The 72,089-nt window shown below is 35.5% G+C and overlaps 1 protein-coding gene across 6 annotated transcripts; it reads left to right on the plus strand.

Moving 5' to 3' along the window:
* Window positions 1-30,398: 30,398 nt before the first annotated feature.
* On the plus strand, window positions 30,399-41,823 carry LOC107897751 (non-lysosomal glucosylceramidase). 6 transcript variants are annotated; one of them, XM_016823320.2, is made up of 18 exons: window positions 30,399-30,753; window positions 31,641-31,751; window positions 31,869-31,925; window positions 32,080-32,156; window positions 32,237-32,336; window positions 32,818-32,891; window positions 33,899-33,999; window positions 34,080-34,183; window positions 34,350-34,403; window positions 34,497-34,552; window positions 34,634-34,672; window positions 37,517-37,658; window positions 37,873-38,057; window positions 38,462-38,529; window positions 38,724-38,796; window positions 39,686-39,747; window positions 39,898-41,161; window positions 41,298-41,823. In XM_016823320.2, exons 1-18 carry the CDS (start codon window positions 30,673-30,675, stop codon window positions 41,557-41,559), a joined length of 2,910 nt encoding a protein of 969 aa, XP_016678809.1. In that variant the 5' UTR covers window positions 30,399-30,672; the 3' UTR covers window positions 41,560-41,823. The 6 variants fall into 6 exon arrangements, with proteins under 6 accessions (XP_016678809.1, XP_016678808.1, XP_016678812.1 ...); XM_016823319.2 differs by having other exon boundaries at window positions 30,400-30,753; window positions 32,080-32,168; XM_016823323.2 differs by lacking the exon at window positions 32,080-32,156 and having other exon boundaries at window positions 30,651-30,753; window positions 32,237-32,265.
* Window positions 41,824-72,089: the final 30,266 nt, after the last annotated feature.

Below are 72,089 nucleotides of genomic sequence, written 5' to 3' on the forward strand. Positions count from 1 at the left end.
TGAAGATAATTGAAACAACTAAGCAAGTAAAGAAGCTAACCTGTATATAAAAGATTAATAAATAAATTATGAGGTGATGAAAGGTAATAAAAAATTTGATTACGGTGGACAAATTTTATTACGATGGGTGATAGTTGTAATAAGGACCCAAAATTATTTTTTAAAATTTAACTCGAACAAATATATTCGATTCGATTCGATTCGATTTGAATTCCATCTCACTCGACTCGATTCGAGAAAATATCAAATCAAATTAGGATGTTAAAATATGATTTCATTCGATTTGATCGAACGCTCACCCCTACCCAAAAAATGCTGGTAATACGAGTGGCAGTTAGAGAGGGACTAAAGATACGGCAATCAGATCTGAGGCTCGTGCACCTGCTAGAGCCTATGCTATACGTGCACGAGAGGAGGCTTCATCCTCGGATGTCATTATTGGTACATTTATTCTTTATGATACTAATGTAATTGCATTGATTTATCCTGGTTCTACTCATTCTTATGTATGTGAGACATTAGTCTTCAGCAAGACTCTACCTGTTAAGTCTACTGAGTTTGTGATTAGAGTGTCAAACCCCTTGGGCCAGTGTGTTATAGTTGATAAAGTGTGTAAGAATTGTTCCTTGATGGTTCGAGATATGTGCTTTTCGGCTGATTTGATGTTGTTGCCATTTGATGAGTTCGACATAATTTTGGGTATGGATTGGCTGACTTTATATGATGCTGTTGTGAACTTCAAAAGAAAGACCATTGATCTACGGAGCTAGAATGATAAAGTTATTTGGATCGAATCTAGTGATTTGTATGGTTTACCAGCAGTGATTTCTTCGATGCTAGCTTAGAAATATGTGAGAAAAGGGTGTGAAGCTTATTTTGCCTATGTGCTCGACAACAAAGCAGCTGAAAGAAACATTGAATCAGTACCTGTTGTATGTGAGTATCCGGATGTGTTTCCAGAAAAATTACCAGGTTTGCCACCTATTCGGGAAGTAGAGTTTGGTATTGAGTTAATGCCTAGGACGACTCCGATATCCATAGCTCCGTACAGAATGACACCTGTAGAATTAAAAGAATGGAAAGCTCAGTTGCAAGAATTGACAGATAGAGGTTTCGTGCGACCGAGTATCTCTCCGTGGGGTGCACCTGTGTTGTTTGTGAAAAAGAAAGATGGAACTATGAGAATGTGCATCGATTGCAGATAGCTTAATAAGGTGACTATAAAGAATAAGTATCCGTTGCCACGGATTGATGATCTGTTTGACCAACTAAAAGGGGCGACAGTATTTTCGAAGATAGATTTGAGATCAGGCTACTATCAGTTGCGAGTTAAAGATTCAGATGTGCCAAAGACTACTTTCAGAACGAGGTACAGACATTATCAGTTTTTGGTTATGCCATTCGAACTCACTAATGCACCTGTTGTTTTCATGGATTTGATGAATCGGATCTTCAGACCATATCTAGACCGGTTTATTGTTGTGTTTATAGATGACATTTTGATCTACTCTCTTGATGAAGCTAAACATGCCAAACATTTGAGACTTGTGTTGCAGACACTGCGAGATAAACAGTTGTATGCAAAATTCAATAAATGTGAGTTCCGGTTAAGTGAAGTTAGTTTCCTGGGCCATGTAGTATCATCATCAGGTATTTGGGTGGATCCGAGCAAAATTTCAGCTATACTGGATTGGAAACCTCCGAAGAATGTTTCTGAAGTCCAAAGCTTTCTAGGACTTGCTGGTTATTATAGACGGTTCGTGAAAGGTTTCTCTATGATTGCAGCCCTGATGATAAAGCTATTACGGAAAGATGTTAAGTTCGAGTGGTTAGGGAAGTGCCAGAAAAGCTTTGATCAGTTGAAAGCCCTTTTGACTGAAGCTCCAGTGCTAGTTCAGCTAGAATCGGGTAAAGAATTTGTTATTTATAGTGATGCATCATTAAATGGTTTGGGCTGTGTTCTGATGCAAGAAGGCAGAGTGATAGCTATGCCTTGAAACAATTGAAGCCACATGAAAAGAACTATCCGACACACGACCTAGAATTGGCAGCCATTGTATTTGCCTTGAAAATTTGGTGTCACTATCTATTCGGTGAGAAATGTCATGTTTATTCTGACCATAAAAGCCTGAAATACTTGATGACTCAGAAGGATTTGAATTTGAGACAACGTCGATGGTTAGAATTGCTAAAAGACTACAAGCTTGTGATTGACAATCACCCGGGAAAGGCTAACGTTGTTGCTGACGCTTTAAGTTGAAAATCACTGTTTACTTTGCGTGCAATGAATGCACATATGGATATGTCTAATGATGGTTCGATAGTAGTTGAATTGAAAGCCAGGCTGTCATTTGTTCAATAAATATGTGATACCCGGAAGGTTGATAATGAATTGATTACAAAACAAGCTCAGTGTGAGACAGATACTGATTCACAGTTCAGAGTTAATGTTGATGACTGTTTGAGATTCAGAGACTGAACATGCATTCCGAGGAATTCAGAGTTGATTCAGATGATTTTCAATGAAGCTCATAATAGTCAGTTATCTGTTCACCCAGGTAGTACAAAGATGTATAATGATCTGAAATAGCTTTACTGGTGGCATGGTATGAAACGAGACATTTCTGACTTTATTGCAAGATGTTTAGTCTGTCAACCAGTAAAAGCTGAGCATCAGGTGCCTTTAGGATTACTTCAACCTATCATGATACCTGAGTGGAAGTGGGATAGAGTCACGATGGATTTTGTATCTGGTTTATCGTTGACACCGAGCAAGAAAGATGTAATCTGGGTTGTTGTTGATAGACTAACTAAATCTACTCATTTTGTTTCGATACGTACGGATTACTTACTTGATAAGTTAGCTGAATTGTATGTCTCTCAGATTGTGAGATTGCATGGTGTGCCTATATCTATTGTTTTGGATAGAGACCCGAGGTTTACATCACGAATTTGGAAGAAACTGTAAGATACACTAGGTACGACATTACATTTCAGTGCTGCTTTCCATCCGCAAACAGATGGCTAATCTGAGCGAATCATTGAGATACTTGAGGATATGTTAAGATGTTACATTCTCGAGTTTGAAGGTACGTGGGAAAGATACCTGCCTTTGATTGAATTTGCGTATAATAACAGCTATCAATCGAGTATCAAAATGGCACATTATGAGGCTTTGTATGGTCATAAATGTTGTACGCCTTTTTACTGGACTGAGCTCAGTAAAAATAAGATACACGGGGTTGACTTGATCAGAGAAACTGAACAGAAAGTGAAAGTGATTCGTGAAAGTTTGAAAGCAGCATCAGATCGTCAGAAATCTTATGCAGACTTGAAACGTAAAGATATAGAGTTTCAGATCGGAGATAAAAATTTCTTGAAAGTCTCACCATGGAAGAAAATACTCAGATTTGGTCGTAAAGGCAAATTGAGTCCGAGATTCATTGGGCCGTATGAAATTATAGAGCGTATTGGGCCATTTGTTTACAGATTGTTGTTGCCACCTGAGTTAGAAAAGATACACAATGTATTCCATGTTTCGATGCTTCAGAGGTATCGGTCTGATCCTTCACATGTGATTTGTTCGCCTGAGATTGAAATTTAGCCTGATATGACCTACGAAGAAGAACCAATTCGCATTTTGACTCGTGAGGTTAAAGAGTGACGAAATAAGAAGATTCTGTTAGTTAAAGTATTATGGCATAAGCATGGAGTTAAAAAAGCAACATGGGAGCCAGAGGATACAATGAGAGAACGTTATCTGAACCTATTCACGGGTAAGATTTTCAGGGACGAAAATACCTAAGGGGGGAGAGTTGTAATAGCCCGATTTAGACCCTAATCGGAACAGTGGTTTCTGGACCATGAATCTAAGTCAGAAAAATATTTAAAAAATATTTTTTGTGTTTAATTTGTGTGAATTTATATCTGTGAAATTTTCATGATTTAATTTTATCATTTGAGTGTCTGATTAAATAAAAAAGGCTTAATAGCACAAAATAAAAATTCAGTGGTTTTTCTAAAAAGGGCTAAATTATACTTGGCTTTTTAAATGAAAGCCTTAAAGTTGCAATAAGCCCAAAATTAAGTGTAATGGACAGTATTAGGCATAGAATATAAAATTCATTATTATTTCATTAAGGGTAAAATGGGAAACGAAATAAAATGTTATAATATAACATATTATAACATATAATAAAATCATTTTCATCATTTTCATCTCCTAATTGCCGAAACTAAAGAGAAGAATAATAACCTAGGGTTCGACCACCTATTTAGCTCAATCAAAGTTCATTTTCTTGTCGGTTTTTGATAATTTCTACGTTTTTGAGATCGTTGCTTCGAGTACTACAAAACCCATGCTTTAATTTTTTATTTTGATGAATATTTTGAGTTAAGCCATTGTTGATAGCTTGTGATTTTTGTTGTTTGATGGTGAAATATGAAAGATATGTTTTAGATTAACATATTTTATATTGGAGTTTTTATGATTTGAGTAATTAGGACTTAATTACAAAAATAATAATTTGAGGGACTAAAATATGAAATTTATAAAACATATAGACTTGTATAGGCATGGGTACCATTCGGCCTAACATGGGTGTTTTGAAATTTTGTGTATTTTGTATTTTGTGTAATAGGGACTAAATTGAAAAAATTGTAAATGTTAGGGGTAAAATGGTAAATTTCCTATTTATGTGTTTTTGGACTAAATTGAATGAAAATATGTTTGAATGAGCTTAATTTGAATATGTTTAGATCAAGAACCAAAGAAATCAGATTTGGATTAGGGAAAAACGAAAGTTGTCGACTAGCAGCCCCGTCCCGTGTTACGACGTCCGAGGTAATTTTATAAGTAAAAAGACATGTTTATTGATAGTTTAATGTTAAAATTACATGCTGTTATGAAATGTTATAATTAAATTATGCTACGGCCGAATATGTTAAATTTGGCTATGACATTTCTGAGTTCAATTCAACCAAGATACGACGTTTGAAAGCCCCATATGAACCTTAGGAATAGCTAGGATACATATGTCATGACATAGGATTCCGATATATGTGTGCCAGTAAGTCCATGGCATCGTTTTGTGATTCTGATCTGTGTTTACGAGTAAGACCCTGTCTAGGACAGTGGCATCGATATGTGGTTACATGTAAGACCACGTCTGGGATGTTGGCATTGTACGGTTTATGTGATTATCCGAGTGTCCTATCCAATTCTGAATGGTTCATCGGGCAAAGGTAAACCGAGTGCGGATTGTATAATAAGAGCTAAATGGTCAGGTATGAGTTAATTTGATGTTTACTTAGGACAAGGTAAGGAAGTGTTATAGTTGTGTGCTATAAATCATATATAATGCAAATGAGGAATCCATGTGTATTTGGATATGTGTATTCAGCTTGTGATGAATAATTTGTATGGTATTGAAATGTCATTTAATATGTGTATATGTATACTTTGTGTATTATACATGGGATGACTTTTGATGATTCTTGAATTGCATAAAAGAGTAAATGGATGTATGGTTGTTATGGCCATTAGGCTTGGAAATGGAAGTTGATTTATAGTGTATTAAGTGATTATATATGTATTCGGCTTAGGTAGTGAATATTGTTAATGCATTTTGTTTAGTTAATAAAAATCAAATATGTTATTGAGTTGTTTACTGCTTATAACTTACTAAGCTGTGGTGGCTTACTTTGTGTATTATGTTACTCTGGTTCGTAGATTTTGAAGTCAAGTAGTAAGCTCGGGGATCGTCAGTCAAGTTCATCATACTAGCTACAGCTTTGGTACCTTTAAACTAAACTTGAATTATGGCATGTATAGGCTATTTTGAAGTTAGTTATTCTGAAAATGAATGTATATTGGCCATGTGAAAATGGCTTAATTTTTTTGCTTGATTTTGGTTTTGTTTCAATTATGGTTTAATACTACTTTGATCTAGGTGTCGTGTGCTATGAATAATTGTGAAATGCATTATATGATCTTATATTAAGGTGGGTTATGACCTTGTATGGAGCAAGGTAGAATCGCCCATGAGCATGATTAAATGGTTCGGTCAATGTTTTGCATAGGTGAAACCTATATGAATTTGATATACTCGGTCATAAAATGGAATTGAATATGATAGCTAAGTTTGAGTTGTGATTTGACATTGCCTATAAATATATGTATATGACAGCTTGTTTGATTTGTTGGTGCATGGGATATGAGATTGCATGTTAAAGTTGATACTATGATTTTTCTATTAAGTAGAGTCATGATTATCAATAAACGGACCATAGCTTAAAATGTCTGAATGGTGACCGTTTTGATTTGTTTGTTATAAATGAAGTCATTTGAAATGGTTTTGATCAACTTGTGATTTGGCAATTAAATATATAAATAATCATGCATGTGGAATTGACTTTATATATATAATTTGTCTTAAGGTATACATGCTTATAAACATAAACTTGATAATGTCTAATAATGTGTTCGGTTATGAATGAATAGGGAATGTATATATTAGGTTATAATGAGTTTTACATTAATAAGCTAAAATGCTGGTTATGAGTAGGAGAAATATATTCGGTATATGTTTTAATATGTATATTAAATAAGTATCGATTCTTAAGATGGGCGAATAAGGTTAGAAATGAATGATTGTTAAGCATCATGGATAATGCATGTACATTCGGCTATATGAAATGAAAATGGCAAATTGAATGATGACTTGTACATTAGTAACCAAATAATAAGTAGTCAGTGTGTATGTCTTTTTATTATAGTATAATTTGACATAATAAGTATCATATTAAAAAGTCGATATTGACATGATAATATTGGAATGAATTGATGTACATGATTCTTTGAATTCTATTTACCTGTGACTTTTTCATTAGAGGTATGATTGTATAATTTGTGTAATTAAAAAAAAAGTTGTATCCATATTACTTTTGGTTAAGTAATATTAATTAATAAATTGACTTTTTATATTAAGATTGATTGGTTTATAAGTCGGTACAAGTTTATGCATGTGATTGTTCGAATCTATGTTTTGATTGGTAATATCCTGTAACCCCATTTTGGCGACAGATTCGGGTTAAGGGTGTTACAGGTCCTTCAAGGAAACACTGTGATGACGGTACATGGTGTAAGGCCATAGATGAAAGATGCTATGGTAGTCTAGCATTAGGTACGTAGTGTACAACCATAGATGAAAGATGCCATGGCTGCATGGTACAAGGTACAATGTATAAAATATACGATGTAAAACCATAAATGAAAGATGTTATGGCAGCCATGTATAATGAGTAGGACCATGGATGAAAGGCTCTATGGCATCATATGATAGTATGTCATGATGGCGACCATGGATGAAAGGCTCTATGGCATCATATGATAGTACGTCATGATGGCGAATCAGTGTAAGACCATGTACGAAAGACTCTATGGCATCCACAAAGATAGTCCGCTAGGGCAGTAAACATAGAAAAAAAATAGTCCACTGGGATAGTAAACGCATGACAAAGATAGTCCACTAAGACAATAAACACAAAACAGTCAGTTGACTAGGATAGTAAACATAAATAGAGTTCACCGGGATGGTAAACATGAGGTAAGTCTATCAAGACAAGGGAAACAAGGTAAGAAGGGTGTAAGACCACAACTCGACTATAGCAACTCATAGAGTCTGCCAAGAAACAAATGCAGAAAGTCTGCCAGGACCTCAAGTGAGGGATATACTGCCAGGGTGACAAGTATGAGAACCACAGGCGACAAGTATGAGAACCACACATGTAGAAAAAGAGCCGAAAGAAAGTGTAAGTAGTGGCAAAAAAATCTTGACGAATCCGCCAAAAATGGTGAAAGTGGTAAAAATAGATGTGAAAGCCAACAAGGCATGGGTGAAAACCAACAAGAATTAGAGGAAGATAGGCTATACGAGAGCTGGCCTAATTATGGAAAAGTAAAAGGGGAAAATTGTCCAAGAGTCGCAAGTAAGGATCTATCATGAAGAACCACTAGGGTTGGCTCAAAAAATGTGACAGCCCTAAATTGAACCTAGTCGAAAAGTGGTTTCGGGACCACAAAACCAAGTCATAAAAATAATTAACAGTTATATTTGATGCCTATTATATGTATATAGGCATGTGTGAAAATTTCATGTTTGAATTTTGTTAATTGTAAGTGAATTTTGCTAAATAGGACTTGTGTGAGAAAATTTAGAAATGTGCTAGGCAAATGTTAAAGTGGCCTATTGATGCATGTTAGAAAATGTTTGTCCTTGCATGTCAAATTACCCAAAACTTAGGATGGTGGCCGGCCATGCTATGGGTTAAAATGTATTATAAACATTTTATGTTAGTGTTTTATGTTAGGAATAATAAAATAAAGAACATGGGTAATAAAATAATAGTGGTTAGTAGGAGGAGAAACAAAAAAAAATTAGCTAGGTTGCTCCTCCATTGCCGTGAATTGAAGGAAGAAAACAAAGAAAAAAAAATGTTCATCTTTTAACATCCTTGGCCGAAAATGCTAAGAAGAAGAGGGAAGGGGAAGTAAAATATTCGGCCACTCCTTCTAGTCTTGAATAAGGTATGTAATTCATGGTAGCTTTTGGAATTGTTGAATGTATTAAGCTAGTTACTAAGTCCCTTAGTTAGCCCATGTTCAAATTTTGAATCTTGTTGGTAACATGAGCAATCGGTCATGAGAAAATGTTCAAGAAATGGTTGTTGTTCATGTTATTTGGATGAGAAATGGTGAGTTTTGTTGTTTCATGTTAAAGTTAGGTGAATGATGATAGATGAGTGTTTGAACTATAAAAAGAATCATAGGTGAGCATTAGATACTAAGGGAAAAGAATCGGCTACCTTGTTATGAGCTAGGGCCGAATGTGAGTTTGGTTGTGTTTGAATATTACATGCTTGGTAGAATGGTGGATGAAAGTGCCGAATGTGGTCTTTGGTTTGGGCATAAGGAATAATAGTATGCATAGGTTTCGGCTTTGGTAGTACCTATGTAATTATAATTAGTTCATTTGAAGGTTTGGCATGAGGTGATAAGTAAAAGTTTAAAGGTAGCTTAAATTAATTGATTATATGTGTGTATGCTATTAGAAATTCAAGGAATTCTCGGAAAAAATGTGGTTAGGGGTTAAGTCATGGGAACTTGGGGGTATTCATATGTGGACTTTAAGATTTTGTACACTATGACTATGTAAGTTAGGTGTTAAATAACTTAATCATGTGTATGCATGACCAAGTATAATCGGCCACATGAGTAAAGAAATGGGTTAATTGATATGTGGTAAATGTTAAGTGTTAAACGAAAAGGAAATGATATCATATTGGAATATGTACACTCGACCACATGAATGCATACATAGATTGGTGTTGCATGTATTCGGCTATAGGTAAGCATATTGATGATTCTATCTTGACTTAGATAATCGGCTAAAGGAGAATATTAGCTATGTGACAGCCCAAAGTTGACCCTAGTCGGGAAGTGGTTTCGGGACCGCTAAACCGAGTCACCGAAATGTTTGAATGTGATACTTATTGTCTAGAATATGTAATTATGAATGTGTGAAAATTTCAAGCTTCAATTTGGTTGATTTCATGTGAATTTAGTCAATAGGACGTATGTGAGAAAATTCTAAAATGTGATAGGTCAATGTGTGAGGACCTATTAGTGCATGTGGACAAAGGGGGGACTTGCATGTCAAATTCCCCCCCTACTAGTAGTGGCCGGGCATGACAAGCATGGTAGACCAAGTTTGATGGCCAAGACATGTCATAGACATGTGTTGTTGGTGCATCATGGGTGGAAAAAAATAAAATAATAGGCATGGAAATTAAATAATGAAAAGGAGTATGATGAATACACAAAAAAAAAATGTGTAGTTGATTCTTTTCCCCCCCATTGCCGTGAGCTAAAGAAAAGAGAGGAGAAGATCTTTGTTCATCCTTTTCTCACCTTCATTTAGCCTAAATTAGAAAGAAAAACAAAGAAAAAATTTTCTCATCCTTTGGTTCATCCTTGGCCAAAAATTTTAAGGAGGAAAGAAGAAGAAAGGTGAAGAGATTCGGCCATGCATGTAGCTAGGCTAAGGTATGTTTGATGATGTTCCATGAGATGCATGCATGTTTTAGTTGTTAGCTTGAGTTCTACCTAGCCCATGGTCTAAATCTTGCTATGTGATGGAATTGGCACTTGACCATGGATGCATCATTCTTGGTTGGTGTTTGATGTTGTGGTGATGAGGCATGAGGATGAGTTAAGATTCGGCCTAGGTGGAGGTTGTGTTAATGCCATTGCATGCAAAATATGAAGCTTGTTAATGATGCATGTGATGATGGCTTGATGATTCTTGAACCTCCTTTTTAGCATTTTTGTGTGAGCACATATGTGCATTGGTTGCTAAATGGAGAAGAATCGGCTAGCAAGATGTGTGCTAAGGCCGAATGTAACTTTGCATGTTAATGAGCAATGCATGTGTTAAATTGATGAAAAGGGGGAGGATGCTTTACTAGTGTGTATATGTGTGTATTAAGTGTTGAAATCGACCCCAAAAATAGACATGCATATTCGGCCAAGGGGAAAGAAATTAGCTAATATGTTGTGTTGATGCATGATTTTTGCATGTATGAGACTTTAATGTCTAATGTATAAATATGGGCTAAGTGCCTTGTGTTCATCTTTTTGATGCCTAAATGATGAAATCAATTTATTTGTTTAATTAAGCTCAAGAGCAAAGGGGAAATAAATCCGATAAAGGGAAGGAAAAAGTGGTTGAATAGCTAGCGGAATCGTTCGACAACACCCGAGGTAAGTTCTTGAGTAAGAGAGCTTAAATTACGATGTGATTAAATCATGCTCTATGTGTGGCTATTGAGCCGAATGTGCAAGGACGATATGTGCCTTGTGTTTGAGTTTCGCAAATGAAAATGAAATATGAATGTGCCATGAATTATTGTTAGATGTGCATGATTAATTGAATGCTGTCCGGGCTAAGTCCCGAAGGCTTTGTGCTAAGTGAATATATCCGGACTAAGATCCGAAGGCATTTGTGCGAGATACAAATTCCGGGTTAAGCCCCGAAGGCCTTTGTGCGAGATACTAAATCCGGGTTAAGTCCCGAAGGCATTCGTGCGAGTTATTAAATCCGGGTTATGTCCCGAAGGCATTGTGTGAGTTACTAAAACCAGGCTATGTCCCGAAGGCATTTGAACGAGGAGCTATATCCGGTTAAATCCCGAAGGTACGTGATTTGGTAATGAATGAGCTTGCTGTAAAATTCCAGCGAATACTCGAAAAACATCCCAATATGGGGATATGTTACGTATGTGTTGAATTTAATCGAGCCCTTACAAATAAATGTTCGCTCAGTTGATAAACGAGCTACCGGCCTTCGGCTAAGTTAGTCTATTGTGTATGTACATAAGGGTTGTTAATGTTGTGAAGCAAGTTTGATATCGGTAAATTGCGTATTATGAAATATTCCGTTTAGCTAAATGTGTGTTATTCTTTGTTTATGCTGGAATTCCTTGCTCAAAACTTACTAAGCATAAATTGCTTACTCGTTACACTGCTCCTCTGTTTTATAGATTTTTGGTTCTCCAGCTATCGGACTTGGGATCTTGAAGTCGAAGTCGCCCACACTATCAAAGGCTCTTTTGGGTACTGTTTTGGTTGAATTTTGATATGGCATGTATAGGACTACCCATTGTTGTTTTTCGAGTACTTTATGAAATGTATAAGTGTACAGCCATGCGAAAATGGCTTGTAGAAGTGGAGTATGGCATTACACCATTCGTGTTTATGAATGTATAGATGGTTTCATGATGTAACTATAGTTGGAATGGAAGTGTTGAGCAAATGATCAGCCATTGGAATGATCATATGTGGGCATATGTATGACAAGGCCCTAGTTGGTCCATGAAACCCCGAAAATAGGTAAGGTTTACTTTGAAAACAGAGGCTGACAGCAGCAGTGGTGTGGATTGGAAAAATCACAAGAATTTGTAGGAGTGGAATTAAATAGTGAATAAATTATGTAATCGACCCTTGATGAATCTACTTTCATATGAAAGTAACGAAACAATCATATGAACAGTACAGTAAGAGATATCCGGGTTCTTGTGGAACAGGGCCAGAACAGTTTCTGGATTCCCTGTTCCGACTTTGGAAATTCACTATAAATTGACCAGAGATAATTAGGGTCATACCATATATGTATGGATTCCTCTCTGAGTCTAGTTTCCATAGAAACAAACGGAATCAGTATTGAAGCTCTGTGCAGAGAGATATCCAAGTCGTAATGGGAAAAGGTCAGTGTAGTCGACCCCTGTAACATGGGAGACTTTGACTAATAAACTGTACTAATTGGCCCGACCAAAAATTCTAGAAAAAAATACATAGGTGGGGACATGAGTCTAGTTTCAGGGAAAAATCACAAAACTGATTTTCGAGTTGTGAAACTCAAGATATGATTTTTGAAGCGACTAATACTCAGACTGGGCAGTGTCTGGAAAAATTTTTCAAAGTTTGTTAACATCTCGTGTCCGACTCCGGTGTCGGTCTCGGGTTCGGGGTGTTACAAGCTAATATGTTGAATTTGATTCATGATTTCATGCATATGACTCTAATGTCCAATATATATATGGACTAAGTACCTTGAATTTCTCTCGATGTTCAAGATGATTTAATCAATTTATTTGTTAAATTAAGCTCAAGAGCAAAGGGGAACTAAATCCGATAAAGGGAAGGAAAAAGTAATTGAATAGCCGTTGAAGTCGTTCGACAGCATCCGAGGTAAGTTTTCGAGTAATGGAACTTAGTTTATGATTTGATTAAGTCATGACATATAGCATAACAAATAAACGGAGATATAATGATTCAACTTGAATTATATATTGAGGTGACTAGTTTATACTTGTTACGGGTAGCCGAAAATGGTAATGCTTGATAAGTGACTTGTGTTTGAATTCTAGTTATGAAAATGAAATATAGATGCATCATGATTTATTGATATGTGCATGAATATCAGGATGATAACCGGGCTAAGTCCCGAAGGCATTTGTAACAGCCCGATTTTGACTCTAATTGGACATAGTGGTTTCGGGACCACAAGTCCGAGTTAAAAAAAATATTTTAATATTATTTCATGTGTTTATTATATGTTAATTTACATGTGTGAAAATTTCGTGAATTAATTTTATTGTTTGTGTGCTTAATTTAATAAAAGGACTTAATCGCATAAAATGTGAAATTGACTAATTAATGTGTAAAGTGCTAACTTGCTAATGTCTTTATAATGTGAAGTCCTTAATAGGAAATTAGACCATTATTCAAGATAGTGGATCGCATTATGCTTATAAATTATAGTTTTTATATTATGTATAAAGGTTATAATAATATATTATATTATAATGTTAATATATTAAAAGACAAACAAATTAAAAGCCACATTTTTCATCTTATTTTGACCGAAACTAGAGAAAAGAAAAAGAAAGAAACCTAAGCTAGGTTCGGCCATCTTTTGAAGCTTAATTCAAGGTTAGTTTTTGTTCGGTTTTTGATGATTTTTACGTTTTTGAGATCGTTGCTTTGAATACTTCAAAACCCATGTCTTAATTTTGTGAATTGATGAATATTTTGAATTATGCCATTGATGAATATTTGTGTTTTGGGATGTTTGATGATGAATAATGGAAGATATGTCTTAGATTAACATGTTTTGTATTGGTATTTTTGATGAATTTGAGTATTTAGGGCTAAATTGTGAAAATAAATTTTTGAGGGACTAAAATGTGAAATAAATGCAATGTGTGGACTTGTATGAGAACCATGAATATTCGGCCCTTGTGTGTTATGGGCAAATTTTGTGTATTTTGTGTTTTGTGCAAAAAGGACTAAATTGCAAAAAGTGCAAAATGTTAGGGGCAAAATGGTAATTTTCCCATTTATGTATTGTTGGACTCAAATGAATGTTTTGATGAATAAAAAGGTTAAATTTGACTATGTTTAGATCAAGGAACGAAGAAAACGAATTTGGATCGGGGAAAGTCGAAGATAATCGAATAGTCGATCGTGTTTGCTGATATCCGAGGTAAGTCTATTAGCTATTTAATGTCATAAAATCAGTATATAAATAAGTATATGAGCTGTTTTTGGATGAATTATAATTAAAAATATGATAGTTGAAATAATTAAAAGTATGAGTGAATTATATATATATATTATGCAAATCTACATCTATATGTTCTCGTATTGAACTTAGGTATGCCATTTATACAAGTTTATAAGGGGTTCGACTATGCAACTATGCATGTATATGTTCTTGTGATAAATTTAAGTATGAAACTTATATATGAAAAAGGGAGATTCGATTAGGTATGTATGTTCTTGTAAAGGTTCTTGAACGGGGTTGAAGAGATGAAATTATTAGCTTGGATTATCTTAATGTGTTCGAAAGTACGATATTAATAGTATGCTTCAATGTGTTAAGTTATATATATATATATATATATTCGGATGAGTTGAATTTGATGACTGAACTTTTTATACCGATGTGGGTTAAGGATATAGTTTATAAATTATTGAGCTGAATTTTTATGTGAATTCTATATACCATTATGATATACAACTCCTATGAATTGAGATTCTTTTGTTAAAGCTCAGTATCATTCGGTTTATCGTTAGTGACATAATTCAGACTTTACGTCTAGCAGGCTTAATGCCGGTGAAATTATTCAGACTATAAGTCTAGCAGGCTTAATGCCGGTGACACATTTCAGACTATAAGTCTAGCAGGCTTAATGCCGGTGACACATTTCGGACTATAAGTCTAGCAGGCTAAGAGCCGGTGTATTGAATCAGGTTTTAAAACCTAGCAGGCTAAATGCCGGTGAATCCGTTTAAAGCATGTGATAATATACAATTGATACCTCTATGATTTTGATTATATGAAATCGATGTATACATAAATGTTCAATCACATGATTTTAGTCATATTAACTTGATGAGCATATATATATACATATATTTGGTCTAAGCAATTGATAGATATGTATATATATATATGTTGCATTCGGCATAGGTGGATATATTTATGTGTATGCATTCGGCATAGGTGAAAATAAGTGTATGTATCTATGCATTCGGCATAGATGGGTATAGGTGCATATGTGCATTCGGCATTTATGGATGATAAGCATAAAAATTTGGCTTTTGATATATGTAGTTGAATAGTTGTATTTAAATGGATTCGATGAAGTGCGAACAATAAGTACTCTAGAAATCAGTATATGCTGTTAAGGATTATGCTAGTAACTTGATTATATGCATATAATGTATATACATTTGTCCATTTATGTGTATTAGATAAATATACATCCTTTTAGACTTAAACAAAATGACTCAATACAGTAGTGTTTGATTAGTAATCATATTTGATGATTGTAATTTCAATAAATTTACTTAAAGAATTATATGATTCTTTTATATGTATTATAGATATGCTGTAGACTTACTAAGCTATAAAAGCTTACTTTGTTTGCTTTCGTTCATTCGTTTTTATAGATTTTTTTTTGGAGACGCGTTACGAGCTCGGGGATCATCAGCACCGCCCATCACACTATCGACTTCTTTTGGTATTTTGTTAAATATTTGAACTCGATCTTATGGCATGTATAGGCTTGATAATGTTTTGGATAATTTTGAATCCTATTGTGTAAATAGCAATGCGAAAAGAGTTTAACTTCCATGCTTGAATTTGATTATATATGTTCATGAATTGGACTTGCATTTGGAATTAGATATTAAAGTTATGTTTATGTGAGCTTGGTTTCGTAATGCCTCGTAACCCTGATTCGGCGACGGAGACGGGTTAGGGGTGTTACATTTTATTGGTATCAGAGCTACGGTTTAGTCGATTCTCGGAACTAGCGTAGCGTGTATGAGTCTAGCTATACATGCCATATTTTTATATCGAGATAGTGTGATGACTGCTGACGTCTAAAAATGTGTTTTCGTATTGTAATGGATCCCGAACGAGCCGTAGCTGATGATGTTGAGAGTATAGCGCCTGCTCCCGCGCAAGGGACAGAGCCAGTAGATTCTCGACCAATCTCGAGTAACCAGGAGGGAGAGGCTAAACAAGCCTTCTACCAAATGATGAATGACTGGTTTACTCATTATGTCCGAACTAATCCGGTTACACAACAACCTCCACCCCCGACTAATCCATCTTCGATTCCTGTTATACCCCAAGTAAGTGATCCGATGAGATTACTTAAGCCTCCGGTTGACAAAATTCGAAAACACGGGGCCGAAGAGTTCAGAGCTACTGATGATGATGATGCTGAGCGAGCTGAATTCTGGCTTGATAATACTATTCGAGTGTTTGATGAGTTGTCTTGCACCACTGATGAGTGCTTGAAATGTGTCATATCCTTGCTACGGGACACTGCATATCACTGGTGGAATACACTAGTATCGGTGGTTCCGAAAGAGCGAGTGACCTGGGAATTCTTTTAGACTGAGTTTCGTAAGAAATACATCAGCCAGAGATTTATTGATCAGAAACGTAAGGAATTTCTTGAACTGAAACAGGGTCGTATGACAGTGACAGAATATGAACGGAAATTTGTGAGACTTAGTAGATATGCTCGAGAGTGTGTTTCAACTGAAGCTATCATGTGTAGAAGATTTGAAGATGGGCTGAATGAAGATATTAAACTGTTAGTTGGTATACTTGAGATAAAAGAGTTCGTAGTACTTGTTGAACGAGCTTGTAAAGCTGAGGAGCTCGGGAAAGAGAAGAGGAAAGCTGACTATGAAGCTCGAGATTCTCGTAAAAGATCATTCAGTAAATCATTTCAGTCGACCTCAAGGAAATTCAGAGCGGATCATAGCCAATCTAAAGCTACTGCAGGGTTTCCTAAGTATGATCGAGATCGACCCCCTGTGAGTTCACGAGCTACTTCAGTTGCTAGCGTTGGTAGTGTTCGACAAAATAGATCAGAGTGCAAGCATTGTAAGAAATGGCATCCTGGGGATTGCAGATTCCATGATCGGTCTTGCTTCAAGTGTGGTTCAAAAGATCATTTCATTCGAGAGTGTCCGATGGTAGCTGAGCAAAACACTGTGCAGGATACCAGACCGAGTAATGTGCCAGTCCGAGGTAGACCGCCGAGACAATTGAGTAATGTAAGTGGTAGTCAGAGAGGAACCAGGGACACAGCAATTCGATCTGAGGCCCGTGCACCTGCCAGAGCTTATGCCATCCGTGCTCGAGAGGAGGCTTCTTCTCCAGATGTTATTACTGGTACTTTCACTCTTTATGATACTAATGTTATTGCATTGATTGATCCTGGTTCGACTCATTCTTATGTGTGTGAGACTTTAGTATTCAGTAAGACTTTGCCTGTTGAGTCTACTGAGTTTGTAATTAAAGTATCGAACCCCCTGGGCCGGTGTGTTTTGGTTGACAAAGTGTGCAAGAATTGTCCGTTGATGATTCGAGATTTATGTTTTCCAGCTGATTTGATGTTGTTACCATTCGACGAGTTCGATATAATTCTGGGTATGGATTGGTTAACTCTGCATGATGCTATTGTAAACTGCAAACGGAAAACTATTGATCTACGGTGTCAGAATGATGAGATTATTCGGATCGAATCTAATGATCTGAATGGTTTATCAGCAATAATATCCTCGATGTCGGCTCAGAAGTATGTGAGAAGGGGTTGTGAAGCTTACCTTGCATTTGTTCTTGATAGTAAAGTGACCGAAAAAAAGATTGAATCTGTACCAGTAGTGTGTGAGTATTCAGACGTGTTTCCCGAAGAATTACCGGGTTTGCCACCTATTCGAGAGGTAGAGTTTGGTATTGAGTTAGTACCAGGGACGACTCCCATATCGATAGCTCCGTACCGTATGGCACCGACCGAATTAAAAGAATTGAAAGTACAGTTGCAAGAGCTAACTGATAAAGGTTTTGCACGACCGAGTTTCTCTCCTTGGGGTGCACCAGTTCTATTTGTGAGAAAAAAAGACGGAACGATGAGAATGTGCATTGATTACCGGCAACTCAATAAAGTGACTATAAAGAATAAGTATCCGTTACCACGGATTGATGATTTGTTCGATCAGTTGAAAGGGGCTACTGTGTTTTCAAAGATAGATCTGAGATCAGGCTACTATCAGTTGCGAGTTAAAGACTCTGATGTGCCAAAGACTGCTTTCCGAACGAGGTACGGACATTATGAGTTTCTTGTTATGCCTTTCGGACTTACTAATGCACCTGCTATTTTCATGGATTTGATGAATCGGATCTTTAGGAAGTATCTGGATCGGTTTGTGGTAGTATTTATTGATGACATTTTGATCTACTCTCGAGACGAAAATGAGCATGCTGAACATCTGAGACTTGTGTTACAAACTTTGCGAGATAAGCAGTTGTATGCAAAGTTTAGTAAATGTGAGTTCTGGTTACGTGAAGTCAGTTTTCTGGGCCATGTTGTATCAGCATCGGGTATTTGGGTTGATCCGAGTAAAATTTCAGCTATACTTGATTGGAAACCTCCGAGGAATGTTTCAGAAGTTCGAAGCTTTCTGGGGCTCGCTGGCTATTATAGACGTTTTGTGAAAGGGTTCTCTATGATTGCGACCCCGATGACAAGGCTACTACAAAAAGACGTTAAGTTTGAGTGGTCAGAAAAGTGCCAGAAAAGTTTCGATCAGTTGAAAGCTCTTTTAACCAAAGCTCCAGTCCTAGTTCAACCCGAATCGGGTAAAGAGTTTGTTATCTATATTGATGCATCTTTAAATGGTTTGGGCTGTGTATTGATGCAGGAAGGCAAAGTTGTAGCCTATGCCTCGAGACAGTTAAAGCCGCATGAAAAGAACTATCCGACGCATGATCTGGAATTGGCCGCTATTGTATTTGCGTTAAAAATATGGCGTCACTATCTGTTTGGCGAAAGATGTCATGTTTATTCCGATCATAAAAGCTTGAAATATTTGATGACTCAGAAAGATCTGAATTTGAGACAGCGTCGATGGTTAGAATTGTTGAAAGATTACGAGCTCGTGATTGACTATCATCCGGGAAAGGCTAATGTTGTTGCTGATGCCCTAAGTCGAAAATCACTGTTTGCTTTGCGTGCAATGAATGCACATATGGTTATGTCTGATGATGGTGCGATAGTAGCTGAGTTGAAAGCAAAACCGTTATTTGTTCAACAGATTTGTGAAGCTCAAAAAGCCGATGATGATTTAATTGCAAAACGAACTCAGTGTGACTTAAATGTTGATTCAGAGTTTCTAGTTGATACTGAGGATTGTTTGAGATTCAGAAACCGATTATGTGTTCCGAAAAATCCAGAGTTAATTCAGATGATTTTGAATGAAGCCCATAATAGTCGATTTTCTGTTCATCCGGGTAGCACGAAAATGTATAATGATCTGAAACAACACTATTGGTGGCATGGAATGAAACGAGACATTTCTGACTTTGTTTTGAAATGTTTAATATGTCAGCAAGTAAAAGCCGAGCATCAGGTACCTTTTGGATTGCTGCAGCCGATCATGATACCTGAATGGAAATGGGACAGAGTTACGATGGATTTTGTATCCGGTTTACTGTTAACACCCAGCAAGAAAGATGCAATTTGGGTTGTTGTTGATAGATTGACAAAATCGGCTCACTTTATTCCGGTTCGTATTGATTATTCGCTTGATAAACTTGCTGAATTGTACATTTCTCAGATTGTAAAATTGCACAGAGTGCCTATTTCTATTATTTCGGACAGAGACCCGAGATTTACATCGCGGTTTTGGAAGAAATTACAAGATGCTTTAGGTACGAAACTACATTTTAGCACAGCTTTCCATCCGCAAACAGATGGTCAATCGGAGCGAATTATACAGATACTTGAGGACATGTTGAGATGTTGCATTCTCGAGTTTGAAGGTACGTGGGAACGATATTTACCTTTGATTGAATTTGCTTATAATAACAGCTTTCAATCTAGTATTAAAATGGCACCTTATGAGGCTTTGTACGGTCGTAAATGTCGTACACCACTGTATTGGACCGAGCTCAGTGAAAATAGGATACACGGGGTTGATTTGATTAAAGAGACCGAACAGAAAGTGAAAATGATTCGGGACAGCCTGAAATCAGCATCAGATCGTCAGAAATCTTATGCGGATTTGAGAAGAAAAGATATAGAATTTCAGATCGGCGATAAAGTGTTTTTGAAAGTCTCACCGTGGAAGAAAGTACTCAGATTCGGTCGTAAAGGCAAATTGAGTCCAAGATTCATTGGACCGTATGAGATTATAGAACGTGTCGGACCGGTTGCTTATAGATTGATGTTACCACCTGAGTTAGAAAAGATTCACAATGTATTTCATGTTTCGATGCTCCGTAGATACCGATCTGATCCTTCACATGTGATTTGTCCGACGGAGATTGAAATTAACCCTGATATGTCATATGAAGAAGAACCGATTAGCATTCTGGCTCGTGAGATCAAGGAATTACGAAATAAGAAAATTCCGTTAGTTACAGTATTGTGGCATAAACACGGAGTTGAAGAAGCAACTTGGGAGTCAGAGGATACAATGAAGGAGCGTTATCCAAACCTATTCACCGGTAAGATTTTCGGGGACGAAAATCCCTAAAGGGGGGAGAGTTGTAACAGCCCGATTTTGACTCTAATTGGACATAGTGGTTTCGGGACCACAAGTCCGAGTTAAAAAAAATATTTTAATATTATTTCATGTGTTTATTATATGTTAATTTACATGTGTGAAAATTTCGTGAATTAATTTTATTGTTTGTGTGCTTAATTTAATAAAAGGACTTAATCGCATAAAATGTGAAATTGACTAATTAATGTGTAAAGTGCTAACTTGCTAATGTCTTTATAATGTGAAGTCCTTAATAGGAAATTAGACCATTATTCAAGATAGTGGATCGCATTATGCTTATAAATTATAGTTTTTATATTATGTATAAAGGTTATAATAATATATTATATTATAATGTTAATATATTAAAAGACAAACAAATTAAAAGCCACATTTTTCATCTTATTTTGACCGAAACTAGAGAAAAGAAAAAGAAAGAAACCTAAGCTAGGTTCGGCCATCTTTTGAAGCTTAATTCAAGGTTAGTTTTTGTTCGGTTTTTGATGATTTTTACGTTTTTGAGATCGTTGCTTTGAATACTTCAAAACCCATGTCTTAATTTTGTGAATTGATGAATATTTTGAATTATGCCATTGATGAATATTTGTGTTTTGGGATGTTTGATGATGAATAATGGAAGATATGTCTTAGATTAACATGTTTTGTATTGGTATTTTTGATGAATTTGAGTATTTAGGGCTAAATTGTGAAAATAAATTTTTGAGGGACTAAAATGTGAAATAAATGCAATGTGTGGACTTGTATGAGAACCATGAATATTTGGCCCTTGTGTGTTATGGGCAAATTTTGTGTATTTTGTGTTTTGTGCAAAAAAGGACTAAATTGCAAAAAGTGCAAAATGTTAGGGGCAAAATGGTAATTTTCCCATTTATGTATTGTTGGACTCAAATGAATGTTTTGATGAATAAAAAGGTTAAATTTGACTATGTTTAGATCAAGGAACGAAGAAAACGAATTTGGATCGGGGAAAGTCGAAGATAATCGAATAGTCGATCGTGTTTGCTGATATCCGAGGTAAGTCTATTAGCTATTTAATGTCATAAAATCAGTATATAAATAAGTATATGAGCTGTTTTTGGATGAATTATAATTAAAAATATGATAGTTGAAATAATTAAAAGTATGAGTGAATTATATATATATATTATGCAAATCTACATCTATATGTTCTCGTATTGAACTTAGGTATGCCATTTATACAAGTTTATAAGGGGTTCGACTATGCAACTATGCATGTATATGTTCTTGTGATAAATTTAAGTATGAAACTTATATATGAAAAAGGGAGATTCGATTAGGTATGTATGTTCTTGTAAAGGTTCTTGAACGGGGTTGAAGAGATGAAATTATTAGCTTGGATTATCTTAATGTGTTCGAAAGTACGATATTAATAGTATGCTTCAATGTGTTAAGTTATATATATATATATATATATTCGGATGAGTTGAATTTGATGACTGAACTTTTTATACCGATGTGGGTTAAGGATATAGTTTATAAATTATTGAGCTGAATTTTTATGTGAATTCTATATACCATTATGATATACAACTCCTATGAATTGAGATTCTTTTGTTAAAGCTCAGTATCATTCGGTTTATCGTTAGTGACATAATTCAGACTTTACGTCTAGCAGGCTTAATGCCGGTGAAATTATTCAGACTATAAGTCTAGCAGGCTTAATGCCGGTGACACATTTCAGACTATAAGTCTAGCAGGCTTAATGCCGGTGACACATTTCGGACTATAAGTCTAGTAGGCTAAGAGCCGGTGTATTGAATCAGGTTTTAAAACCTAGCAGGCTAAATGCCGGTGAATCCGTTTAAAGCATGTGATAATATACAATTGATACCTCTATGATTTTGATTATATGAAATCGATGTATACATAAATGTTCAATCACATGATTTTAGTCATATTAACTTGATGAGCATATATATATACATATATTTGGTCTAAGCAATTGATAGATATGTATATATATATATGTTGCATTCGGCATAGGTGGATATATTTATGTGTATGCATTCGGCATAGGTGAAAATAAGTGTATGTATCTATGCATTCGGCATAGATGGGTATAGGTGCATATGTGCATTCGGCATTTATGGATGATAAGCATAAAAATTTGGCTTTTGATATATGTAGTTGAATAGTTGTATTTAAATGGATTCGATGAAGTGCGAACAATAAGTACTCTAGAAATCAGTATATGCTGTTAAGGATTAAGCTAGTAACTTGATTATATGCATATAATGTATATACATTTGTCCGTTTATGTGTATTAGATAAATATACATCCTTTTAGACTTAAACAAAATGACTCAATAAAGTAGTGTTTGATTAGTAATCATATTTGATGATTGTAATTTCAATAAATTTACTTAAAGAATTATATGATTCTTTTATATGTATTATAGATATGCTGTAGACTTACTAAGCTATAAAAGCTTACTTTGTTTGCTTTCGTTCATTCGTTTTTATAGATTTTTTTTTGGAGACGCGTTACGAGCTCGGGGATCATCAGCACCGCCCATCACACTATCGACTTCTTTTGGTATTTTGTTAAATATTTGAACTCGATCTTATGGCATGTATAGGCTTGATAATGTTTTGGATAATTTTGAATCCTATTGTGTAAATAGCAATGCGAAAAGAGTTTAACTTCCATGCTTGAATTTGATTATATATGTTCATGAATTGGACTTGCATTTGGAATTAGATATTAAAGTTATGTTTATGTGAGCTTGGTTTCGTAATGCCTCGTAACCCTGATTCGGCGACGGAGACGAGTTAGGGGTGTTACAGCATTTGTGCTAGTGACTAATTCCGGGCTAAGTCCCGAAGGCATTTGTGCGAGTTACTATATCCGAGCTAAGTCTCGAAGGCATTTGTGCTAGTTACTATATCCGGGCTAGGTCCCGAAGGCATTTGTGCGAGTTACTATAACTGGGCTAAGTCCCGAAGACATTTGAGCGAGTAGCTATATCCGGCTAAATCCCGAATGTACTTGGTTTGGGAATGAGCGATCTTGCTGTAAAAATTTCAATTAATATGCTCGTAAAATCCCAACGATGAGGTATGTTTTGTATATGCATTGGAATAATTGATTCCTTTTAAATAGTATTCGCTCAATCGATTAACAAGCTTCCGGCCTTTAGTCAAGTTAATACCTTATGTATGAATATAAGGGTTGGAAATGTGAAGTAGGTATGATTTTGAGAATATGTGTATGTGAAACTATTCGTTTAGTCATATGAATGCTATACTTCAGTTGTGCATGATTTCATTACTCAAAACTTACTAAGCATTAAATGCTTATTCCGTTTCTTTGATTCTCTGTTTTATAGATTTTGGTTCGTCAGCTATCGGACTCGGGAGTGTCAAAGTCAAAGTCATCCACACTATCAAAGCCCTTTTGGTACTCTTTTAGTTGAACTCTGAAAATGGCATGTATAGGACTGCCCTTTTGTTGTTAGTCAAGTACCTTCGGTAATGTATATATTTGGATAGCCATGCGAAAATGGCTTATATATATTTTGACCATAGCGTTATAATCATTTTGTATGTTGTTCATTGAGTGGTATGGAAATGTTGGTAACAATTAGCCATTGGAATGGTTAATCACGATCATTTTGGTGCTATGTATGACAAAACTCTAGTTGATCCATGGAAAATCATGAAATAGGTATAGTCTACCTTAAAAACAGATGCTGACAGCAGCAGTGATGTGAATTTGAAAAATCACTAAAAATAGTAGGAATGGAATTAAATAGCGAATAAATTATGTAATCGAACCTTGATGAGTCTATTTTCATATGAAAGAAACGAAACGATCATATGAGCCGTATTTTAAGGGATGTTTAAGTTTTTGTGAAACAGGGCCAGAGCGATTTCTGGATCCCCTGTTCTGACTTTGGAAATTCACTATAAATTAACCAGAGATAATTAGAAGTCATTCCCTATATGTACAGATTTCTTTTCGAGTCTAGTTTCTTTAGAAACAAACGGCATAAGTATTGAAGCCCTGTACAGGAATATATCTAAGTCGTAATACATGAAGGTTAGAGTAGACGAACCCTGTAACAGGGGAGACTTTAACTAATAAACTGTACTAATTGGCTTGATCGAAAATTCTAGAAAAAAAATTGTAGATGGACATATGAGTCTAGTTTCAGGAAAAATTTACGGAACCAGTTTTTGAGTTTTGGAACTTGAGATATGATTTTTAAGGTGACAGTGACGCAGTTAGCCAGCTTGTCTGGGAATTTTAAAATGGACTGTGCAAATAAGTGAATTAAGTCCGTTAACACCTCGTGTCCGACTCCGGCAACGGTCTCGGGTACGGGGTGTTACAAAAAAGTTGTACATGAGAGGCAATCTCATGGAGAGGATGGAAATTTCTTTTCCAAAATAAAGATTCTATTTGGGGGACAAAATGTCTTTCAAGATTATCTCTTTGACAATGTTTTTCAAGATTATCTCTTTTAGAGAAAGGCTGAATGCGGGTACATCACCACAATGTTAGCACCGTAAGGAGAAATCAAGCAAGTGAGTTAGCAGACTTGTATAGTGGCACGTGTGATAGCTTATTGGTTCGGCAAGTTAGACCAACCTTTACTTATGGGATAGATGATTTCCCAAGTAAGGATTGGAGTAAGGGGCAGATTACTTGAAATAATCCCCCAATTGTTACCAATAGGGTGGAACGACAATGGGTTCGCCAGAAAGGCGGTGACCGCTGTAAGTCAGCCCAATACTGGAATGGCAACAAGTTCTTTCAGGCCATAGTATGAAACAAGAGGAGTCCGCCAAGGACTGGCTTGACAAAGAAAGTCCACCAAAGAAGGGATAACCTAAAGAGATAGAGAAGTTACCATAGAGGTCTTCAAGCACCTGTATGTGGGGTGTATTAAAGGAAGAAAAGACGAGAAATAATGATAAAATTTGTTGATATGGCGAGGTGTCTGGATTATAGTTAAGTGGAGAGTTCGATCAAAGGAAGGTCTTGTAGTAAGTTGAGTAGCTCGGAGGATTGGGTAGAGCCCATATAACAGCACATTTTTAGTGAAATCAGAATAGTGGTTTTGAGACTACAAATTCGACGTGAAAATATTTATTTTATTATTATTTTAATGTCTATAGTATGTTAGTAGTGTCGTATAAAAATTTCGTTAAGAAATTTCGATGTTTGCATGTTTAATTAAGTAAAAATGGCTAAATCATAAAAGGTGCAAAATTGAAGTTCTATAAGCTAAAGGTATCAAATGACTATGGAATTAAATAGTAAAGGGAGTTATGTAGTAAATAGACCATTTTTATTATGAGTGGACTTTTATGGACATCATTGAAATGATGTTTAAGCTTAATGGTAAAGGTATAAATAAATTAAAACTAAAATAATGAAAAGATGGTATCATCTTCTTAATGGAAGTTCACCACCGAGAATGAGAAGAAGGATAGCCATTTTTGGAGCTTAAGTTTCGGCTAAGATTATAACCTTGCATGTAAGTATGTTTTTGACCCATTTTTAATAATTTTTATATTTTTGAAGTTGTTGTAACTTAATCTAGCTAGCCTAGGGACTAATTTGCAAAACTGATAAAGGTTAGGGTTTTTCCATGAAAGTATTCATGTGGTTTTTGATGTTTGATGGAACAAAATGAATCTTTGTTGATAAATAAACAATTTTTATAAAGTGATTTTTATTGAAAATGTAAATTAGGGATTTATTTGTAAAATGTGTAAAATACATGGTGAAATTATGAAATAATGAATTGTATGAGTTGTTATGGGTGTATGCTGAATTCAGCTAGCATAATAAGTGGATGAAATTGCATGAATTTCATTTTACGAGTTTAAGGACTAAACTGTAAAGAAGTTAAAATGTTAGGGGTAGAATTGTAAGTATGCAAAAAGATGTGTTCTGTGGATTGAATTGAATAATTGAGATTTATTGAAACATTTAATTGAAAATTCTTATTTATTTAGATCAAGATATATCTCAGCCGGTTATAAATCGAGGGAAGGCAAAAGTCACAGATTAGCTCGATCGTACTCCAACGCGCTAGTTGTCAATGTAAGTTCATAGTATTTAACTGTATAATTGAAATTCCATATATATATATATTCATCTTATAACCATGTAATAGAATACTTATGTTAACTATACTTGAATGCACACACGTGCCCCTGTTTGTACTTCAGTACCCCTGATTGTACATACGTGCCCCTGTTTATACTTCGATAATTTCAATCGATTAAAATAAAAGTTGCATTCAATTGATGATAAGTTTATACATTTTTGTGTATTATTTTATAGATCATTATCGCTAACTTTTGGCCGAATCGAATCTACGGTTCACACTATCCATCGATGTTGGTAGTTCTTGTTCTCTTTAAGGTTGTGGCATGTATATGTGGCTTTATAGGTTGTTTTGGTGTAATATGGCGAATTACTAAACTAGGAGAATAGATATCTTTTGGTACAAATAGGATGTTATGAAAGTAAACACTTATGGATTGTTTTGGTTTTGTTGATGAATTTTTGATATGTTTGATTTATGAATATGGTATATTGGTTAGTGTGCTTTCGGCACTTTGATGCTTTGTGGATTGGTATGGATACGACCAATTTGGTATGTTTGATTTGCGGTTAATTAGGAAATGCTTTGGTATGAAGATAAGTTAGTTGATGAATGGTTAAGTGTGATCATGTTTAGGTATGTTTTATGTATGTGTTTGAGGTGCCTAAATATTGGTTGTACGGGTTATTAGCCTATTGTATAGATCTTTTTTTTTATGCAAGTTTTGAACATGTTTAGAAGTCTTCAACATGTGTGACAAAGTGCCTAAGTTTATGCTTGTGAAGGGTGAAAGAAATGGCTTGATTTAGCCATTTTCTTGTCCACATAGCCAAAGACACGGGCGTGTGTCTCAACCGTGTGTGACATACGGCCATGTGACACTGTCGTGTTTCCCTTGTAGGTTTCAAAGATTGCAAGTCAGGCAGTTAAATGGCCTAGCACACTGCCTGACACGGGTGTGTGAGGCCATTTTGAGAGTTACACGGCCTGGCACACGGGTGTGTGGCTTGGCCATGTGACCCAAGTCAAAGAGTTACACGGGCACGGACATGGGCTGGGACACAGCCATGTGTCCCTACTTCGAATGTTCACACAGCTTGAGACACGGGTGTGTGTTTCAGCCATGTGAGTCATACGACCATGTGACCCTTACAGTATGAAATTTTCTAACTTTTTCCTTATTATTTCAAATGTTCTTGAATTAGTCCCGAATCATTTTTAAAGTATTTCTAAGGCATCCAGGGCTCGAATAAGGGATGATATGTATATGTTTGAATGACTTATGATATGATATATGAAATGTTTGAAAACGAATGATTTAAGTTGCATATTTATGGTAATGTTTTGTAACCCTATTCTGGCGACGGATACGAGTTAAAGGTGTTACAATCCACCACCCTGATAAAGAACACTCGCCTCGAGCGAGCAAGGAGGAAATTTATGTTTAGTTTAATTTACATTTGTTACCCTCGTACAATAGGGTTAATTTATGGTGCAGTGAAGGAACTCACTAAGTTCATTTGAAATTATAAGAGTTTATCCGATGTTTGCAGGATTTGCAAGGTTAATCGAGGACTTAGAGAATGGACCTAACAAGACAGTGACAAGATCGAGGATTGCGGGCAGTTAAAGTCATACACATAGGAAGAGGGTACCATTGGAGGCTTCGCCTTAAGAACAATAACAACGAAGCCAGATAACATCCCTAAAATCTAGATTTTTAGGATAGTTGGCCCTTACCTAAATTTCAAGAGTTATTTTGTAAACAAATAGTTTGTATAGTGACAAAAACCTTGTGAGACCAAGCTTTTGGATAAGCTTGAGGCTTTTGTTGTAAGAAGCATTATTGTTTCAATATAGTTTGTTTTATAACAGTTAGTCGATAGAATTTAGGATAAGTTAATCAAGTCATACTTGGATCTGGCAGATGGGTCGGGTTAGGGGTGTTACAGTTTAGGTACCGGTTAAATGTCCCAAAAAAATACAAAATATGTACAAATTGCCAAGTTCAGGTGCCATTGTATATATGCCCTTAGAATGTTTTAAAGTTTAAGGATCAATTTAGAATGAAAGTATAATTTAATGATGTCTAATGCAATTAACTCTTCAACTTATGGGTAAACTACACTATTAGTCACTAAACTATGGGTAAATTTTCATTTTGGTCACTTAACTAAAGAAAGTTACAATTTGATTATTGAACTATTCGAAAGTTTTTATTTAAGTCACTAGATTATTTTTTTTTTTCAAAAAAGTTTCGCCAGTGAGCTCCAAGCGACGATTCGATGATTGATATAGTGGATCAGTACCTATCGACGAGTAGCACATACCTTAGATCCAAGTTGATTTGATGGTCAATGTCAAAGATTAAAGAAAAAAAGTTATTTGAATTTTAGTTCGCAAATTGTGGCTTCCAAAATTGTTTCATAAAAAAAAACAAACTGAACTATAAAAGAGAAGAGGAAAAAGCGCTTTCTATTGGTGCAGATAGTATGAACAAAAAAAAATCATATAACATTGATTTTAATAGTATAGTGATTTAAATGAAAACTATTAAATAGTCCAGTGATCAAATTATAACCTTTTTTATTAAGTGACCAAAATAAAAACTTACCTATAATTTAATGATTAATAGCATAGTTTATTCTTTTCAAGTTTTAGTAACATATGAACAAGCAAGTGGATCTTGTTATTTGTCCCGTGAGCAGGTGGTATGGAAAATGGAAAAACAGTAAAATTAGTTAGTTGCTCACTGCGTGGGACGCTATGCGATGCGGTCCAGACAAACACCACACGACACAACCGCATATTATCTCAAGTTCGCACCGCCCACTAAATTAGCAAATAATCAAATAAAAATTTTCTTATTTTTACTTTTGTTTTCATTTTTAATTTTAATTAGAAAAATACTCCACCATATTCTTTTTAAGACCAAAAAGAAAGATGACCCCACATCCTCACCCATTGGAGGCAGCTATCACGCATCGACCTTTTACCTGTTCTTTTTTCCTTTTAGGAAAAATTAAAATTTCAAAATTTTTCACATTTTCAAAAAAATATAATTAATAAAATTTTAAAAATATTTGTTGTTTTTAATTTATATGTTTTGAAAATACAACACTTGGCTAAGAATCAAGTTATCAACATCTATACTTATCTTAAGCTTTTAATCCAATTGGTGTATGTACATACTCCGATAAAAAAAATACTAATGTATATAACTAAATTGAAAAATTATTAAAATATTTCTATTTAAAAATAAATTATATTATTATAAAAATATGTTTTTTAGTAATAATTTTTAATAATGTTTTAATTACGAGTTGATAATAAACCAAAATTTTAACCTAACATTATTATTGTATTTTGAACTTGGATGAAATATGATATTAACAAATAAATAAAAAATGAAAGAAATTGGACTTTATTGTGACATTGACACCCACCTGGCGATCCATGAGAGCTGACAAGGCTCCAAAGTCCAAAGGGATCTTCCACGCGCCAACCCTACGGCTCCACCCGTCCCCCCTTCATTCTCTCTCTTTCTTTTATTTTAAATTTTTATTTCTCTTCTTTTTCCATTTTTATATCCCAAAAAAGCCGCCACGAATGCTTAACGCTTGTCCAGTTTTTCTACACGGAAATCTAAAGTACCCCTACATATCTGATCCCGCGATTCTCTGATTTAGCATTTCCTTTCCTTTTCTATTCTTTTTTTTTAAAATATAAATAAGAGATCTTTAGAGTATAGGAGGCTTTTTCTTCCAAGTTCTTTTGCTTTTATTTATTTTTCTTTCTCTTTTGTTGATCGCATGAATTTGGGAAAGGACATTATTGGAGTGGAAATTTGAATTTTGATTAGTCAACATGGTTACTGGAAACTTATTTCATTCTAAAAAGAATTCATGGCCGCCTGAAGAATATGTCAGCCGTAATACTTTACAATTGGTCAGTTTTTTGTTTTGCCTCTTTTTTTTTTCCTTAATATTAACGGGAATAACTTTGTTGATTATGGCGTTCTTTTTTTATAAGTTGATTTCGTTCTGTTTGGTTCCTGAGAAAATGTGTAAAAGCGGAGGAAAAAAAATAGTATTAGTCTAAAAGTTAAGAGGAGCAAGGTTGTTTTTCCACAGAATTAGTTCTATCCTAAAGTAATAAGGTTTCAAATTCATTTTGTAGGAAATTTGAACTATTTATTTTGTATATTTTCTGCCTCTTATTTAATTCAATCATTGCGCGTGATTTTGTAGATAGCATATAAGGCATGCCTTAGGAACTATTTAATTAATTTTTTACTTAAATATTTGGAAATGATCCTTTTTCTTTGTATTTACCATTACTGAGAGCTTGACTGCGAGCTTGCGTCTCGTCAAAATTCAGGAAAAAAAAAAAGGATCGCTGGCCTGATACGATTCATGCCATACATACGATTAGTTGATTTTTGCGGCTGGTGTCTGGTCAAAAACCTGTAAATTGTTTGAAGTAAGAAAAAACGTTTTGAACTTGATGCCACTTAGAATCATTTCAGTATTCGTTTCAACTGTAGGGAAGAGATTGATAGTGATTCGTCTCAAATTAATGGAGTTGGGTCTTCATGATATTATTTCATATCTGATAATCTTAAATCAGCAATATGACAATATTCCGTCTGCATACATATGACTGAATAAAAGGACTAAAAGTGACATTTTGATTTAATTTTGGGTTTCACTGCCACATTTCTTTTATATGAGAACTATTCTATTTGACATGATAATCGTGGTTTCTTTTTTTCAGATTAATTTAAGCTTTCTTCTGTACTGATTTTAATGATTTTTTGGTTTGGTTCTCTATAGTTTAATTTTGATAGTGCTGCCCCACCAAAACAAGCTTGGAGAAGAAGGTTAAACAGCCATGCTAATATTCTTAAAGAATTCAGTGTTACATTTATGGAAGCAATACAGATGGTAAGTGATAGAAGACCCTGCTTGACTGATTCCAGATAAGAGATAACTAATTCTGTATAGCAAGTATGCTTGATATCCTGTGCTGGTTACCTTGGTCTGGTAATTTTGAAATCTTAGGTGCGATTAGGCATACGTCTATGGTCCTATGTCAGGGAAGAGGCTTCTCATGGAAGGGTAATTCTCTTGTTTAATTCAGTTTACACTCATTTGATATTCTTTCCACCTTTTAGTCTCTAGAAATAGGTTATTATTTCCTAGATAGCACAACTGCAGGATGAAGATGTTTTCTGAGTTTTTCTTTTTTATATTATCGCATGATTATGTGCAGAAAGCACCCATTGACCCTTTCACCCGAGAAAGTTGTAAGCCATCCGCATCTCAAGGAGTTCCACTGGGAGGGATGGGGTATTTAATCTGGTTAGCTACATTCAGTTCTTAGTGCTGGAACTTTTCATGTACTCTAATGGTGGCAAATCATGTTGCAGGAGTGGCAGTATATCCAGGGGTTTCAGAGGTGAGTTCAGGCAATGGCAAATTGTCCCTGGAACTTGCAACATTTCACCTGTTATGGCTAATCAATTTTCTGTAAAGCTCTGCCCTTCTACTTATTTACTTGTTCGTGTTATATTTTTTTATGAGTTTCTAACTGATTTATTTCAAGAGAATGATCCAAAACCAAAACTATGTATATAATATAAGATCGGTCAACATATGGTTTTAGGACTATCAGTTGAACACATGTATATGCATTGAACTTGAATTTTTCTTCTGATGAGACAAATTGACATTTTCGTTAAAAGGTTTTGAGAGGCAATATTTGAATTTTATAAGATGACATTCTTTTTCATTTTAAATCTAGCACCAATCATGTAGTTGCTGTGCACCATCAATTATTCAATATTATTTTATTAGTAGATTATGGTTGCAGTTTTTCCAACTTAAATTTATGAAACAGATATGGCCAGTCCCCCCCAGATAAGGGATTACAAAAAAAAAAAATTAGCTCAAGAAATGTTAAACCAGAATTTCTTCTTCCTGCTGGTTTGATTTATTTCTGATATTGTAGATATTTATATCTCGCGATGGAGGGAATAAGAAGTACGCATCAGTTTTGGCTCCCGGACAGCATGAAGGACTAGGGTAAGAAAGAAAACCCTGTTAAGCAATACTACAATCATTCTAAAAGAAAATGGATACTTGTATATCTTTGCATTTTTGTGAGATAAAAGAAATGGATATTTTTCATGTTTTTATTGACTGGTTGTATATGAGGTTCACCTCAAGTGGTATACGAGACCTGTAATTATGCATTTAACATCAAACTTTGACTGGTGCGTCATATATATCTGTGGCTTGAAAAATTAATTTGATGATATGCATGTAAGTCAGTAGCTCTCCTACTTTGTGTACTTTGTTGATTATCTTCTTTGGTCATTCTATCCTTGTTTGTTTCACTTTGTGAATATCATCATATCAAGGGGCAGAAATTGATACCTATTCAACTAACTGAAAATTTTGCATGTCATTAATTTTAGTTGTTAATATCCCTATGAGAACCCAGAGCTGCAGGTTTTGATAATTATGAAAATTGTTACCTGGGAAAATTCTATTCAAAATTTGATTGAGCAAATAATATCCAGTTTGATTTCTATGTACTAGTTCTTGCATTTTATTTATAACATTAAAACTTCATTGCTTCGTCATTTTTTGACTGCAAAATTGCTTTCAGCTTGGTACTTATTTATTTATCGAGCTTGGTATTTGAACTCTGAACTTCCTCTTCCTTTCTAAAATTATTTGGTAAGGAAATGCTAGCTACTTCATGGTTGATAGCAATTTCCTTTTCAGAGTTGGGATGAGTGCTCAGCAGAAAAGGGAAGGGAGAGGGTTCTTTGGGAGGGTGTGTTAATTCATTGTTAAATATGCAGTGTCCTTCATGATGGTGTATTTTGTGTATTCGAAGTGCCTTTATATTAATTTATTTTTCTTGAGAAGTTAGAAAGGTTCCATCGTACTTTTTGGGGCTTGCCTAGATTTGAGGAATAGGGATTTTTCTTTCTTTCATCATCTGTTTGAAGTTTGGGACAATTTTCTTTATTAGAGATTGTGTAGATTGTAAGTGTAATGTTAGTTGTATGCTTTCTCAGCAAAACTAGTGATGAGGGTATTTCTTCATGGGGATGGAATCTGAATGGTCAGCATTCTACATACCATGCTTTGTTTCCTAGAGCATGGACAATATATGATGGTATTATTCAAACTTTCTTTGTGTTTAGAAGTCTTTATTTTTCCTTGAATCTTGTTTTGAACAATCTGTTACTTTTTCAGGTGAACCAGATCCAGATCTAAAAGTGTCCTGTCGACAGATATCACCTTTTGTGCCACATGATTATAGGGACAGCAGTCTTCCATCAGCTGTTTTTGTCTACACAGTATGTTTATTAAGCATCTAATTTCAAGAATTTAATGACTTGTTACAACAGGTTTTGGTCTTATGTACCGATTTAGAATTGATCTGTAACTGGTTATATCTGAGAATATTTGATGGCCCATTTCTTTGTTTCATTCCTTACTTGACCATTACTTATTCTATTGCAGTTGGTGAATACTGGAAAAGAAAGGGCAAAAGTCAGCTTACTCTTCACATGGGCGGTAGTTCATATTCTATGTCCAAACTTGTATAGTTTTACTCAAATCAATGATACAGGTGCTTGTATGTTCATTAATCAATCTTTGTTTCTGCAGAATTCAATTGGTGGAATTTCGCACTTTTCAGGAGATCATGTCAATGAACCATTCATGTGAGTCTCTTGTGTATGTTCTTTTCATTTGAACCATGCACTTTGGAAAATATCTTAACTTCCTTCCCTTTTATTTGATAGAGGTGAAGATGGAGTTTCCGGTGTACTTCTTCATCACAAGCAAGTCATCAAACCCTTATAGCTATATATGATGGTTGGTTTGCTGATTTCTCTTGGTAGTTCCATCCAAGTCTCAGCCCTTTTTTAACTACACACTAACTCGCAAATAATGGGAACATAAATGGAAATAGAGAAAAAGACAACTCACAAATAATGGGGACGAAAAGAAATGGAAAAAAGAGCAAAATACAATGCGACTATGTTAGACTCTTAAATAAGCCAAAAATCATTTCTAAAATCAAAAGTTAATATAATGGTAAAATTGCACTTTGCCCCCACAAAAAAGAAATTATTATTCATTTCTGACTCCCCCTAAAGCAGTTTTCTGGCTTCGCTCTTGTTGACGATATTTGACCTTGGGAAGAAATCAAGTCTAAAAGAAAAAGTTATGTTTCACTAATGACAATTAGTGGCTTAATCAAATTACATAATTTACTAAAAATATAAATTAAATTAGATTTGTATTTTATCCATTGCTAATGGATTTTTTTAACTCTATGAGCAAAGTCAAGAGTCGAACATATGTTTTCATACTAGGATTATATTTAGAAAAATAAAAATTAATAAAAGATGTATGGTTTGGATTCTTAACTATGCTTGTGAAGTTAAAAAAAAGTTGCACACACTACATTGTAAGTGGATAGGATAGTTATCTAATGAAGTTGGGCTATGTTTTTTAGTGTTACATTAACATATTTGTGTTGGTAGAAAAAGTTGTATGACATTTTCTTGAAAATGAAAAGATTTGAGAACTCTACATTTTCCAATGGCACGTTGCAGAGACCCTTTGCACAAACTTTGAGATAGAACATTAAGAAAGTTTGGACACCGTTTTTTTCTCTTTTTTGTTTAAACTTGGAGACATGATTCATTACTAGGAATGTTGATGTGAAGGGGTATGTCTGATTATTGCATTTCTAAAGTGTTGGAGAGAAATCACTAGTTGCGTAATTTTTTCTAGATGTGAAAAGGCACAAACCGTTCAATTTACCTTGTCTCATGAAACCTGCTTCACATGTTAGTAGAGATGAAAATGGATAGAGCAGATTTCGATATTTGTGGATATCTGATTTGTTTTTCGTGGATTTAGATTTCCTGGATCCACATAATATTCAGATTTTGATATTCTAATTATTATCGATAGTGAATTTGGAGACAACTAGGATATTAACTTTTGGATATCCATTCTGTGAATTCGCTTACTAATGCGAATAACATATACAAATTTGGATATCCATTATTCGCATCCACTTCACTTTTGTGGATAACGAGTTCAAATATCTGACTCTATTATTCTCTTTACTTTGTACAATTTTTATTTTATTTTTTGACTTATAAATTCAAGTATTTTGTGATTTGAATGTTGGACAGATAATTTACTTGATTAGGATTTGGATTCTAAGAGTTATATTTGATTTAATACGGATAATAAATAGATTCAGATCTTATCATAGATTTGCGGATTTGGATTTAGATATTACAAAAAACTGCAATTTTTTTATCCGCTACCATCTCTATATATTTGTGTGAATGTCTTAGGTGCTTGAAAGAAATACAGGAGGCTTATATGTAACTACCAAAAACTCAAACCGTATTGTATTTAGCGTACTATTATTATTATAGAATGACTAGATCTTTCGAGAAGGATTCCTCATCAATGTTCTTATTGTCTCTTCCTGAAACATCTTTTCTTCCTTCTCACAATGTCATTCCTTGAGAACTTGAGAATTTTCAAGGATCATAGAATATTAAAATTAAAATTAGCTTGCTTAACTCCTTTATTATTAAGTTTTTCCTTTCTCTGTGGAAAATATTATATATTTCATGTTCTTTTCTTTAAATTTGCCTTGTTTTTTAATTAGCATTGAAATGTTCCTCCAATCTATAAGCTTCTTGGACATTTTCTTCACCGTTGGCAGTGAGATACTATTTGTTCATGTTTGGGCTTTAAAGTATTTATTTTAAACGGTTTAGTGTGATATATGTTACTTTAAAAATGAACATCAGCTGGCCTACCGATGCACTTCATTCTTCTTACAATTTTGACTCAGATAGTGTTGATTCTGGCCAGTCTTAAGATGAGACCTGGCATAAGTTTGCCACAACATCAGTAGCAATTTGTATAGATGACATTGCACTGTGTTATTATTTTTAAGTATAAAAATTTTTAGTCAATTTTATTTTAAAAGAAATAAAATTATTTTACCTATGTTTTTGGTCTCTCTTCTCTCCCTTTCTTGTTGGAAAATATTTTATTTTCTTGTTGGAGAAAAGAGAGGATAAAGTAGGAGAAAGGAAAAAAACTAATTTTTCTGAAAGTGTTCCTTGTATTTGAGAAATGAAGGAAATTTTGAAAATTTTCCAAATAAACATTCCTTTTTTGAAACCTTTCAACTTGTATTGTTAAGAATAAAGGGTTTGAACTTTTTTACATTTTTGTTTTTGTTTTTTCACTTTAAATATCCCTTATTGTTTCAGCGAGTCTAACATGTCAATGCCAAGTAGGATCATGAAACTAATTATGCTTGATGGGATGGTATTTTGCCATGTGCTATCATATGATTGGTCAATGACCTTCATTGAGAGTTAACAATGTTTGGAGGAGTGGGTTATATTGTTAAACCAATAGTGCAACATTGTACATATTTAAACTATAGGTATCACATTGGACAAATAACTTTGTTCAGGGGCCATTGAAGACATTAACCATCCCTCATATTGTCTCCTGTTATCTTTGTTTGTGTTTTTCTTTGATTCATGATATATGCGCATATAAAAATTGTATATATTGCTTACTTTATGACTTGATTTCAAGCGTTTCTAAGAATTTTGGCCATTTCACAGGACTGCTAAGGGGAACCCTCCTGTCACTTTTGCGGTTGCTGCATCTGAAACACAGAATGTCAATGTAACAATTCTACCTTGTTTTGGTCTTACTGAAGGAAGTTTTATAACAGCAAGGAAGATGTGGGGAAAAATGATGCAGGTATTGTTTTGTGTAAAAGGCTGTCTGCCTGCCTTTTCATTTCATCAATCTTCCTAGCTGCAATTTTATTATGGAATTCAGTCCAAAGCATAAATCTTTGCTTCATGAATTCCTAATAGAATCACTGCACTCTTTAAAGGTTTTCCATCCCTTATGGCTATCCTATGCATTTCGCTGACCCCCTGAGAGTTAAATTGTTGTTTTCTATACAAAGGATGGACAATTTGATCGTGAAAATTTCAATATTGGACCAAGCATGCCTTCATCACCTGGAGAGACATTGTGTGCTGCAGTTTCAGCCTCTGCTTGGGTGGAGCCTTATGGAAAGTGCACCATTGCATTTGCTCTTGCTTGGTCTTCTCCAAAAATAAAGTTTTCAAAAGGGAGCTCGTACTATCGGTATTTTCAGTGCATCTTTTTCCTTATCCTTTAATCATTAATGCATGCTCAGGTATTTAGTTTGCTGTGTTCACTACAGAGCTGGGATCGGATGTTACTGGTATTGTCTCTTTAAAGAAGCTATGGCCAACATGAATTTAACGCCACAATAAATTCAAAACTTTACAGCTCTGAGAAACACCTATTATTAGTCTCTACCATCTGTCTCCGTTAACTTTTCCTTTTACATCAGGATGTTGAAGCTGTACTTTTTTTCCTGGGAGATAGCTAATATGTTGCTGATCTAGTGGACATCTGATGTTTTTAAATCTAGCAATATCTGTTTTGCTCTTTGTATGTGCTCAGTGGCATTTTTAAGTCAGTCATCTTATGTAATCCTCTCTAAATTTTCCCTTTTCTTACAGGAGATACACAAAATTCTATGGCACATCTGAAAGAGCAGCTGTGGACTTGGTTCATGATGCACTAACAAGTATGGATCTGGTTTGAATATCCTTTTATTATCTTGGAGTATCCTCTTTTTACAAGTCATTGTTTATTTGGAACCATGCTTTTCAATATAAATTTCTGCTTCTGTTTTCAGAACCTTTTAAGTGATACTAGTAAATGTCTATTAACTTCATATTTGAACCTAAGACCGCTAGCATTTTGATTGATTGCTCGTAGATTACAAGCATTGGGAAGAAGAGATTGAGAAATGGCAAAGCCCAATCCTTGAGGATATAAGGCTGCCAGAATGGTAACATTCCGTGCAACCTTTTATTTTTTACATCAATCTTATCTTTCACCCTCCTCTTATTTTAATTTAGATTGTCCGTAAAGAATGAATCTTAGCATGCAGGAAAACCTTTCTCTTTCCCATATGGGTACTAGATGTAAGGAGAGGGTGTATGTAATGCATGTAATACATTTATATAACAACTCAATGCATTACTGATGCTATGCTGGTGCAAAAATAGACATGAAAATGTATCCATGAGCACATGTTTCTCCGTCCTTATTTGCTAGGAAGAAAGTGAATGAGATGAAATTGGGAGATGGAGATGGAGGTCAAGGTCAAGGTCAAGGTCAAGGTCAAGGTCAAGGTCAAGGTCAAGGTCAAGGTCAAGGTGGGACATAGAATACCATGCATCTTTGACTCTCTCTAGGGGTTTTTACTACTCCTTAATCAATTTGATTTATGCCTTAGAAGCTGCATAATCTTTGTTCTGCAAATTCTGTCTCAGAGAACACAGCATTCATGCTCCGTTTGCTTAGTGGTGTAATAACATGAGGAAAAGCTTATTTAACACGTATGTTCTACAATAGTTAGACATAAAATAAAGAATAACAAGTACAAATTTAAACATGCAAATTAGAAAGATTAGTAAAAACTCTTGTACAAAATAAGACCTCTTCAAAAAATTCATGTGAGTGGCTAAAAATTACTAATTGTATTAGTTTATAGCTAACTAATGACTAAAACATGTGGTACAAATAATACTCCAACCAAACATAACATCAGTGTATTTTTGGTCTGATATTGTTATCTGATGCTTATATGCCACCAGAAAAAAAAATGTCTGTTTAGTTATAGATATATCTTCCTATATCATGTCAGTTAGCTAATCTTTGTCTTTTATTTGCAGGTATAAATTCACTCTGTTTAATGAGCTCTACTTCTTGGTTGCTGGTGGAACTGTTTGGATAGGTACTCATACTAAGTGCCCAGTCTTTAACATGTTGGTTTAGCTTAAATTAATTTTTGCATCCTGTAACTTGTAGTCTCTTGTATACTGGCAAAAACCCATACCAACACCTTGGTCAGTAAAGCTTGCTAACTTATTCCAACACTTTGCAGATTCTTCCTCGCCATCTGCAGATGTGAAAAGTGATCAAGATCCACCAATAAAAGTAGAAAGCAAAAATATAAAAGTAGCTGAAGCTGAAATGAATTGTAGGCATAGTACTGGGTTTGAACATACTAGTACAAGTGGTTGCAACAGTTCAACCGGTGTTGGGTTAAAACAGAATGGCAATTCAACTATTCCCAGGAAAAAGCGAAGCAGCAAGCACTTCTCGCATCACTTGAAAACGGAGGATCAACTTGATGGCAATGAAGATGTTGGTAGGTTCCTGTACTTGGAAGGAGTTGAATATATCATGTGGTGCACTTACGATGTCCATTTCTATGCATCTTTTGCCCTTCTTGAGCTTTTTCCCAAAATTGAACTCAATATTCAACGTGACTTCGCCAAAGCAGTTTTATCTGAGGATGGAAGGAAAGTAAAGTTTCTAGCAGAGGGTAATTACGGGATTCGTAAGGTTAGAGGAGCTGTCCCTCATGACCTAGGGACACATGATCCTTGGAATGAAATGAATGCATATAATATACATGACACAAGCAAATGGAAGGATCTGAATTCCAAGTTTGTGCTTCAAGTGTACAGAGATTTTGCTGCCACAGGAGATATGGCATTTGGTATTGAAGTTTGGCCTGCTGTACGCACTGCAATGGAATACATGGAACAATTTGATAGAGATGATGATGGCCTCATTGCAAATGATGGATTTCCAGATCAAACATACGATGCTTGGACTGTTCATGGTGTGAGTGCTTACTGTGGTTGCTTATGGCTTGCTGCGCTCCAAGCTGCTGCTGCAATGGCCCAGCGGCTAGGCGACAAGTTCTTTGCTGAAACATGCAAAACCAAATTTTTTAGTGCAAAATCAGAATTTGAGAAGAAACTATGGAATGGTTCTTATTTCAACTATGACAGTGGGTCTAGTAGTAATAGTAAGTCGATACAAGCAGACCAACTGGCAGGACAATGGTACACATCATCTTCAGGCTTGGGTCCCATCTTTGATGAGTTCAAAACAAGAAGTTCTCTTCAGAAAATATTTGATTTCAATGTGATGAAAATTAAAGGAGGCAGGATGGGTGCTGTAAACGGAATGCATCCGAATGGAAACGTGGATGAGTCTTGTATGCAGTCACGTGAAATATGGACCGGTGTTACCTACGCTGTGGCAGCAAATATGCTTCTTGCTGGAATGGAGGAGGAAGCATTCACTACAGCTGAAGGTATTTTCATTGCAGGCTGGTCAGAAGAGGGTTTCGGGTAAGTGTTTAACATGAGGATCTTACATTATCTTTGGTGACAATAGCCATCAATAGCTTGCTAATTTCACTGCTATCTCATCAAAATGATTGTGGTGCGAGAATCTCTATTTATTTCTGATTTCTTTTGCAAACAGATACTGGTTCCAGACACCGGAAGGCTGGACAACCGATGGGCATTACCGATCACTTATATACATGAGGCCTCTTGCAATATGGTGCATGCAATGGGCATTATCTCCACCTAAAGCAATTATTGAGGCCCCTAAAATAAATATGATGGACAGAATTGTTATTTCTCCGGCAACATTTTCATTGTCTCTTCCCGAAACACGAGTTAGAAAAATCGCAAATAAAACAGCGTGCTTCGGGAATTCTTCATTGCAATGTACATGCTGATCATCATACTCATGGATGTAAAAAGAAGGAAAATGTTAAAGTTGTTTTTTGCTTGCTTTTAACCCGTTTCAGTAAAATTTGAAGCTGTACTGGCAGGGGAAGGAGAAGCTGTGTTTACTGCTCGGGGATATAACATGCAAAAAATGAATTTAGTCATTCTTAGAGCAGATATTTTATCCGAATTCAGGGAGGATTGTGTCGGATATATGGGATATATGTAATTTTTCATTATACTAATAGATTATATTATTGTATTTATGTTAATTAGTCCGAGGTTTTTATTTTAAGGACAATTAGTCTAGTTTTAATTGAAGTGCCTTTTCGTCCAAAAAAAAAAGAAATTCTGGTGCCTTGGCACCGTATTTGTTTTAAATAATTAATTTAACATTAAAATATTTAATATCAACAATATTTAACATTAAAATATTTAATATAAAAAATATTTAATAACATAAAATATTTATAAAATTATAAATATTTTTATAGAATTTTATGTATTTTTAAGATATTTATAAATTATTTTTTATAATTTTTTTATTAAATTTTATAGATTCTTATGTATGTTTTTTTATAACTTTTTTTTATTATTTTATCATGTATTTTTTAAATTATTTTTAAAAATTTTAATTTTGCATGCTTAAGAACCAAAACTAAATTGACTGAATGTGTGTGAAGTTGTTGCTTAAATTTGTTTAAACTTTTAGAATTGTGATAAAATTGGTAGGATTTGTAAATATTGAAGAGTTAAATTTGTTAAGATAAAGTACAAAAACAGTCATTAAATTATTGACTTTATTTTATTTTGGTCACTTATTATTAATTTTTTTGATTTAGTTATTGAATTTTTTAAAATTAAATATTTCTCAACTCTCGTTAGTTGTAGTTAGATTTTTTTTAACGAAAAAATTGACGTGACATTTTCATTTAAATTTTCCACGTGGTTAGGTAACTTATCCTTTATATTCTTTCCTTTCACTATTTTTGCTTTTCTTTTCTTTTTTCTTTCACCAGTTTTTTCTTTTCTCACCAACAAGACTCTGCAATTAGGATATTGACAAACCTAGAAGCGACCAGAAAACCAATACCAAAATTTGTAAGTATTGTTGTCCTCCTTTGACAAGTGATCTATAAGTATTGTTGTTAACTTGTTACTCCTCACCTAAACTTTAATAGGAAAAAAACAAAGTAAAAGTAAAATGTAGCATACCTAGTGTGACATTTTGGCTATGGATATACTTCTCAACTTATCTACAAGTTTATGTGCCTTGTGTTAAAAAAAAATGGAATGACTAAGACGTACTTGAGGAAGTCCCACTTCTTGAAGCACTGTTATAGGTTGGATTGTTTCAATATTTAGGTCATTAGCAATTTAGATCAAGATTTTTGGGTTGTGCTAATACTGTGGTTTGTATCTCGCCTATCAATGAAGATCATATCACTTCGAGAAATTTGTTAAAGGAATCGAATCGGATCGAATCATGCCTATCTAATCTATTGGATTGAGGAAGTTAATCAAATTTGAATGTTAAAGATTGAAGATTTAATTGTTAACAATCCTTTTTTACTTTGTTTGTTATTATTATATTGTATTCAATAAGTTTAGTTGTTTGATAGGGATTGGTATAGATCTTCATTATGTTAGCAAGTCTCAAGAAACTTTATATAATTGAGAGACTTGTATAGCTTTTTGTACTGATTATTGAGACAAGTTAATATGTTCAAGTTAGGAACATTATTTGTGAAAGTGTATTTGATTGTAAAAATCTATGTATTGTGGTTTTACAAGCTAAGTTCACAGGGATGAATTTAATGGTGAAAATTTCAGTCTTCAAAGGTACAAAAGTGAGGAAATTTTCACTAAGGTGTGATAGATTTAGGTTTACTTCTTGTAAGTGTTGAAGATAGTGGATATTTCTCATTGATCTAAGTTTCACAGATGTAGGGAAATCAAATTGCATAAACAATTTTTGTGTCGCTTGTTTTTGCTCATTGTTTCATAATGCTTAAAGAAATGTCAACTTCCATCACTTCTTATAGCACTTAGCTTGTTTATTAACATTTGCATTCAAATTAACATTTGGCATTAGAGTTTTCTACTTAATGTAGCTATTGGAGATTCCTAGTGTTGCTAAATTGAAGATATGGAAGGTTTATCTACTTCATGTCCCCTAATGCTAGATATTGACCATTATGAAAACTGGAAAGCACGCATAAAGCCATAGATAAAATCCATTAATGAGTATGCCTGACGAGTTTTTCTTATTGGATAGAGCCACCAATGATGGATATTGAGAATGTGAGAGTGGTTAAGCTTGTGGTATAGTGAACTAATGAGAAGAAAAGTTTACAAATTCCAACTCCAAAGCTTTATGCGTCATCTTCTGTGGAGTAGACTTGTAGAAATTCAAAAGGATTGATAAAAGTACTATTTCCAAATCTGCTTACTATATTTTGGAGATTCCTCATGAACGTACCTCCACTGTTAAACAATCAAATATGCAGATGCTAACTCCCTGATTTAGAACTTGAGAAAGCTAAAATTGGAGGCTATAGGAGAGTTTTCTGCAAAGCTTTGTGATCTTTCAAACCAGGTGTTTCAACTTGGAGAAGAATACTCTAATTACAAACTGGCCAAGATGATGATAAGATCTCTTCCTAAGAGATACTCTATCAAGGCTACAACTATTGAGGAGGCCAATTGTAACACCCCTTACCCGTGTCCGATGCCGGGACAAGGTACGAGGCATTACCAAACTTAAACATATATACACATGCAAAAATTGGGCCATAAAATTTCTTTTAATTCAAACTTTTCAAACACATGCATGTCGTCCCTTAATTGGGTCAATGAAGCTCAATACATACATCGAGGTTGATTTGGGACTAAACTGAGAGCTATGAGAAGTTTCAGGAAAACTTAAAATTTTTTCCAAGAAATAGGGTCACACGCCCTTGTGGACATAGGGACACTCCCATGTCCTCAGGTCATGTAACTCTCTGTTTATGACGTCAGCATGCAAATCGAACCACACGGCTGGGCTACACGCTCGTGTCTCCAGGCCATGTCCCTCACATGGTTGAAACACACGACCGTGTCTCAGCCCGTGTGGCCAACGCTTAGGCTATTTTCCAAGCCTTCATGTTACTCATAAACCCTTACAACCTTCTACATATTAAAACCATAAATCATGGCATCATTTTAGTGATTAAACACTCTTTAATAAGATATATTCATAATATTAACATGTCCTCTTACAAGCAATGCATCTACTCATGCAATATCAAGTCTAGATTCCTTAATTCACATTCATAAGACTTGTCATTTTGATGATCACTTTTACCATTATACTATAGTTATCCACTCATCCATCCAGCACTCATGTTCAACCATTATCACGTTGTTTTTAACGTGCAATTACTACATGGCCATGACCGTCTCAATTGGTCATAGAGCATACATCCAACGCACATGTCATATTACCAACCATGCATGGCAACCAAACATAATCACATCATAAACATTAGACATAACATGAATAGCTAGATTTACAAACCGAAACCAATATGAGCCACATCTCATGGCCATATACATATAAGTTAATATGAGCCAATACATTTGGGCAAAATCATAATAACACATACCATGAAACTAGATCCCTATACATACCACTCACTTGAAAATTTCTAACATATGCTTCATTATTCCGAAGGTAGTGACTTGATAGTGTGATGCTGCCTCCGACGATCTCCAACCCCGAGCCGACTTGACAACACTAAAGAAATGGAGAGGAGGGAGTAAGCTTAAAGTAGTCCATATGAAAATAAAAAGCAATATGCCAAAATGCTTCTCAAGGTAATACAACCATATTTGCATTTTTACTTATGTTCTAGCCAAGCTGTTTTCTCTAGTCATAGCTACAAATAATTTATATCTAGAGATACGAAACTCCAAATTAAGATCTGCTAATTTTCCCTAAAACTAGACATACATATCTTCTCACCATAAAATTTTCAGAATTTTGGTCTAGCCAATAAGTATATTTTATTCCTTAAAGTTACCTTTTTTTCACTGTCAGACAGTTCCAACCCCCCATCACTAAAAATTAATTATCTTATAATACGGGACTCGGATGATGTTCACGTCTATTTCTCTTGAAAACAGACTCATTAAGAATTCTAATCATATAAATTATAACCCATAAATATTTTTTTTACAATTTCCAATGATTTTATCGAATCAAAATAGCGGATTTTGAAATCATTCTAACTCTGTCTCACCACAATTTAAATATTTCTTAATATGAAACTCTTTTGCTTACACCGTTTCTTCTATACAAAACTAGACTCATGAAGATTTAATTTCATATTTTATTCAGCTTCTAACTCAATTTTCATAATTTTTGGTGGATTTTCAAAGTCATCCAACTGCTATTGTCCAACACTGTTTTAGTGCAATATAATTATAACTATCATAAGTTCACTTTCGACTAATCATTAACTCACCATTTCATGAATTCCATGTTCAAATGCAAAATATAAGTTAACATGATATTGCAAACAAAATTTATAATCATAATTCATACATCTTAGCTTATCGATGTCTCAACATTTCAAAGTCTCAATAACCATAAGCTTAGTGTACATACCTGCACTCATCATAATATATCATATAACTATACCTCTTTAACATGCCCTCCTCGGGATTTTCATCACATCTATAGCATTACCCATTGAACCCTCAGAATACTATTAGATACGCGAAAAACTTGCACATAAGTGCCACATATACATACATAGACAAAGCTACCTCATAACATGTAACGCTCATAATGGAGCTACTCACGGGTTTGCTCATAAAAGCTATCGGTCAAGGTGTAGCCGCACAGGTTACTCACAGAAGCTGTTAGGTATCCGACCAATTCAAGGATTACCTAGCCACCAGCAGGACACACAAGACCATTACCCGAAACCCAATTACATGTATCGCATCCATTATGAACTCGGACCAATTCAATGAGTTCGAATGCTCGCATCCATAGTGAACTCAGACCAATTCAATGAGCTTAGATGCCTCATTTATATCACGAACTTGGACTAACTCAACAAGTTCAGATTTCTAAATTCCTAGTGACATGTCACTTGTATCCCAGACTATTCCTAAGGTTCAGACGGGATTTTTCGATACCCTATCTCTGTCGAACTTACTTGAAGTGTCGATCTCACTATCCATAGTATCAATTGCCCATTCATAGCATTATAAGGCATAACTCAAATAGCAAATAAGCTTTTAAGAATTTACATAACATATATCACATATTGCATATATTACTTGTCATGGATCATTATTTTCTTGCCTTTCATGTAATATTCTTCCATGTCATATATCCACATCATATACACCATTTCATCAACTTTTTTAGTATATATTAAATCATACAATATATGCAATAATAGTAAAGAATTATAATTCAAACATAACATTGCACTTTTATTATCATACAGACTTACCTTGAATGTAAATTTTGGCCAATTACTCCATTTTAGTCCATAAGCTCGTACTTTTCGATTTAAGCCCAAATCTTGATTTTCTTGATGTAACATGATTAAATTCACTCATTTAATCATTACATTAATCAATACATTTTATACATCACATTTTTGCAAAATGACCATTTTACCCCTAAACTTTCAAAATTTTACGATTTTACCCCTAGGCTCGTAAATCGATTTTTATCGAATTTCCTCACTGCCCAAGCCTAGCCAAATTCTTTTTATACTAGAAGCAGCCCACAATTCCAATTATTTCACACAATTCCCATCCATTTAACAAACTTTACAAAGTAGTCCATATTAGGTGTTTTCATGAAAATCCTTTCACAAAAGTTGTTTATTACATAACCAGGACTCATTTTCTACCATAAAAAATCAGCAAACAACATAAATGCTTTCATGGAAAAACCCTAGACTTTCTATCATTTTGCAAAATAGTCTCCCCATTAGCTAACTCATGTTACAATGGTCTCAAAAGTGTAAAAATCATCAAGAAAAGTCATCAAAATCACTTACTTGTGAGGGTTAGAAGTTGCTGAAATTTTCAAGCTTCCATGGCCATTTTCTTGGGTAAAAATCAGTGGAGAAGAAAGAGAAAAATAAAAAGATGATAGCCTTTTTCTTTCTGTTTTATTTTATTACAAATTAGGCCACTAACCTTTGACCATTTTAATATCCTTGTCTCTATGGCCGACCATTTCTCCCCAAATGGCCTATTTACACTTTAAAGACCTCCAATTTTGGTTCTCTAGCTATTTAACATTTTGGATAGTAAAACAAAACTTTTTCCCTTTATGCGATTTAGTCCTTTTTTGCAATTAAGCTCACAAAGCTAAAATTAATTCACCAAAATTTTCATGCACTCATATAATCATTCTATAATACATAAAAATAATATTAAAATAATTTATTGACTCGGATCTGTGGTTTCGAAACCACTGTTTCGACTAGGCCCAAAATTGGGCTATTACACCAATGATCTTAAGAGGTTGGCTATTGTTGAACTCATTTGCAACATCCTAGTTTTGGCAAATTCAAGGTTATGGCACGTAGTTTCAAAATATTTGTATGGCGAAGTAGTATTCGCCTAAGTACTTCTTTTTGCGTATAGGATGAGTGTTCCAAGCAGTGTTTAAGTTAATGATGGTTATGTGTCAGATTGCTAAGTTAATTGGAAAATAATAATAGGAAAGTAAAAAGGTAGCTATGGTATGAGTCCACGCCAGAGGTATTGTGCGCTTGTATGTCTGAGGCACTGTTCAAGTCACGATACAAGGTAAGTTAGTTAGGAGTCAAATGAATTAAGTAATCGGGTATTTAAAATATTGGATTTTCATTTATTTCATTCTCTGATTCTGTAAACCAATATGAAAGACAAGCTTTGAATTTTGGTGACATGTGTTGAGCTCTTATAGGTGAAATTGGGCTATATATATGTGTATGGGCTTAGAGATAAAGGGTTTTTCTTCTTCATCCTTTTTTTAAAATATTGCTATCTAATTCTTTCTAGAACCAAAATCATTTCTTTCTCTTTTAAGCTGGAAGTTGTAATTCTAGATCCCATTAGTAATTACTACAGGTCTAGGTAAGTAATATGCCTCCGCATGTTGAACTCAGAAAGAGTAGTCTGTAAAGAATATACGAGTAGTGGAACGAAAGTATGAGACTCTTTTTTTGGGGTTGTCAGTGTTTGAGATGTAAATAATTTTTTTTGAATGAGTCTTTGAAGATATTCCTATGTTCTATTAGCAGTGGTTGTTGCAATTTCTTGATGGATGTTGAGTCTGGAGTTCAAGCTACTGTATGTGGGTGTCAAGTGAGTTCTAAGTTGACTCATGCATATATACTGTTCATATCAAGAAAATACCTGTAGGATATTGATTGAACTATGAATTCGAAACTATGAAAAGTATAGTATGTATATTGGTAGTGAATATGATAAATTCAAGTATGTGATGATTAGTGTATGAGTATTGAAACATTGAAGTATGACTATATATGTATGTCTAGAATGTATGCTATGAGATGTATGTTCTGTTGGGAGTATGTTAATGAATTAAAATGTGGGGTTTAAATTGTGTTAATGCATGAAGAGTCTAAAAAACAGGTTTGTGTTTAGTCACCATGGTGGTATCTAACGAAGCCCGTTGAGACAGGAAACACGAACTCTAATAAGAAACTTTAAAGGAAAAGTCCAAGGTCATGGCACCCTCTTAAAAGGAACTAATGGATTGTGATTACCTAATGTGGTTCTTTTTGTGTCCCAGGACGATGATGAGCAAAGCTCACGTTTAGGCAAATCCATATAGTAAACATGAAAACTAATAACTGCCTTTGTGGTGTACTCTGAAAGAATTGCCTTTGTGTGTACTCTGAAAGAATTGCCTTGGTGACGTTCTCTGAAGGAACTGCCTTTGTGGTGTACTTTGAAATAATTGCCTTTGTGGTGTACTCTGAAAGAACTGCCTTTATGGCAAAATCTTAAAGGAATGCTCTGTGGTGTGATCTAAAAGAGGTGCCTTTGTTGTGTATTTTGGGGGATTTCCTGTATGGCGGGTTCTATATGAAATGATTTGGCGTGTTTAGTTGGCATTTAAGTATGATTAATGAAATTGAGTATTAATATATTGAGTTCCAATTAACTACGAAATAAGTTAAGTAATGACTGAAGGTAAAGATCTGAATAGATGTGGAAAGGTTTAGGGTACTTCAAGGTAAAGATGGCCAGAAAAAATGTTCAAATCTGAATGTTTGATGAAGGTTTCCACTACATTTATTGTACTCATTCATGAATTTTGATTGTACGATTGATTTTGGGTTAAGTTGTAAATGAAATGCCTTTCTGGCTGCATTGGTCATTGTAATGGAATTTGAGTGGAAATATAAATATTAATATTGGAAGATATAATTGAAGAACTGGAGTCATTGGTGGGAAATAGAAATGGTTTCAAGGTAAATTATGATAAGTAGTGTCAACAAAAAAATTAGAACGTGAGGGGGTATTCACCAGAAGCAAGCTAGATGTCAAAGAATAGTAAAATAGACATCATGAATCATCAGCTATACTATGCATGTATCAACTAAGATAAATGGTGTTTTTCTCACTAATTTCTTATGAAATTATCTATTTGTATATCGATTGCATGTTAGTATGCTGAGAGACTATGCCAAGAGGGACGATGCCGGAACTATGCCAAGGAAGTGGCGTATTAGTTCATTATGCATACAAAACAAGCTTGGTGGTGTATTAAAAATTAGTTGTACTACATAAAAGTCTATACTTACGATAAATGTAATAGGTTATGTTATTAAATGATAAATTTTGTAATTAAATTACTTTACTTATCTTTGTATATGTCATTGTTGTTTTTATGCTTAATCAAATTTGTAAGTAATCACGATTTTTTATATTAGTTTAAATTTAAGTTTGTATTCGTGTGATAACACCCAAAATCTAGATTTGGTGAACCAAATTGGGTTTAAGGCGTTACATCATTGGCTGTTTATAGACCTTTGAGATGAATTTTGATGAGGCTCAACATAGCATGGAAAAAGATATAAACATTACTTTTCAAGTTGCCGAGGCAATGCCAACTTCCCAAAATGCAGAGCTTTAATAAGGCTTCCAAGAAGTAGACAAGGAAGTTCGTAAAGTTTGAAGTCAGTGCCAATGTCCCTAGAAATAAATCAAAGGGAATTGTCTTTAAAAAGGAACTTGATAAAGAAAAGAAAAATGGTGTCCAATTCTATGAATGGTCATATCCAATCTGAGTGCGCAAACACTCTTATAAAGAGAAAGAAGTCACTGTGTATGACCTAGAGTGATAAGATCCATTGAGCAGCTCAGATTTAGAAGTTGATAGTCATAATAATTTTGTTGCTTTCATTGTCAGTGCTATCAAAGGAGATGATGTAGATTTAGACGGAAACTTAAATGTAGGTTTTGATGTTAGGAAAATGGGGGAATGTATGTGACATCAATGCTCAACTATTACAAGAGAATAAGTAGTTGAAGGATGTGAATGTTATGTTAGTTAAACAGGTTGAGGCAAAAGAGTCTCCTTTTGCATAGGAGCTTGAAAATCACGTAAAGGTTAAGACAAAAATTGTTGAAACTAAACAAATGCGCGAGAAATTTACCACTAGTAGCAACAAATTTGATAAATTCCAAGCAACATGAAGAAGATATCTAGGCAAGGAAGGACTAAGGTATGTAAACTAGGGAAAGGTTGTGATTCAGAGTCCTACTATTTTTGTGAATACCTCGAGTTCTAGTGATTGTCATGAATGTTCAAAGCCTGTGTTGATCAAGAGTGCAAAGAAGGTAACCACAAAGTAATTTGTCATTATCGTAGGACCTTTAAACATATAAGGCCTCAGTGTTTCAAGATGTTGCATGATATAAGGTGGAGACACTCAGTGCTTAAAGAAATGCCCACTCCTTGTGGCTCATCAATTGTAAAGAACAGAATGGGGTATGGTGAAAAAGGAGACTAGGTGTGTAACACTCCAAACCCGATCCTTGAGGAGGATCCAAGAATGGCGTGCCACTACTTTGAAATCACTATTTCTTCAAAACCATGTTGGGCGCAAACCACAATTAAATTACATATTACTCATGTATATATATATAAGAGGAGTGAAACATTAACCAATCAAAGTTGTATAACTTTGGACTTATTATAAAACGTAATAATTTTGCTGAATTTTCATCATATCTACATTTTCAAAGGAAAAGGTTTGAATATACAATGCTCATTCTTCAAAAACACATCATCATGACAACACCTCAATTCCCTACATAATAAAAAATACATAGAAATCTCATGACAGTGATTTATCCTTTGGCCTAGTCTTTGGAGGTTCCTTTACTTCCTCAGTAGGCCTGATAAGGGAAAGGCAACTAAGTAAGTTCGAAAAACTTAGTGAGTTCCAAAGGTAGACAATTCAATAATCCTATACAGTTAAAGTAAGCCTTCCCATCTCAGCACAGCCATAAAAGTCGCCAGTTGGCGAATACCAACACAGGCAGATATTAGGCTTGACACTATTCATTTAGCGTGTATACTACGCCCATGCGGTCATACAAATTATCTTATTCATATTAGCCAAAGCCCTAATACATATTTAGAATCATATCATATGTTTGTTTCCTTTTCCTTTGTCATGCCTTGCCAATCTGGTTTGCAATAACACTTGCCCTACCAGAGCCTACACAACTATTTTCATGTATCGCGATCAGTCAGTTCAATGCAGATTTCCCTGAAGGCATCGCCATGAATCCATTCCCTTTTTCCTTTCAGACCATATGGTTTATTTTAGAAGCGAGGGAGGGGGAATGACTTAACACAAAGAAAGGCCCTTACATTTTTCACACAGACATACCAAAATAGACTATTGACAACATATTCTAATTCACTTGCACAAACATTTCATTTTCATAGGTTAGGTATACTTACCTTAAACGAAACATAAAAGAAAAGCATACACACACACATGGAGTAAGAAGGAACTCACCAGAAAAGTGAAACTAGGTTACACAGCAAGAACCTTACCCTTATCTCAAGAGTCTTCGAGAGTATCTTGAGTTATAATATAAAAAGTTAACCTTTTTAGATCGTTTTGACTGAAAACTATGCAGGTTACAAGAACATTAACAGGAAACCTAGAATTTGGAAGTTTCCTTCCGTACACTTGAATCTAACCCTAAAGCATGAAATCATAAGGCCTTATAAATAACCTTGAAATAACTTGAGTTTCATCGATTTCTTTACCAAGTGCTAACAATGATGGCATTGGCTGAGTACAACTGAATCAAATCTTTTAGCAAGTCTTAGGTCTAAGGTTTTTGAGAGAAAAATGTAGAAAAAGTTTTGGGAAGAAAATATTGTGGCCAAGGAAAGCATAAACTTGCTCAGGAAGTCAAGACTAACTTTATAAAGAAATACACAGAAGGTGAACCTAGTGGGCATGTTAAATTACCCCACTACGCTTCCCTCGGTACTTGTGACTAAGAGCTCTCTCTCTCATCTTAAATGCATGTCTTGATGTCTACAATAACTTGTCCCATTTTAACTAGTTCTCATTAGGTTGACTAAATAGTTCAATCAAAATAATAAAATGACAGATGGTTCCTCAAAACTGAGGACTTAACTTTAAGAACTTAACATTAAGGATTCAACATATTCATCTAACTATTAGGGTGGCGTATACTCTATGGGAGAGTCCACCAAACCACCGATCTCGCCTAACACAGACTTTGTTTGAAGGCACACTCATAGATTTCATATACTTAGCTAGATTTAATACCTTACTCACTCATAACTTGCTCTATATACTTTACTTCTATAAACATCGCTCAAACACTAGAGCTTCGTTAGGCAGGATGTTACAACTCTCCCCTACTCAAGAAATTTCATCTTCAAAATTCGTACCAGAGAACAATTGAAGGTATTGATCTTTCATTAGGCTCTTTCTTTTCCAAATGCCTTCTTCAGTGCTATGATTCCTCCACAACACCTTAACCAAGGGGATTTTTTTATTCCACAGCACTTTAACTTCTCTGCCTAAAATACAGACAGGTTCTTCCTCGTATGATAGGTTTGGTTCAACCTCGAGTTCTTTAATCTGTATCATGTGATCTAGATTAGATCTATACCTTCTTAGCATTGATACATGGGATACATTGTGGATCTTTGAAAATTCAGGAGGCTAAGCTAACTTGTAAGCCACTGGTCCAACTCTTTCCAAAACTTCATAAGGTCCTACAAACCTTGGACTTAATTTTCCTTTCTGGCCAAAATGATGATCTTTTTCCAAGGGGAAACCTTCAAAAACACTTTATGTCCAACCTCATAAGAGATTTCTTTCAATTTCAAATATGTATATGTTTTTTTTGTTGATCCTGTGCAGTTTTTAAGTCATTTTGGATGGTAGCAATTTTCTCTTTAGTTTTGCATACCATATCTAGCCCCACTATCTTTCTCTCACTAAACTTCATCCAATAAACAGGTGTTCTACACCATCTACCATATAATGCTTTGAATGTAGACATTTCAGGTTGGCGTGATAACTGTTATTGTATGTGAACTCAACCAGATGGACATATTTCTCCCAATTAATTTCGAAATCAATCACACAACTTCTTAACATATCTTCTAACACCTGAATGAATCTTTTTGATTGATCATCTGTTTGAGGGTGAAACATAATGCTAAATTGTAGCTTTGATCCCAACGATTTCTATAATTGATTCTAGAATGTTGAAGTGAATCTTGGATCTCTGTTTAATACTATTGAGGTTGGTATTCTGTACAGTTGCACTATCTCAGCGATATAAAGTTCAGCTAGCTTCTCCAGAGAATAGGTAGTATTCACTGATAGAAAATGAGTTGATTTTGTAAACCGATTGACTACCATCCATACAGGGTTCTTCTTGAAAGGATTAAGAGGTAACCCTAAAATAAAATCCATGGTGATTCTATGCCATTTCCATTGAGGAACTTCTAAGGAATACAGTTTTCCTTAAGGGACTTGGTGCTCTACCTTAACTCTTTGACAAGTTAGGCATGTTGAGACATACTTCGAATATCCTTTTTCATGCCAGGCCACTAATATGAGTCTTCAAATCTCTGTACATCTTGTTGCTACCAGGGTGAAGTGAAAAAAATCATTGGTGAGCTTCCTTCAGTAATTCTCTTCTCAATCCTTTCCCCATTGGTACAAACATTCTATTCCTAAACTTAAGCTTGCCATCTTTGTCTATGCTGAAATTCACTACCCTGCCGGATAGCATCCTTTGTTTGAACCAATCACATTGAATATCCTTTATTTGTTCCTCTAAGATTTGAGAGAGATGGGTTAGTTTTACCACTAGTTCCGCCATCAAGGCTCTACCATCAAACATGGTCACCTTGGCTCGAAGAGGCAGCAAGACTGCTACAGTCTTTCTGCTCAAAGTATCCACCACTACATTTGCTTTCCCTATATGATAGTTAATTATCAGGTCATAATCCTTCAACAACTTCGACCACCTTCTTTGGCATAAAATTAAATATTTCTATGTCATCAAGTACTTTAGATTCTTACAATCAAAAAATATGCGACATCTTTCTCCATATAGATAATGTCTCTAGAGTTTCAGTGCTAAGACCATTACTGCCAATTTCAGATCATGCATAGGATAGTTCTTTTCATGAGGTTTTAGTTGGCGCGATACATAAGCGATGACCTTACCTTTTAGCATAAGGATGCATCCCAACCAATTAAGAGACGTATCTGTATAAAATGTGTATTCAACCCCAGGTTCTGGTTGTGCTAACACCAGAGCCTCAGTCAGAACTACCTTCAATTTCTCGAAGCTTTGTTGGCATCCCTTGCTCCATACGAAAATTTCCTTCCTTTTCAAAATTTGGTGAGAGGCGATTCTATTATCTAGAAAGTTTTCACAAACCTCTTGTAGTATCCAGCCAACCCCAGGAAGCTGCAGACTTTAGAAACACTCCTAGGAAAGTTCCATTCAAGAACTACCTTTACTTTAGTAGGGTACATCATAATAACATCCGCCAAGATAACATGCCCCAAGAAGTGCACCTCTTTTAGCCAAAACTCGCACTTGCTGAATTTTGCATACAACTAATGTTCATGTAGGGTCCTCAACACAATTCTTAAATGCTCTTCACAATTGATCTCATCCTTAGAATAGACTATTATATAATCTATAAAGATCACTATGAACTAATCTAAGTAAGGCTAAAATACCTTGTTCATTAAGTCCATGAATATAGCTGGCGCAATAGTCAGTGACCATATCTTGACCAAAAGACTATTTTTGGCACATCTTCACCCTTAATCTTGATCTGGTAATGTAACACCCCTTACCCGCATCCAATGCCGGGACAGGGTTTGAGGCATTACCGGACTTAAATATAAACATGCATACAAAATCGAGCCATAAAATTTCATTCAATTTAAAACCATTCATACACATTCATATCGTCCCTTATACGAGCCTACGAGGCCCAAAACATACATTAGAGATAATTCGGGACTAAATTGAGAATTTTTAGAAATTTTACAACACTTAAGAAATTTTCCATTTTTAGAGAGTCACATGCCCGAGTGGAGTAGGCCGTTTGGTTACACACGCCTGTGTGGCTTGGGACATGCCCGTGTCCTCAGCCCGTGTAACTCTTTGTTTATGAGGACATGTGACAGCCCTAAAATGACCCTAGTCGGAAAGCGGTTTCGGGACCACTAAACCGAGTCACCAAATTATTTGAATATGATATTTATTGTCTAAAATATGTGAATATGAATGTGTGAAAGTTTTAAGCTTCGATTTAGTCGATTGCATGTGAATTTAGTAATAGGACTTATGTGTGACACTTTTGAAATGTGATAGGTTAATCCATAAGGATCTATTAGTGCATGTAATCAAAGGGGTGGACTTGCATGTCAATTTCCCCCATTTAATTACTAGTGGCCAGCCATGACAAAGGGTGATGGGCAAAACATGTCATAAAACATGTTGTGCTAATGGTTTATGTGAGAAAGGATAAAATAATAATGGGAAGGTAAATGATGACAAAAAAAAATGTGCGTGGTTGCCCCCCCTCCATTGCCGTGAATGGAAGAAAGAAAGACTTCAACTTTTATTTTTCTATCTTGCTTCCTTGTCTCTTTCAAATGAAGCTAGAGAGGAGAGGTCGGCTGCATGTAGGGGAAAACCATGAAATTTGTTTGCTTATAAGTTGAAATTTTCAAGTAGAAGGCTAAAAAGGGGAGGAGCAAATTGAATAGGTAGAATCGGTGTTGGGAACCTTGGTAAGTTTTCCTCGAACTTTTATTTGATAATTGTTGAAACTGTCAAATTGCTGTCCGAATTTTACCTTGTTGGTATTGTTAATTGCTGCCCTGTTTATGCTGTCTAAATATTGTATTATTGATGCTGTACGAATCAGCCTCCGAATGTGATATGTTACAGCAATTAAGCCAAGTGTTGCGAGTCCTCTTAGGCTGCCCACAATGCAACCTTTCAATACTAATGTTGTAACACCCCAAACCCGAGACCGTCACCGGAGTCGAACACGAGGTGTTAACAGACTTTAAAAATAATTTCCCAGACACTGCCAATCTGCGTACTAGTCGCTTTAAAAATCATATCTTGAGTTCAGAAACTCAGAATCCAGTTCCGTAAATTTTCCCTGAAACTAGACTCATATTCCCATCTACATATTTTTTATAGAATTTTTGGTTGGGCCAATTAGTACAGTTTATTAGTCAAAGTCTCCCATGTTATAGGTATCGACTACACTGACCTTTGCGCATTACGACTTGGATATCTCCCTGTACAGGGCTTCAATACTGAGTCCGTTTGTTTCTATAGAAACTAGACTCAGAGAGGAATCTATAAATATATGGCTTGACTCATAATTGTCTCTGGTTAATTTATAATGAATTTCCAAAGTCGGAACAGGAAATCCAGAAACCGTTCTGGCCCTGTCTCACAAGAACCTGAATATCTCTTAACATACTGTCCGTATGATTGTTTCGTTACTTTCCTATGAAAATAGATTCATCAAGGTTCGTTTACATAATTTATTCACTATTTAATTCCATTCCTATTATTTTTACTGATTTTCCAAATCTACATCACTGCTACTATCAGCATCTACCTTTAAGGTAGACTTTACCTATTTCATAGTTTCCATGATTCAACTAGCCCTTTTTGCATAAATAGCACAATTTATGATAGTGATTAACCATTCCCATGGCCAATCCTTGTCAAGCAGATCCACACCTCTCAATAACCATATCCATACCAAATGATTATAACATTATACTCAAACATATGTAAGCCATTTTCGCATGGCTATCCAAAATTATACAAGTCCAAAGGGTCTATGACCCACAACGAACGGGTAGTCCTATACATGCCATTCCGAAGTTCAACCAAAATTGTACCAAAAGGGGGGGGCTTTGATAGTGTGGGTGACTTCGACTTCAAAATCCCGAGTCCGATAGCTGGAGAACCAAAATCTATAAAACAGAGGATCAAAGAAACGGAGTAAGCAATTTATGCTTAGTAAGTTTTGAGCAAGGAATTCCAGCACAGCAAAAGTATAGCATTCATATAGCTAAACGGATAATTTCATATGCACAAATTTTCGATATCATACTTGCTTCACATTACCAACCCTTATGTACATACACAAAAGATCAACTTAGCCAAAGGCCGGTAGCTCGTTTATCAACTGAGCGAATACTTATTTGTAAGGGCTCAACTAAATTCAAGCACATACGAAACATACCTCAATGTTGGGATGTTTCTAGAGTATTTACTGAAATTTTTACAGCAAGATCATTCATTCCCAAATCACGTACCTTCGGAATTTAACCGGATATAGCTACTCGTTCAAATGCCTTCGGGACATAGCCCGGTTATAGTAACTCGCACAATTGCCTTCGGGACTTAACCCGGATTTAGTAACTCGCACAAATGCCTTCGGGCTTAGCTCTGAATTAGTATCTCGCACAAATGCCTTCGGATCTTAGTCCGGATATGGTCACTTAGCACAAAGCCTTCGGGACTTAGCTCGGACATCATTCAAATAACCATGCACATTTAACAGTAAATCATGGCACATTCGTATTTCATTTTCGTTAACAAAACTCAAACACAAGACACTTATCATTCTTGCAATTTCGGCTCAATAGCCACACACAAAGAGCATGATTTTGGTTTGCTTAAAACATGATCTAATCAAATCATAATTTAAGCTCTTTTACTCAAGAACTTACCTCGGGTGTTGTCGAACGATTCTGATAGCTATTCGACCACTTTTTCCTTCCCTTTATCGGATTTAGTTCCCCTTTGTTCTTGAGCTTGATCTAGATACAAGTATGGCCAAACCTCCTCCTAATCCTCTTCCAAACCAAACATGAAGCAAGAACTCCTTCCTCCTTCCTTAGAATTTTCGGCCAAATGAAGATGAAAAAGGATGAACAAAATTTTCTCTTTTCTTTTCTTTAACTCACGGCAATGGGGGGGGAAACAACCACACACTCTTTTTTTTTTGTTTTCATCATATTCCCTTTTATTATTTTATGCCCATGCTCCTTATTTTATTTTTTTCCACCCATGATGCACCAACACAACATGTCTATGACATGTCTTGCCCATCACACTTGGTCTACCATGCTTGTCATGGCCGGCCACTACTAATTAGGGGGGAATTTGACATGCAAGTCCCCCCTTTTTATTTCATGCACTAATAGGTCCTTATGCTTCGACCTATCACATTTCAAAAATGTCGCACATAAGTCCTATTGACTAAATTCACATGCAATCGACTAAATCGAAGCTTGAAATTTTCACACATTCATAATTACATATTCTAAACAATAAATATCACATTCAAACATTTCGGTGACTCGGTTTAGCGGTCCCGAAACCACTTTCCGACTAGGGTCAATTTTGGGCTGTCACAACTCTCCCCCACTTAAGAAATTTTCGTCCCCGAAAATCTTACCGGTAAATAGGTTTGGGTATCATTCTTTCATCGAGCTCTCAGTTTCCCAAGTAGCTTCTTCGATCCCGTGTTTGAGCCATAACACCTTAACTAACGGAACCCTTTTATTTCGCAACTCTTTCACTTCACGAGCTAGGATACGAATCGGTTCTTCTTCATAACTCAAGTCAGATTGAATTTCAACTTCTGAGGGATTAATCACATGTGACGGATCGGATCTATAACGTCGAAGCATCAAAACATGAAAGACATCGTGAATCTTTTCAAGTTCAGGGGGCAAAATCAATCTATACGCAACCGGACCAACTCGTTCGGAGATTTCGTACGGCCCAATGAATCTCGGGCTCAACTTGCCCTTACAGCCAAATCTGAGTACCTTTTTCCAAGGCGAAACTTTAAGAAACACTTTATCTCCCACCTGATATTCAATGTCTTTTCGTTTCAAATCCGCATACGATTTTTGACGATCTGTGGCTGCTTTCAGACTTTCACGGATTACCTTTACTTTCTGTTCGGCATCTTTAATCAAATCAACTCTAAAAATTTTACTTTCACCGAGCTCGGTCCAAAACAATGGTGTACGGCATTTACGACCGTACAAAGCCTCGTAAGGTGCCATCTTAATACTTGATTGAAAACTATTGTTGTAAGCGAATTCAATCAAAGGTAAATACCGTTCCCATGAATTACTGAACTCGAGGATGCAACATCTCAACATATCCTCAAGTATCTGAATTATCCGCTCAGATTGACCATCGGTTTGGGGGTGAAAAGCAGTGCTAAAATGCAGCTTGGTACCCAAAGCTTCTTGCAATTTCCTCCAAAATCTCGAGGTGAATCTCGGATCTCTATCCGACACGATAGAAATAGGTACCCCGTGTAATCTCACAATCTGAGAAACATACAATTCGGCTAGTTTATCCAATGAAAAATCCGTACGCACGGGGATAAAGTGAGCCGACTTAGTCAGTCTATCAACAACAACCCAAATCGCATCCTTCTTACTTGCTGACAATGGCAGTCTGGACACAAAGTCCATTGTGACTCGATCCCATTTCCACTCGGGTATCATGATCGGCTGAAGTAATCCTGAAGGCACTTGATGTTCCGCTTTCACTTGTTGACATATTAAACATCTCGAAACAAAGTCGGAGATGTCTCGTTTCATACCATGCCACCAAAACCAACGTTTCAAATCGTTGTACATTTTCGTACTCCCCGGGTGAATTGACATTCGGCTACAATGGGCTTTGTTCAGAATCATCGAAATGAGTTTCGAATTCCTTGGAACGCACAAACGACTTCTGAACCTCAAACAATCATCATCATCAATTTGAAACTCCGATTCCTTGTTCGGAACACACTCAGCCCGTTTTGCAACCAATTCATCATCAACTTTCTGGGCTTCACGAATTTGATGAATCAATAATGGTTTGGCTTTTAATTCAGCTACTAACACATTGTCGGGTAGAACAGACAAGTGCACATTCATCGCTCGTAAAGCAAACAATGATTTCCGGCTTAAGGCGTCCGCAACCACATTAGCCTTTCCTGGGTGGTAATCAATGACAAGCTCGTAATCTTTCAACAACTCAAGCCAACGTCTTTGTCGCAGATTTAAGTCTCTCTGAGTCATCAAATATTTGAGACTTTTGTGATCCGAAAATACCTGGCACTTTTCACCAAATAAGCAATGTCGCCATATTTTTAAAGCAAATACGATGACAGCTAGTTCAAGATCATGGGTCGGATAATTTTTCTCATGTGGCTTTAATTGTCTCGACACATAGGCCACCACTCGACCTTCTTGCATCAATACGCAACCCAATCCAAGTAGGGATGCGTCACTATAAATGACAAACTCTTTGCCTGATTCGGGTTGCACTAAAATTGGAGCTTCAGTCAAATAAGTTTTCAGTTGATCGAAACTTTTCTGACATTTCTCTGTCCATTCGAACTTAACATCCTTTTGAAGTAGCTTCGTCATTGGTGTGGCTATCATCGAGAAACCTTTTACAAATCGTCGGTAATAACCGGCGAGCCCCAGGAAGCTCTGAACTTCGGAAATATTTCTTGGAGGTTTCCAGTTAAGTATGGCTGAAATTTTGTTCGGGTCAACTCGAATACCCGATGCGGATACCACGTGACCCAAGAAGCTAACCTCTCTTAACCAAAACTCACACTTACTGAACTTAGCATATAACTGCTTATCCCGCAAAATTTGCAACACTAGTCTCAGGTGCTCAGCATGTTCGGTCTCATCTCTTGAATAGACCAAGATGTCATCAATGAACACAACTACGAACCGATCCAAATATGGTCTGAAGATCTGATTCATCAAATCCATAAATACCGCAGGGGCATTAGTGAGCCCAAACGGCATCACTAAGAATTCGTAGTGACCATATCTCGTTCTGAAGGCAGTTTTGGGTATGTCCGAATCTCGAATTCGCAACTGATAATAGCCCGATCTCAAATCTATTTTTGAGAACACTGAGGCTCCCTTCAGTTGGTCGAACAAATCATCGATACGCGGTAATGGATATTTGTTCTTTATCGTCACTTTATTCAGTTGACGATAGTCAATGCACAACCTCATGGTTCCGTCCTTCTTTTTCACGAACAATGCTGGTGCACCCCAAGGTGAGAAACTTGGTCGAGCAAAACCTCTATCCGTCAATTCTTGCAACTGAGCTTTCAACTCTTTTAACTCGGTTGGTGCCATACGATACGGAGCCATCGAAATCGGCGTAGTCCCAGGTACAAGCTCAATACCAAACTTTATCTCCCGAATAGGTGGTAAACCCGGTAATTCTTCAGGAAAAACATCCGGGTATTCACAAACCACTGGCACAGATTCGGGTTTCTTTTCTAATTCTTTGTCATCAAGTACATATGCAAGGTATGCTTCGCACCCTTTTCTTACATATTTCTGGGCCAACATTGAGGATATTACAGCTGGCAACCCATCCAAGTCCGTAGACTCAACTCGGATTACTTCGTTATTTGCGCACCTCAATTCAATAGTCTTGCTTTTGCAATTCACAACCGCATCATGCACGGTCAACCAATCCAACCCGAGAATAACATCAAATTCATTAAACGGCAAAAGCATCAAGTCCGCCGGAAAATAGGAACCTCGAATTACTAGGGGACATTTCTTACACACTTTGTCGACAAGCACGTAACGACCCAAGGGATTTGACACCCGAATTACGAACTCAGTAGACTCAATAGGTAAAGTCTTACTGGATGCTAGGGTTTCACATATGTAAGAATGAGTAGAACCGGGGTCAATCAAAGCAATTACATTAGTATCAAAGAGAGTAAAAGTACCGGTAATAACATCAGGCGAAGAAACATCCTCGCGGGCACATATAGCATAAGCTCTAGCAGGCGCACGAGCCTCGGATCTGGTCGTAGCATCTCTAGATCCTCTCTGACCACCACCAGCATTGCCCGTATTTCCAGATGGTCTACCTCGAGCAGTGGTAGCACCCGGTTTCCCACTCTGATTTACATTCTGTTCAGACAACCTCGGGCAATCTTTAATGAAGTGATCAACTGATCCGCACTTGTAACAGGAGCGGTCAGGGAATCTACAACTCCCCGAATGCCATTTACCGCAATATCGACATTTCGTTCTGTCTTGACGTTCATTCCCAACACTGGCGACCGAAGTGCCTCGTGTACCCATAGGGGGTCGATCACGATCTCGTCTAAAAAGGCCCGAAGTACCTCTCGACCAGCCCACATCATCTCGAAATTTCTTCGATGCCTGTTTAAGAGACTTTCCCGAAGATCTTTTACGAAACTCTCCAGTTCCCACATCAACTTTTTGTTTTTCTTTTCTAAGCTCTTCGGCTTTACAAGCTCGCTCGACAAGTACTACGAACTCTCGTATTTCAAGAATGCCAACGAACATTTTTATATCTTCATTCAGCCCATCCTCGAAGCGTCTACACATGATAGCCTCGGACGAAACACATTCCCGAGCGTATCTACTAAGTCTAACAAATTTTCGCTCGTAATCAGTAACTGACATAGAACCTTGCTTAAGCTCAAGAAATTCCTTCCGTTTTTGATCAACAAATCTCTGACTGATATACTTTTTCCGAAACTCAGTTTGGAAAAACTCCCAAGTTACTTGCTCTCAGGGCACAACAGAAGTCAGAGTACTCCACCAATAGTAGGTAGAATCGCGTAGCAAGGAGATAGTACACTTTAGGCATTCATCGGGTGTACAAGAAAGCTCATCGAGTACCCGGATAGTGTTGTCCAACCAAAATTCAGCTTGCTCGGCATCGTCGCTATCCGTAGCTTTAATTTCAGTAACCCCATGTTTTCGGATTCTGTCAACTGGGGGCTTATTTGACCTTATTTGGTCAGTTTCCGGAGGTATTGTAGGTGCGGGGGTGGTATTTGTCGGGAATGGAGGTTGTGGAACAGCCGTATTAGTTCGAATGTATTGGTTGAACCAATCATTCATCACGCTATAGAAAGCTTGTCTAGCTTCATCATTCGGGTTACTAGCATTAGGTTGAGAGTCCGCCGGCGCTGTCCCTTGTGCGGGAGCAGGTGCTACACTCTCAAGATCATCAGCTATCGCTCGGTCGGGATCGGGATCCATTACTATAAATAAACACATTTGCAAATGTCAGAAATCACCACACTATCAAATAATCATATAAAATGGCATGTATAGCTAGAACCAACGCATTACGGTAGTCCTAGAATCGACTAAACCGTAGCTCTGATACCAATCAAATGTAACACCCCGAACCCGAGACCGTCACCGGAGTCGAACACGAGGTGTTAACAGACTTTAAAAATAATTTCCCAGACACTGCCAATCTGCGTACTAGTCGCTTTAAAAATCATATCTTGAGTTCAGAAACTCGGAATCCAGTTCCGTAAATTTTCCCTGAAACTAGACTCATATGCCCTACATATTTTTTTATAGAATTTTTGGTTGGGCCAATTAGTACAGTTTATTAGTCAAAGTCTCCCATGTTACAGGGATCGACTACACTGACCTTTGCGCATTACGACTTCGATATCTCCCTGTACAGGGCTTCAATACTGATGCCGTTTGTTTTTATAGAAACTAGACTCAGAGAGGAATCTATACATATATGGCTTGACTCCTAATTGTCTCTGGTTAATTTATAATGAATTTCCAAAGTCGGAACAGGAAATCCAGAAACCGTTCTGGCCCTGTCTCACAAGAACCTGAATATCTCTTAACATACTGTCCGTATGATTGTTTCGTTACTTTCCTATGAAAATAGATTCATCAAGGTTCATTTAAATAATTTATTCACTATTTAATTCCATTCTACTATTTTTAGTGATTTTCCAAATCTACATCACTGCTACTATCAGCATCTGCCTTTAAGGTAGACTTTACCTATTTCATAGTTTCCATGATTCAACTAGCCCTTTTTGCATAAATAGCACAATTTATGATAGTGATTAACCATTCCCATGGCCAATCCTTGTCAAGCATATCCACACCTCTCAATAACCATATCCATACCAAATGATTATAACATTATACTCAAACATATATAAGCCATTTTCGCATGGCTATCCAAAATTATACAAGTCCAAAGGGTCCATGACCCACAACGAACGGGTAGTCCTATACATGCCATTTCGAAGTTCAACCAAAATTGTACCAAAAGGGGGGGGCTTTGATAGTGTGGGTGACTTCGACTTCAAAATCCCGAGTCCGATAGTTGGAGAACCAAAATCTATAAAACAGAGGATCAAAGAAACGGAGTAAGCAATTTATGCTTAGTAAGTTTTGAGCAAGGAATTCCAGCACAGCAAAAGTATAGCATTCATATAGCTAAACGGATAATTTCATATGCACAAATTTTCGATATCATACTTGCTTCACATTACCAACCCTTATGTACATACACAAAAGATCAACTTAGCCAAAGGCCGGTAGCTCGTTTATCAACTGAGCGAATACTTATTTGTAAGGGCTCAACTAAATTCAAGCACATACGAAACATACCTCAATGTTGGGATGTTTCTAGAGTATTTACTGAAATTTTTACAGCAAGATCATTCATTCCCAAATCACGTACCTTCGGAATTTAACCGGATATAGCTACTCGTTCAAATGCCTTCGGGACATAGCCCGGTTATAGTAACTCGCACAATTGCCTTCGGGACTTAACTCGGATTTAGTAACTCACACAAATGCCTTCGGGCTTAGCCTGGAATTAGTATCTCGCACAAATGCCTTCAGATCTTAGTCCGGATATGGTCACTTAGCACAAAGCCTTCGGGACTTAGCCCGGACATCATTCAAATAACCATGCACATTTAACAGTAAATCATGGCACATTCGTATTTCATTTTCGTTAACAAAACTCAAACACAAGACACTTATCATTCTTGCAATTTCGGCTCAATAGCCACACACAAAGAGCATGATTTTGGTTTGCTTAAAACATGATCTAATCAAATCATAATTTAAGCTCTTTTACTCAAGAACTTACCTCGGGTGTTGTCGAACGATTCCGATAGCTATTCGACCTCTTTTTCCTTCCCTTTATCGGATTTAGTTCCCCTTTGCTCTTGAGCTTGATCTAGATACAAGTATGGCCAAACCTCCTCCTAATCCTCTTCCAAACCAAACATGAAGCAAGAACTCCTTCCTCCTTCCTTAGAATTTTCGGCCAAATGAAGATGAAAAAGGATGAACAAAATTTTCTCTTTTCTTTTCTTTAACTCACGGCAATGGGGGGGGGGAAACAACCACACACTCTTTTTTTTTTGTTTTCATCATATTCCCTTTTATTATTTTATGCCCATGCTCCTTATTTTATTTTTTTCCACCCATGATGCACCAACACAACATGTCTATGACATGTCTTGCCCATCACACTTGGTCTACCATGCTTGTCATGGCCGGCCACTACTAATTTGGGGGGAATTTGACATGCAAGTCCCCCCTTTTTATTTCATGCACTAATAGGTCCTTATGCTTCGACCTATCACATTTCAAAAATGTCGCACATAAGTCCTATTGACTAAATTCACATGCAATCGACTAAATCGAAGCTTGAAATTTTCACACATTCATAATTACATATTCTAGACAATAAATATCACATTCAAACATTTCGGTGACTCGGTTTAGCTGTCCCGAAACCACTTCCCGACTAGGGTCAATTTTGGGCTGTCACAAATGTTACCATGAATTTACCTTCAATTGATGGTGTGGTGTATATACATTTTAGAAAGAAAGATGTTGTTGTTTAGTTGAATTTTCATTTGATAAATGTTCATTCGGTCAAATGGGAGAAGAATGAGATGAATTTAAATGTTGTGGTTTATTATTTTAGTTGCTAAATGAAGAAAAATCGGCTAACAAGGGAGTACTAAGGCCGAATATGATTTTGAATATTAGTGGTGTAGTTGCTGAATTTGAACTATGAAGTTATTGAGTAATGTGTGTGTTTTAAGTGATAGAATTCAGTGAATGCTTGGAATGTGATATGTATGAATTATGTGTTAAATTAAGGTTTGCTAAGCTAGCTATTAAGATGAAGTGAAAATGTTAGTAATTGATTGCTAGTGTATATATGTGTACTAGCCGAGCTTTGAATTTAAATAATGGTTGGAGCACCGTGTGTTGTAATGAGATTATTTGAGTGAAATCATAGATATTTATATGATGAATTCAATTGTGGATATACATGCTTAAATAAGATGCATACATGAATGAATAGATAGCTTGGTGTTGCATGTATTCGGTCATAAAGGTGCACATGAGGAAATGTTAGATTAATTGTATTAAATTGCTCAGTGTGATTAAAAATGCGTATGACCATTTTGTGTTTGAGCTATAGGTGGCCATATGACCTATCAAACTCCTTGTCATATTCGGCCATAAGCTAGCATAATGAGATTTTAATAAGTTAAATTTGTTTGAATTAGCTCAAGAGCTTAGAGGACCAAAGTTGGATAAGGGAAGGGAAAAAGTGATCGAATAGCCGCCGAAATTGTTCGACCACATCCGAGGTAAGTTTTAAGTGATTAAATGTTGAGTAAATTCAACTATAATAGGATATAATGAGTTTATTTAATAAGATATGATGTGGCCATGATATGTCTTAAACTCAAATGGTAAGTTCCTAAGTGTTTGGACTTGGAAATTTAAGAGCAAATTGTAATAATTTGCTCAGGACAGCTGCAGTAACGTGATTTTAGAAAATCACTATAAATGTTTGGTGTGGAATTATAGGCTGAATAAAATATAAAATCAAATCTTAATTAGTCTAGTTTCTTATAAAAGAGACCGTGTAAGCAAAGGAATTTCCTATAAAGAGATATTTAAAGTTGTGTGAGACGGTGTCAGAATGACTCCGAAATCCCCTGTTCTATTTTAAGAAAATCACTATAATTTGTAAAAAAATGGTTACAAGATAAAATTTATATGCTTAGACTCCTTAATGAGTCTAGTTTCAAATGAAATCAAATAGAACATACTTTGAATTCTGTACAGTGAGAATTTTGATTCGTAGTGAAGACTGGTCAGATTAGTCAAACAGTGAAATAGGGGAAACTTCAAGAAAAATCTGGTATTGATTGGCCAAACCTAAAATTCTGAAAAATTTATGGATGAAAGATATACGAGTCTATATTCAGGGAAAATTAACGGCAAGTGATTTGGAGTCTTGTAGCTCCGGTTATAAATAATTTAGTGACCATTTCTTAGGAAAACAGCTCGTAGTGAATATGTGATTTTGTTGTAAACATGGATAAAACTTGTTTTAGTTGCTCATAAGCTATTGATTAAACCCATACTTGAATTCTAAATCGTGATATTGTAAGTTTATGAGTATTCGAATATGAAATGATAGTATGGCGTAAAATTGAATTATTCATTGGAAAGTGATGGATGTAGATTCGGCCAAGACCAAGTCTGTACATGATAGTATATGTGGTATGTGAAGTATATTTGAATAAATGTGAAAGTGTATATATGTGATAAGGCCTAATGGCCGATGTGATGAATGTGAAAGTGTATATATGTGATAAGGCCGAATGGCCAATGTGATGAATGTGAAAGTGTATATATATGTGATAAGGCCTAATGGCCGATGTGATGAATGTGAAAGTGTATATATGTGATAAGGCCTAATAGCCGATGTGATGAATGTGAAAGTGTATATATGTGATAAGGCCTAATGGCCGATGTGATGAATGTGAAAGTGTATATATGTGATAAGGCCTAATGGCCGATGTGATGAATGTGAAAGTGTATATATGTGATAAGGCCGAATGGCCGATGTGATGAATGTGAAAGTGTATATATGTGATAGGGCCGAGTGGCCAACGTGATGGATGTGAAAGTGTATAAATGTGATAAGTCCCGAAGGGCATTTGTGTCAGTACTATATCCAGGTTAAAACCCCGCAGGCTTTATGCGAGAATATTATCACTGATTAATGTCCGTAGGCTTCGTGCTCGTACTATATCCGAGCTCTAAAGACCCGATGACTACGTGTGGAGATTTTGTCCAGGTAAGCCCCGAACTAAAGGTTTTGCTGAAGATTCAAGTAAAGCGTAAGATTATACAACTTCACAGTAACAATTGGTAATAAATACGTTCAATGCGTTAAGTTGGTCAGGTATGTATTTTGAGATTATATTTAAGTTTGATTTAGACTAAATCACAAGGTCGTTATGTGATGCACATGTGAGTAAAGCAATAAGACTGTTCTATGATTATTGTGCATTTGGTCAATGTGGAAAGTCAGGAAAAAAAATATGTAATGTACCTATGATCATAAGAGGTCACTATCAAGTGAGAATTTATCTGCTTATTATATATAATGAGATGTGCATATTCGGTAAAAGGATGGTATGCCCGAAGGAAGAGTGAAATAAAAATACGAACAACTATGTTATAATTTGATTGTTATCTGTTGACACTGCTTAAAACTTACTAAGCATTGTAATGCTTACTCCGTGGACTTTGTTTCCTCTGTTTTATAGATCTCATTTGGAAGCTACAGGCTCGGGGATCATCAGCAACTAGTCACACTATCACTATCCACTGTTTGGTACTGCTACGTTTTGGATTATCTTATGGCATGTATAGAATAGACTAGTAGTGAGAGGATATTTTGGTTAATGTATATAAGCCATGTGAAAATGGCATCTTTTGAATGTGTACTTATAGAAGTTTAAATTGTATCCCTCACTGTCTTTAGTACTTATCTAAAGGAATGTTCAAAAAAAAAATTTACTGTTCTGATATGAGTTTCAAGACTGGTAATGCCCCTTTATCTATTCCGGCGACGGATACGGGATTGGGGTGTTACAGGACATCATTCATTTAGGGGCACACGACCAAGACACATGTCCGTGGGGGCAGACCGTGCGTCACACATTGCCTAGACACACACCCGTGGGTCTACCCGTGTGGACGATTGCAAGGCTATTTTCCAAGCCATTTTGTCACCCTTACTTGCACAATTTCATATCACATCACATGGCACATTATCAAGCATATAAATGCAATTTAAAATAACCACATTCATGCAATAACATGTCATTTACATATGATTAAGCATATGATTATCATAAGCCATCATTTATGGCTATGCATATTCAAATTGAATCACAACTCATTATAGGCCAACAAACTTGGCCCAAATAATAATGGCTAATATAAAAAAATACATAATTCCTATACATGCCATAAACTCGAATACTTGAATGCTTATACCCGAGATGGTAGCTTGATAGTGTGATAGCAACTCCGACGATTCCAACTCGAGCTAGCTAAATAAACCTATAAGAGATGGAAAAGAAGGGGAGTAAGCTTAAAGCTTAGTAAGTTCATATGAAAAAAATAAGAAATTTATTTACATGCTTTTTCCAATTTCTTATAACATGTTCTCAAGGTATCACAATCACATTTGCACATCATTCCACTATTTGCTCAAATTCCAGTTAAGCTGTCTACTCAAGTTGCAGTCACTAAATTACATATATCTTAAGCTACAGAACTCCAAATTAATTTCCGCAAATTTTTCCTGAAACCAGACTCACATATATCCTTATCATAAAGTTTTAAGAATTTTTAGTTTAGCCAATTAGTACAATTTATTCTTCAAAGTCATCCCTATTCTGCTGTTTGACATTTCTGACCCTTCTTCACTAAAAGTTAATTAAATCCTCATAAAGGATTTGGATGATATTCCCATTTGTTTCTTTTAAAACTAGACTAATTAAGGATTCTAATAATATAAATTATAACCCATAATTATTTTTGTATAAGTTTTGATGATTTTAACAAATCAGAACATGGGATGCCGAAAACATTTTGACTCTGTCTAACAAAAATTCAAATATCTCATAAGATGATATTATTTTTCTTACACGTTTCTTCTATGTAAAACTAGGCTCAATAATCTTTAATTTAATATTTTATTGAGCCTAAAATTCAATTTCCACAATTTTTGGTGAATTTTCAAAGTTGGACTACAACTACTGTCCAAAACAATTTTAGTACAAAAATGATGATAACTAAGTTCATCACACCTTCATTTCTTTTAAATTAGAAATCTATGCATTTATAAACATATATCATAGTCCACCAAATTAATACAACATCATTTCACAATACTCATGAACTTACCATTCATGGATTTCATATTCAATTGAGTTTCTGTACATACCTGTACTCATTCGTAACATAACTCAAGTTCGTTCTCATCAATGACATATGTAACACCCCTGACTCGTATCCGTCGGCGGACTAGGGTTACGAGGCATTACCGAATAAAAAGCACAAATCCGAACATGAATAAATTTACACCTAAGTCAAGCTTATTAAAAATTAAAATATAGTTAGCTAACACTTCAGAACATATTATGTTTTGCTAATTGTAACCACAGATCATGTCAAAATTTCCACATAAAACTCACTGCATATAATGCATATATGTATATACATATATAAGGCATTATATTGAGTCCATGATTTAACATATTATTAAGTCACTTATGAAATTGTGCTTAAGTCACTAAACATCACATACATGTTCTTATAATTTAATAAGACATAATACACATGAATAAAAATTACTTACATATGCAACTAGGGTTAAGGTTAATTTTGAATTTGCATGCTTTGCACTCAAACATATAAGCTAAACATCCATTCAGCTTTAACCAAATACTAGTAAATACTTCTTTAAAAAAATATTAATAAAAAAAGTCTATACGTATTTACTCTAGGTCATTTAAACATGCTTAATTAACCGTAGTAAATTTAATCATTTTATGAGTACACATACCATCCAAGATGTACACTAATTATTTATGCCAATCAATATGCTTGAGATTACATACTCAAAAGCCAAATAACTATTAACATTCGGTCATATAAAGATTTGGTTCACTCAT

The sequence above is a fragment of the Gossypium hirsutum genome, chromosome A10 (genome assembly GCF_007990345.1).
Source record: "Gossypium hirsutum isolate 1008001.06 chromosome A10, Gossypium_hirsutum_v2.1, whole genome shotgun sequence".
NCBI lineage: Eukaryota > Viridiplantae > Streptophyta > Magnoliopsida > Malvales > Malvaceae > Gossypium > Gossypium hirsutum.

What these genes read in the sequence shown, in the direction of transcription:
- LOC107897751 (XM_016823319.2), top strand. Translation starts at nt 30,673, where the DNA reads ATGGTTACTGGAAACTTATTTCATTCTAAAAAGAATTCATGGCCGCCT. An exon ending in TTATGGAAGCAATACAGATG is followed by an intron (nt 31,752 to 31,868) that starts GTAAGTGATAGA and finishes TTGAAATCTTAG; the next exon opens with GTGCGATTAGGCATACGTCT. An exon ending in GATATAAGGCTGCCAGAATG is followed by an intron (nt 38,797 to 39,685) that starts GTAACATTCCGT and finishes TTTTATTTGCAG; the next exon opens with GTATAAATTCACTCTGTTTA.